Raw genomic sequence first — 72,089 nt, forward strand, 5'->3', positions numbered from 1 at the left:
AAAAATGGGTTGCTAAAAATAACTTAAAGACGGACCGACATAAAGAAGTCGGACCAGTCGACCACAATAACCAAAGTTATAAAAAGTAAATCCCTCGAAAGAGGCCTGGCCAGCCCTAAAAAAGAGGATTACTAGAAATAACTTAGAAGGGACCGACATGATGAAGTCGGCCCAACAAAATCACAAAGTTATAAAATTAATCCATAAAAGAGACCTGACAAAGGTCTAAATGAAATGGATTACTAGAAATAACTTAGAAAGGACCGACATGATGAAGTCGGCCCAACAAAATCACAAAGTTATAAAAAGTAATCCATAAAAGAGACCTGACAACGGTCCAAATGAAATGGATTACTAGAAATAACTTAGAAGAGACTGACATAATGAAGTCGGCCCAACAAAATCCCAAAGTTATAAAAAGTAATCCATAAAAGAGACCTGACAAAGGTCCAAATGAAATAGATTACTAGAAATAACTTAGAAGAGACCAACATGATGAAGTCGGCCCAATAAAATCACAAAGTTATAAAAATTAATCCATAAAAGAGACCTGATAAAGGTCCAAATAAAATGGATTACTAGAAATAACTTCAGACAAATCGAGATGAAGAAGTCGGACCAAAGCTGTAGAATTATAAAAAGTAAATTTGTAGGATTTACTAAAAATAATTCGCAAAAACATCGATCGACAGAAGATATGCGCCATAAAGGACTCCAAATTGGACCCAGAAAGCCATAACCTCAATCCACAAGTATTAAAGTACAAAGGCAATCATAAGGGGTTGGAAGACAAGATTCCAACACCCTGAAGATTCCTGGAAAGTGCTAAAGCAAGCAACCGACAAGCATATCGCAAAGAAACAAGGTTGTTATAATAAACAGACTCAAGAGGCCGCTTGAAGCCGACCCCAAGAGCCTGAGAAACTACTTTCTTTTTCTAAAAATAAAAGCAACCAAAATATCCAAAAGTCAAAGTAAACCACCAATTACAGAAATAAAGAGTTCAAAATCCCACAAAACCGGGCTATACACAGACACATCAGAGGAAAGTTACAAAGGATCCAAAGACTTCCCAGTAGCAGCATCTCGGGGTAAAGGAGGATGAGTCTGAAGGGGTACCGCATCTAACACCCATTATCCCGGTTCAGGATCTGGACATCAGGATCGGACTCCGACTGACCGACCTCAACTGCTGTAGTTGTGGAACGCGGGGCAACAGAGGCTTTGGCAGATGGCGCACGAGGAGGATTGACATCATTATCATCATCATCAGAGTCATCAGGGACAAGCTTGCCATCTTTTACAATGTTGTCCAAACTAAAAATGGTGAGGTCGAGCTCAGGCGCAAGAACTCGGACCTAATCCTTCAAGTTCTCATAAGCAGCAGTTACACTGCCCACAAGATGGCCCTGAAGCTCGGCATAATCAGCCCGAGCTGATTCTAAACTCTCCCCAAGATCCATCATCTCCCTATAAGTCAAGACATAGCTCTCCTTATGCTTCAGTGATATATCCTCAACCAACTTTGCAGAAGCCACAGCAGTAATAGCTCGAGTCTTCTCACTCTCCAACTCTTATTCCAGCTTCGCCACCTTCACCTCAAGCTCCTCCTTCAAACCCTTAATCCGGTCGAACTCTGATTTGGCCTCTTCCATAAAAGCTTTGGTTGCGTGAATGGGAAGATCTTGAGCAGTCTGATATAAAGCTGCTCCCATTTGTGCCATCTTAATACTACTCCGAGTGATGAAATCCAAATGATGAAGAAGGGAGACATCGTCAATAGGAATAACACCATAAGGAGTAATTTGTTGATCAACAAAACCAACAACATCGAAGTCGGGAGTATCCAGATTAAAAGGTTCCACAGTTCTTTGTCTTTTTGGAAGAGGGCTGACAGAGAGAGAAGAGGTAGCAGTAAAAATCTGGGGGATCAACTAAACGGACCTGAGGTGTAGGAATCATCATCCTCGGCCCAGCAGTATTCAAAATAGGCTTCTTGGGAGGAACCTGAGAAGATCCTTCCCCAGCAACTTTACCCGAGACATGCTGTGCGGCTGTAGCCTTTCTCGCCTTCTTAAAGGCCTTCATGGAATCATTGTTTTTAAACATCTCTGAAAATACACAAGAATCCAAGTTATAAACTCAAAAGAAAAGGAAGGAACTCGACAAAATAAACAAGTATGACAAAAAAGGAAGTCGACCCCTGTTCACAACCTGGGTCGAGCTATCCGACCCGAGATATTCAGTGACAAAGCGACCGACCTCTTCTGGTCAGGCTATCCGACCTCTTCTCAAAGAGGTCGGCCAAATCGACAGGAAAACTCAACAAAGGGCCCAAATAGAGGAACACGACCCACATCCAAAGGCAATACAAGCCTATAGAGATAAAGGCGGTTCCCTTGAAGATAAGCTGACTTCACCCAAAATAAGATAAGATAAGATAAGATAAGTAACTTATCTTATCAGAAAGGTCAGCCCATACTACTATAAATACACTGGAGCACCCAGGTATAACTCATACTCTGATTCTACAAAAAACCTGTTTAATACCCATGCTAACTTAAGCATCGGAGTCTCTTGCAGGTACCCCCCACCTTTCGGTGACCAAGGATCAGCAGTACAGCCAGTCTAACAAGTCGGACACGACAGCTCCGGCCGCCACCCACCAGCCGGACACGTCATCTTCGACCAGTACAGAAGATCTCGTCCAAGATCGACCTACAGTTTCAGGTAACCCTCGGAACATTGGCGCCGTTGCTGGGGAATCTGGAAGTCATCCCATCACCATGGTGGACGACCACGACAACGACCATGACTCAGATCTAGAAGACAGAACACCGCACAAAAATGCGGGCAATACACTAAAAGATCCCCCAGAATCTAACGGGGACAAAAACTCATCAAATCCAGGAGTGATTGAAGCGCTTCAAGATTGTTTAAAACAACTGGAAAAAGAAACCCAGCGCCAACATGAAGTTGAGAAGGATCTACAAAGAGAGGTGAGGCGACGTCAAGAATTTGAAGATAAACTTCTAAAACTCGAAACTGATCTCAACACCAAAACTACTTGGTTCATCCCTGAGGACAACTCACGCAAAGACCAAGATCCATTCACTAGGGAAATCATGAAAAATAAAATTCCTAAGGACTTCAAACTCCCAGATACGACTTTGTACGATGGCACTACAGATCCCAACCATCACCTCAGCAACTTTAGAAGCAGAATGTACCTCACCGACGCCTCCGACGCCATTCGCTGCAAAGCTTTTCCAACAACTCTCACGAAGACAACAATCAGGTGGTTCGACAACCTACCTCCAAAGTCCATCTCAAGCTTTAACGACCTAGCCTAAAAATTCCTTGCCAGATTCTCCATCCAAAAAGACAAGGCTAAGCACGTCCCCAGTCTACTAGGAATCAGGCAAGGAGATCGGGAAAGTCTTCGCAACTACATGGAGAGATTCAACAAAACATGCCTAGACATACAAAGCTTGCCAACAGAGGCCGCCATCATGGGCCTCATCAATGGCCTACGAGAGGGACCTTTTAGCCAATCTATATCAAAGAAATATCCCACATCTCTGGATGAGGTGCAGGAGCGAGCGGAAATATATATCAACATGGAAGAAAACTCTCGGTTGGGAGAAACCTCAAAATCCGGATTCTCCTACCGAGACAAAGATAAAGAATCCAAAAAGAAGGAAGATCGACAAGAGGAAAAAATTAAAAAATATCACAATTACACTCCTCTTAGGGTATCCCTGGTAGATGTCTACAAAGAAGTCTGCCATACGAAAAAAATACCCCCCGCTCGACCCCTCAAAGGCAAAAGAGGAGGAGGAAACCGGAATGAATATTGTGAATACCATCGAATCCGTGGGCACTCCACCAACGAATGCTTTGACTTAAAAAACATCATAGAAAATTGGTGAGAGAAGGAAAACTAGATCGGTTTCTGGCCACCCGAGATGATGAGCAAAGAAAGAGACGAAGGGATGAAGATGTCGGACGAGCTGAGCGAGCAACTCGTACACCAGAAAGACACGTCCACAAGATACACGTCGAATTTGCAGGAGGAGAAATCTCCAAATCATCTCGCAGAAGATATCTCAAAGAAGTATATCATGTCGAAGGGAAGGAGGAAGCACCCGACATCCCTGCAATCACGTTCACCAAGGAAGACGCATCCGGTATCATCTCAGGACACGACTGGGATACGTGTCACTACATACAACCTTCGGAAAAGGAAACCAATCCAGAACACTCAAAATAGACTACATCGTGGTCGACGTGAGTTAAGCCTACAATGCTTTAATAGGTCGGACAACACTAAATCAACTCGGTGCAATAGTCTCAACTCCACATCTATGCATGAAATTCCCAACTACAGAAGGGATAGCTACGATAAAAGCAGATCAAAAGATGGCACGCCGTTGTTATAACGAAAGTCTAAACCTCAGAGGCAGAGGAGAAGAGTTCTATACAATTGAGCTTGGTGGAGTTCAGAGACAAGAAGAACTTCATCCACAGCCCGAAGGTGAAGTAGAGAAAGTTCAGATCGGAGACACCTCGGATAAAACAACCAATATTGGCACGATCCTGAAAGGAAATGCAAAAGAATTACTAGTACAGTTCTTACAAGATAATGTTGATCTCTTTGCATGGAAAGCTACAAACATGCCAGGCATAGACCCCAAGCTAATGTGTCACAAGTTGGCGGTCTATCCAGGATCTCGGCCGGTACAGTAGAGACGAAGAAAACTTAGGCCAGAACGATCCCAAGCTGTGGAAGAACATGTACAAGCACTACTGGAGGTAGGATTCATAAGAGAAGTCAAGTACCCACTATGGCTAGCTAACGTCGTCTTGGTGAAAAAATCAAATGGGAAGTGGCGAATGTGCACCGACTACACTGATCTCAACAAAGCCTGCCCAAAATATCCTTAACCGCTCCCAAGTATCGACGCTCTGGTAGATGCTTCATCCGGATATAGATACCCCTCGTTTATGGATGCATATTCCGGATACAACCAAATCCCTATGTATCCACCAGATCAAGAAAAGACCTCGTTTTAACACCAAAAGCAAATTACTGCTATATACGTGGACAACATGTTAATAAAGACACAAAGTAAAGAGACATTATTGTCCGAACTGGCCCAAGTGTTCGACACTATAAGGAAGCATGACATGCGACTAAATCCTGCAAAATGCACCTTTGCAGTAGAAGCGGGCAAATTCCTAGGTTTTATGCTCACACAAAGAGGAATTGAAGCAAGTCCAGACAAATGCCAGGCCATACTCAACATGAAGAGCCCAACTTGTGTCAGAGAGGTACAACAACTCAACGGGAGATTGGCAGCCTTATCCAGATTCTTAGCAGGATCAGCGATAAGATCTCTCCCCTTCTATGCCACTTTAAGGAAAGGAAAGAAGTTCGAATGGACAATGGAACGCGAGCAAGCCTTCCAGGATAGCAAAAATTTTCTGGGACGACCACCTATCCTAACTCGACCACGAGAGGAAGAACCACTCGTATTGTACCTTGCGGTAGGAAGTCGGGCAGTAGCCTCAGCACTGGTTCGAGAGGACGACAAAGGGCAACAAACTGTATACTTCATTAGTAAAGCGCTGCAGGGATCCGAGCTGAACTACCAAAAAATAGAAAAGTTTTCCTATACTCTCATACTAACATCTCGACGACTTCGCCCGTACTTCCAGGCTCACACCATTAAGGTTCGAACCGACTAGCCCATAAAAGGGATATTACAAAAAACAGATCTAGCAGGCTGATGAGACGCAGAAGCTGGTGAATTAAAAATTATTAAAATGGTTACGTTGCAAGTATAGTTCTTAACTCACCGAAAATCTGCCTATCAATTTAGAAATATGTCACAGAGAATTAAATTAAAAATTACTGGGAGTTTTAAGTCCCAGGTCGTCTCCCAACGAGTTGCAGAAAAGTGTGCTATCTTATTAATCAGATGTTCCAAGAAGTTGAGCTAAGTAAATTGGAATGTAAATTGAGGAAATTTAAATAATATGAATAAAAGCCTTGACTGGGAGTTGATTGGTTGGAATTTCTATTATTGGTGGAGGGATTGTAAGATTAATTTATAATTAATGGTTGCTCTGTTTGGTTATCCTTTACTATGTAAGGGAAAGTCAAACAAGTTGGAATGCCAGATCTGTTCACAAGCTGCAACCCACTTAGTTCAAGGGGATTGGCGTTGGTGACAGGATAACAATCCAATAATTAACCCAATTACAATTTTTCTTTTAATCCTTCCAACTCAAGAGTTCATTTTTAATCAACTCCCCATCAAGTAAGGAAACTACTCACACATTGTAAATAATAAATTCATAGCATATGAAAGGGAATTAAAAGAAGACATGATTATTGGAATTGAAATTGAATTAAAAAGAAATAATCCTTGCATTAATTAATCATAAAAGTATTCAAATAACAAAATTGAATAAAACAAGGAACATGGAAGAATGAAACCAAGTTAAGAAAACAAACTAGAATGATAAAGTCTTGATGAGGAAAAATAACTCTTCCCAATGTTCCAATGCTAAGACCAATTAAAATTCTAAAACCTAGAGAGAAAAACCTAAGAGAGTAAAACTAGATCTAAAACTGTTTCTGAATGAATCTGTTATTTGTTTCTGTATGTTCTCTGACTCTAGTCTGCTATTCCTGGCCAAAAACTGGGCCGAAATAGGTCCAAAATCGCCCCCAACGAATTCTGCAGATTATGCAGATCGCACATGTCACGTGATCGCGTCATCCATGCGGACGCGTCATTCGCGCTTTTCCTCGCCACGCGTTCGCATCGTCCACGCTACCGCGTCGCCTGAGCTTTTCCAATCTGCGCGGCCGCGTGAGCCATGCGGCCGCGTCGCTGCGATTTGCTCTCCTTCGCACGGTCGCGTGAGCCACGTGACCGCGTCACTTCTCGCTGGTTATCTCCTCAAATTCTTGTGTTCCTTCCATTTTTGCTAGCTTCCTTTCCAATCTCTAACTCATTTATGCCCTGTAAAGTCTGAAACACTCAACACACAGATCACAGCATCGAATGGAATAAAGGAGAATTAAAAGTAAATAATTAAAGTCTCTAGGAAGCAGTTTTCAAACATGTAATAAATTCAGGAAGGAAATCTAAATGCATGCTAATTTAATGAGTAAGTGAGTAAGGATCATGATAAAACCACACAATTAAACACAATATAAATCATGAAATAGTGGTTTATCACAGGCAGAATTTTACAATGGGCACAAAATGTTGATGTGCACCCTTTTACGTCGAAAACTCAGGGCACGCGGCCGCGTGGGGCACGCGGTCGCGTGGGAGGCCATGATTCCCATAGGACGCGAACGCGTCAGGGACGCAGTCGCATGGGCCGATTTGTGCCATTGGCACGCCTCCAGCCACGCTCCAGCCAGACTCTCTGTTCGTTTATTTGTTTTCTCCACCCCCTTTGCGATGCGGACGCGTCACTAATGCGATCGCGTCGCGAGGCGAAAAAAAAAATTTTTTTTTAAAGAAATATAAAGACATGTAAATGAAAGAGCACGAAAGCACTAATAAAGAGAAGAGTTATTAAAGAAGAAAAACTAAAAGTGAAGAAAAGAACGATCATACCGCGGTGGGTTGTCTCCCACCAAGCACTTTGCTTTAACGTCCGTAAGTTGGACGCTCCACTAGCTCAATCTGTTGCGATGTGGGGATCTTCCAAACGGAAGATTTCTAGTTCTTTATTTTTCTGCACATTCTCACCATGGTACAGCTTCAGGCGTTGTCCATTAACCTTAATAAGTTCAGAGCTTGAAGGATGGCTTAGGTGATAAACTCCGTACGGTTCAGCCTTCTCTACTCTGTATGGACCTTCCCATTTTGATCTCAACTTACCGGGCATGAGCCTTAGTCGAGATTTGTAAAGGAGGACAAAATCTCCAGGTTGGAACTCTTTCTTCTTGATATGCTGATCATGTACAGCCTTCATCTTTTCCTTGTATATTCTGGAGTTCTCATAAGCTTCTAGGCGAAGGTTCTCCAGTTCTTGCAGTTGCAACTTCCTTTCAGCTCCGGCATTCTCAATTCCCATGTTGCACTCCTTAACTGCCCAGAAGGCTCTGTGTTCTATTTCAACTGGGAGATGACAAGCTTTTCCATAAACCAAGTGGAAGGGACTCATCCCAATGGGTGTCTTGTATGCTGTTCTATATGCCCACAATGCATCTTGTAGCCTGGTGCTCCAGTCCTTTCTATGGGGCTTTACTATCTTTTGCAAGATACGCTTAATTTCTCTGTTTGACACCTCGGCTTGCCCATTAGTTTGGGGATGGTAAGCGGTTGCAACTTTATGGATTATCCCATGCTTCTTCATCAATCCTGTTAGTCTCCTGTTACAAAAATGGGTGCCTTGATCGCTCACGATCGCTCGTGGTGATCCAAAGTGACATATAATATGGTTTCTCACAAAGGAAACAACAATGTTAGCATCATCAGTGCGGGTAGGAATTGCTTCCACCCATTTGGAAACATAATCCACAGCTAATAATATATAAAAATATCCATTAGAATTTGGAAATGGACCCATGAAGTCAATGCCCCAAACATAAAAAATTTCACAGAAAAGCATATATTGTTGAGGCATCTCATCCCTCCTGGATATATTACCAAATTTCTGGCATGGGGGGTAGGGTTTACAAAACTCAGCAGCGTCTCTAAAAAGAGTAGGCCACCAGAATCCGCAGTCTAAGATCTTCCTAGCTGTTCTTTGAGGGCCAAAATATCCTCCACTCTCAGATGAGTGACAGGCCTCTAAAATGGAATGGAATTCTGATTGAGGCACACAACGTCTAATTATCTGGTCAGCTCCACATCTCCATAAATATGGGTCATCCCATATATAATATTTAGACTTGCTTTTCAGCTTGTCTCTTTGATGTTTAGAAAAATGTGGAGGAAATGTGTGGCTAGCTAAATAATTAGCGACAGGTGCATACCAAGGGACTACCTCAGATACTGCTTGCAGGTTGTCAAAAGGAAAATTATCATCTATAGGAGTAGAATCATCCTTAATATGTTCAAGGCGACTCAAGTGGTCTGCTACTAAATTCTGATTACCACTCCTATCCTTTATTTCTAAATCAAATTCTTGTAACAGCAGTATCCAACGTATAAGGCTTGGTCTGGATTCCTTTTTAGCTAATAGATACTTTAGAGCTGCATGGTCTGAATACACCACTACTCTAGTACCAAGTAAATAAGCTCGGAATTTATCCAGAGCAAAAACAATAGCAAGAAGCTCTTTCTCAGTAGTAGTATAATTGGACTGGGCAGTGTCTAAAGTCTTAGACGCATAGGCAATAACAAAAGGATCCTTACCTTCGCGCTGAGCCAGCGCTGCTCCTACTGCATGGTTGGAAGCATCGCACATGATTTCAAACGGCTGACTCCAGTCTGGTCCTCTCACAGTTGGGGCTTGAGTTAGAGCAGTCTTCAGCTTATCAAACGCTTGTTTGCAATCCTCACTGAACTCGAACTCAATATCCTTCTGCAGTAATCTGGATAAGGGAAGTGCCACCTTACTAAAGTCCTTAATAAATCTCTTGTAGAAACATGCATGGCCAAGGAACGAACGGACTTCCCTCACAGAAGAGGGGTAAGGTAAACTAGAAATAACATTCACCTTTGCTGGGTCTACAGAAATACCATTATTAGATACCACATATCCTAATACAATCCCTTGTTTTACCATGAAGTGGCATTTTTCGAAATTCAATACAAAGTTTGTGTTAACACATCTATCTAATACTCTAGATAATCCATCTAAGCAAAGGCTAAAAGAATCACCATAAACGCTAAAATCGTCCATAAAAACTTCCATACAGTCCTCAATAAGATCAGAGAAAAGACTCATCATGCACCTTTAGAAGGTGGCTGGTGCATTGCACAAGCCAAAGGGCATTCTCTTATAAGCATAAGTCCCAAAAGGACATGTAAAAGTAGTCTTTTCCTGATCCTCAGGAGCTATATGAATCTGGAAATAACCTGTGTAACCATCTAAAAAGCAATAATGTGACTTACCTGACAGGCGATCCAGCATTTGATCAATGAATGGAAGTGGGTAGTGATCCTTACGGGTAGCTTGGTTGAGACGCCTGTAATCAATGCAGACTCTCCAAGCATTCTGAACTCTAGTTGCTATGAACTCTCCATGCTCACTCTTCACTGTAGTGACTCCAGATTTCTTGGGCACCACTTGTACTGGGCTTACCCATTCCCTGTCTGAAATGGAACACTACAAAAAAACAAATTTAAAATGGCATTTATATTATGGTGGTATTAAAAAACCTCCATAATATTTGAATATTATGGCATTTTATTATGCTGCCATAATTAATTTGTATAAAATGAAAACTTTGGTAATTTTGGCGGTTTTAACAGCCATAATCGAAACCCATCTTTTAAAAAAAAAGATCAAATAAAACCCTCCTCCAACAAAGAAAAACCCTAGCCCAAAAACTCATTACTGTTGAAACTATAGCGTGCTGCCAACCAAAACCAAAAACGAAGACCTGTGCTCTGCTCCGGCGACGATCTGCTCCAGTGACTGCTCTAGCGACTGCTTCGGTGATGATCTGCTCCAGTGACTAATCCAGCGATGATCTTCTCAGCGGCGTTATCCTCCGACGAGATTGTGTGCTCTCTCCAGCAACGATCTCCTCTAGCAGGTTCTCCTCCATCGGCGCGTTCTCTTCCGGCTACAATCTCTGTGTGAGAGCAAGTTTGATCTTCTTTCTCTCTCTCAATTTTCTACTCTTGTAAAAAATACCTAAAAATTTGAAATGAAAAATCAAGTTCCAGAAACTTCGTATAAAACTATGAGATCTGTTGCGCAAGTGTTTCTTCCAACGTTCTTCTCCGGCGGCGATCTCCTCCATTAACGCTTCTCTTCCATTGATGAGATCTATTACGCAAGTGTTTCCTGCGGCATCGAGTTGTGTTCTGCGATTTCTCCATTTCCATCGAGCTTCATTGAGCATCTAGGTTAGTGTACAAATTTGCATTATCTTCTTCTGTTTACTCATGATTGGTAAATATGCCATGTTCTATGCTAACAATGACCATGTCTTTTTCTTTAATTCTAGGTTTTTGATTTTCTTCCTTGTCAGAAGAAATTGGAGGTCAGGCATTCACAAAATTTTCTTTTAATTTTGTTTGTATGTATGTTAGATGATTATGGATTATGATGATATCATGTTTGAGCTCCATTCTCTGTTCTATTCTTCTTCCCTCTGTTCTATTATGATGATATGATGATATCTTGTAAATTTATATATTTGTTAGCTTTAATAATGTTGATTTCTGACTTTTCTAAATTTATATATGTTTAATGCTTTGACAGCTTTCTGAGCACTTGAAGAAATACCTTGGTACCAGGCATGAATTAAATGGAGGATTTACATGGCTCTCATTCATAGAACAGAAGACAACTTAGAGGCATCTAGTAGGGGAATGGTTAATATAAAAATACCTTGGGAACATATTGATAATTTAGTGTTACCTCTCTACAACCTCTTTTTTGTTTTGTTTTGTTTTAAATTAAATTGCTCTGCTGTATATTATTTTGATGGTTCAGTTAAGACCCGCAAAGAAGCCAAACGAATGGCCTTGTCGGATGCTATTGCCTCTGCAAAGGCTAGAGTGGAAGGCCTTAAGGCAAGCATTTAGCAGCAGCAGACAAAGAAACAAGACTTTGTGGAATTTCCTGCTCAACAGTCCTTTGGTAATGACCTTTTTTTTTGCATGTGGTTGCTAGTGCTAGTGCAGCAATCTCTTTATGTTCCTCTTTCAATTAAACACAAGTACAAAGTCTCTTTATGTTCCTCTTTCAATTAAACACAATTAAAATATCAGTAAAATATCAGTACTAACTAATGGATTGTAAAATTGTTCATAATATCAGGTTTTTTCTTTCAATTTTTTTCTGCTTACTCAGATTTGAGCTGAATATCATATAGTGGGGTTGAGCAATTTGAAGTAAGCTTATACCTTTATGTCATTTTGGGTTTCTCTTCTTGTTTTTAATTTCAGTGAATGATCAACTAAGTTAGATGATCAAAAGAATAATGTCTCTGCTCAATGAAGTGTATTGATGGATCTGTGTTCTGTTTGTGCTTAATATTTTTAACAGTGGGCTTCTCAGAAAACTTTGGGTAGTTCAAGTGACTGAATTTGAAAGTTTTAGTTTGGTTTGTTGGTTTGTGTTTTTTTTTTTGGGGGGGGGGAGGGTAATGGGAATATGGGTATTGAAGTACATGAAAAATATGTGTGAAGATTAATTTGATTGTTAAGGCGTGAAATGAAGGAAAATTGCTTAAAATATGTTCTGTTATATTTCTGCTTTTAGAAATTGGTTAGATAGTCATTAATGATAATGAAGCTTTTCAGCTAAGTTTTGTTCATGGTAGTAGACTTGTAAGATGCGTCAAACTGGTACTAATTTGATTTAGTCATTTTTTATGGGTTTTGCAGGGCTGTTTGATGAGAAAGGAAAGCTTCTTGGTTCTTCTAGCAGCCCAATTCAGATATGGAAAGATGGTGCTTTTGTTGAGGTACCTTTTATTTATATATTTATTTTTAATTTTCAATGGAAAATTCCTAGGTTTCATTTATCAATTATTATCATTATACATTGATGGATGAAGCTAGTATGCAATATTTGGGATTTTAAAAACTGTCCTGCTTATGTATTTTGTTGATCTTACGAATGGGGAAGGATGGTTTTGAAGCTTCCACTTTAGTTCCCTGAGTTAGATATAAGTGGTGATTTTCACTTTAATTTTTTTAATTTATGTTTATATTTTATAATGTAGATTCATCTTTTTGTGCTAAACAGCAATCCTCCACAGATATATGGCTTGCAATCTGTGCAGCTGTAAAAGCAGCTTGCTCTCAAGCAAAAGTTACACCTACAGAAGTAAGAAGTCTAGGATTTGCAACTACTTGTTCTCTGGGTATGTAACATTTCTCTTTACATGACATATTTAATTTGTTTATATAATGACTCTAGCTGATTGTTTATGAACTATATAACAGTTGCAGTGGATGTCGATAGTGCACCTGTTTCAGTTTCTTTGGCTGATAATTCAAGAAGAAATGTCATAGTATGGATGGATCATATAGCTTTAGAACAAGCTGAAAGGATCAATTCCTCTAACTCACCTGTATTACAGTATTGCGGTGGAGCTGTTTCACCTGAAATGCAGCCACCAAAGGTACCATCTGAACTAATCCCATTATTTTAGTCACTGGTCAGCATACATAATATGCTATGCTAAATATCTTTTATTCTTTTAGGCATTTTTCTCCATAGATGCTATTTTGTTAAAAAGGTTTTTAAGTGTAATGCAATTCATACTCTTTATGGCAATGGCTATTGATGGAAATAAACATTGGATATACAATTCAATAATTTAAATGCTAAAAAAATATATTTTTTTCATATATAAACATGAATGAAAAGGCACCATAAAATTAAAGAAAGGGCACTCAACTAAGCACGCATTTGTTGGCCAATAGATATCCACCTATAGCAGCAGTAAATTCATTTATTTCTTTAATTTTAACATTATTTTATATTTTGATCCATTCAGCACCACGCAGGCTCTAAACCTCTCATCTATGTTCTTATTGATAACATTTATGTTGCGCTACCATTAGCTGCATTGCTTAATTTTTTGAGTGGTAAAATATTATGACAATTGAAGAATACTGTGTTCATGGATTTTTGTAATTAGACATGTGATGAGACAAATCTAACGTACTTTTTAAGGTATAAAAAACTAAAGCATATAAATAATTGATCATCCTAGATTATGTTTTCTATTATGTAGAATCATTGCACAGAATTAGAAAATCTTAAAACCATGTTTATGTATCTCATTTTGGATGCTATATATGAACTGTAATTTGTAGTTTCTTTTTTTGCTTTTTTTTTGTAGTTTCTTTTTTGGTTTTTTTGAATCTATCCGGAGAATCTAAAGGCCTGAGCAGAATAATATGAATTTTTACAGCAACAGGATAGCTTATCTTTTAGAGAAGGTAATTAAATTTTCTGCCTTGCCTCTTCTCACATTGTTATTTATTATTTATTGCTACTTCCACTTTGCACTTGGTATATGTATCTATATCTTGATCTATACATTTTGCTACTTTTCAGTGTAAAGAGATCATGAATTTTGTGGTAGCACCAAGCTGAACAAATTATTTTCACTTTAATCAGGTTTGTCCAAATATGTCAGGCTCGTTATAGGTGTCACAGATCTTTTAAATATTACAAATGCAGATGAAGGGGGAAGATGGCCAGGAGAGAACTCAGGAAACTGAAGATGGTAAATTTCTCTAGCTATGATTATGTATTAAGAATAATTAGTTGTGAATTTTGTAGTTTCAGTGAAACTAGTCTCACTTGGAGGAATAACCAACAAAAAGGGAAATAACTTCATGTTTATTCATTCTTATTTTAAATACATGGTTTATCCATCACCAAAAGATTCTATTTTTGATGTAGGCAAGTGGGCAAAGGTTGAGAGGATCAAGAAGAGGATGAAGAAGGGGAAACAGAGAAAATTCCAAAGGTTGAGTTGGATAGGTAATGTATAATAATATTGTAGGTTGCTGAATGATTATTTCTAGATGGGTGGTTCCCTTGAGATTTCTCAGATTTGTGTTGGTAGGTAAGGTGTCTGGGTTTTGCTTCTGCAGAAAGAACAGGATGCGTTGTTTCATGCTCCTCATTAGGCAACAGTTACAATATCTCTTGGGAGGCACCGTTGGACGAGCCAGCGAAGCAAAGGATGCTTAAGGTTAAGGAGCCATTGAGTTTACTTATGACGTAATTGCAAGGAAGTGGAAGCATAACAAGAAAGGATTTGCTCATGAATTTTGACAATATTTACCTTTGTTTAATTTAAAGCTCTTGAATTATGATGGATTCCATGACCGCATTATTCTATTGTTAATTTAAAGAATAATGTTGGCATTAGGTGCTCCTCTTTTTTATCCAATCAAGTTTCCTTTGATTGTCTTCCAATCGACTTTACCCTTTCTTTGAATCTTTCCATTACTTTTAAGAAATCTATTTCACAAATTTGTTGCTTGATCAAAATTAAGCTGTAGGAGTAAAAGAAAACAAGTATAAGGAGGTCATAAGAAACTTGCAAGCTTGGTGTTCCTATTTAAAATAAGAATGAATAAACAACTTGAAAATATCACTTTAAATAGGTGGTTTTATTTTTATTTTAAAAAACATAAAATTGTCATTATAATTAGGTATAAACGGCGGTTAGAAACTTCCATTTTAAAAGAAAATGATGTCATTATACTCTGGTAAAAACGGCGGTTAGAAACCCCCATTTTAAATGAAAATGGTGCTATTATATCCTGGTAAAAATGGCGGTTAGAAACCCCCATTTTAAAGGAAAATAATGCCATTATATCCGGTAAAAAACGGCGGTTAGAAACCGCCATTTTAAACAAAAGATGCCACTATATCCTGGTAAAAACGGCGGTTATAACCGCCATTTTAAACAATATAAAAACTGCCATTTTACGTGGAAATAATGGTGGTTAAAAACCGCCATTTTAACCGTCAGAAAACCGTCGTATTATCCATTGGTTATTACGGCGGTTTTCGGAAAATTGCCGTAATAACCAGAATGAAGCCCAGAATTCCGGCGTTTCTTGGAGGTGCCATTTTTTGTAAAAATGGCGGTTAGAACCGCCATAATTTCCAAAAAAAAAACCGCCATTTTAACCTTTTTTTGTAGTGGAATATATGATATCTGCTTCTAATAGTCTGGTCACTTCCTTTTTGACAACTTCCAAGATGGTGGGATTCAATCTTCTTTGGGGTTGATGGACAGGTCTTGCTCCCTCTTCTAAAAATATTCTGTGCTCACATACTTGAGGGTTGATTCCCACTATGTCTGCCAAACTCCACCCAATTGCCTTCTTATGCTTCCTCAGTACATCAAGTAACTGCTCTTCTTATGAGAAGTCAGTTCCCTTGCGATAATGACCGGAAGCTTCTGCTCATCCTCAAGATAAGCGTATTTGAGATGTGGAAGGAGAGGCTTCAATTCTAACTTTTGATCATGGGTAGGCTCTGGATTATCTGGGGCTTGTGAAAATGGCGAAGTGCTCCTATTGTCAGTTAAGAGGGTCCCCACACTTGGACCTTGTCCAGTGTGCCTCTCTTCAAACTCTTCCTTTTGAACTTCAGCCACACTTTCGTCTATGACATCACACTGGAAGATAGAATGATCTTCTGGGGGGTTGTCAATGACTCCATTCAGATTGAAGATTACTATGCGGCCATCTATTTCAAAGGAGTATGTTCCTGAAAAAGCATCCAATTTGAATTTTGATGTCTTCAGGAATAGTCTTCCAAGTAGGATTGATGATGGCTTATCTGAATCATTGTGGGGCATCTCCAAGATATAAAAATCAGTGGGAAATGTGAGCCCTTTAATATTCACCAAAACATCTTCAGCAACTCCAGCCACTGTAATAATGCTTTTATCTGCTAACACAAAACGAGCTGCCGACCTTTTTAAGGGAGGGAGCCTCAAAACATCATATATAGATAAAGGCATTATACTGACACATGCTCCTAAATCACACATGCAATCATAAATTACTACACCACCAATAGTACAACTAACTATGCAAGGACCTGGATCACTACATTTTTCAGGTAATCCTCCCATTAAAGTAGATATAGAACTACCTAAAGGAATAGTTTCTAATTCATTAATTTTGTCTTTATGGATACATAAGTCTTTTAGAAACTTTGCATATTTAGGTACCTGCTGAATAACATCAAAAAGGGGAACAGTTACCTCAACCTTTTTCAATATCTCTACCATTTTAGAATCGGGTTCCAGCTGCTTCCTGGGCTTCCTTACAAGTTGTGGAAATGGAATAGGAGTAGTGTTGTCTGTGGTGTCTGCGCCTTTTGGTGCTTCCTTCTGTGGTTGAGCTATCTCTTCTTCAGCTATGTCCTGTATATCCTCTTCCTCTTCAACATCTTCGATTTCTACCACCTCTTCAGCTGAGGCGTATTTTGGTGAGCTTGGTTCCTCCTGAATTCTCTCCTGCAGTATGGTTCCGGACCTCAGGGTGATAGCATTAATGCCTCCTTTTGGATTGGGTAATGGTTGAGAGGGGATTCCAGTGGTGCTTGAAGGTTGGTTACTGGAATTTTGTGCTGATCCAAGCTGTGTCATAAAAGCTTGCAGAGTAGAGGTGAGACCATTCAGACCAACGTTAATACTATTCATGATGTTGTTTTCCATGGTCTGTTGTTTTTTCTCAAGAGATTGTAGTAGATCTTCATTAGAAGATAACGAAGAATGAGTAAATTGAGAGGTCTGCTACTGATTGTTCTGTGGTCCTTGGTTCTGCCTCAGGTGAGGTGCTCTGTAAGGTTGATTTTTCTGCCTGTTGTTGTTATTGTTCCACTTCTGATTTCTCTGATTATCTCTGCCTCCTCTGTTATTGTTGTCCCTCCAATTCTGGTTAGAATTGTCCTGCCATCCATGGTTATTATTTCCACTTTGATTGTACCCTTGGTTGGGGCGGTCATAGAAGTTGTGAGTGGATGCCACCATGTTGTCTTCTTGTTAGAGCTACGGGCATTCATCGGTGTAATGGCTATAATCAGCACAGATTCCACAAATTCTTTGTGGGACTAGTTGTTGGTTTTGCTGTGGTGGAGGAGGTTGAGCTTACTGAGCTTGTTGATTCAACTGCATTTGTTTCAGCAAGTTGGTCATTTCATAGATGCCTTGAGTTAGAGCAGCAGTCTCTCTGCTGGAAGATACTTCTGCAACAGCTTTTGAACGGCCTTGCTTTTGTCTGTGGTTCCTAGTGGATTCAGCTAAATCACTGATCAATTGCCAAGCTTCATCAGTGGTCTTGTACTTCTTCATAGACCCATTGCTGGCATTTTCCAGTATGGTCTTATCTTGGGGCCTCATACCCTGTGTAATATAGCTGAGTAGCACGATCTTGTCAATCATGTGGTGGGGGCATGCTTCCAGAAGATTATTGAAGCGCTTTCAGTATTCAAAGAGAGTCTCATTGTCATCCTGAATAATTGTGGAGATATCCTTCCTTAGCTTATCAGTAACTTCAGATGGAAAGAATTTCTCCAGAAACTCCTTTCTGAGTGTATCCCAGTTGGATACATTTGCTAGAGGTTGAGTGTAGTACCACTCTCTTGCTTTTCCCTTAAGAGAAAACGGAAAAGCTTTCAGCAAAATTGAAGTTTTATCAGTGCCATCACGCCTGACAGTAGAACAGGCTGCTTGGAAATCTCTCAAGTGCTTGATAGGCTCTTGAGCAGGTAGGCCATGAAACTTGGGCATCAAATTTAGTAGTGCGGGATTTATTTCAAAATCTGTAGCTACCGCCGGATGATGCGCTTGAAACGGTTGATTGTAAAATCAGAGCCTTCCTCCTGGATGGTAACTCTCCTAGCTGCCATATTTTCTGCACGTAAAACAACCGAATCAGTAGAACGGGGGCTGGTTTCTTCCTTAGATTCACTTTCAGATCCGCCCTCAGAGCGGGCTACCCGACGCTGTTCTCGCCTTATTTGTGAAATTGTCCTTTCAATTTCAGGATCGGATATTAGCAAGCGCGGATCAGGAAGTAAACGCGTCATTTGACGGAAGAAACATGCAGTTCATAGTAGCAAAATAAAATAAAATGCAAATAAATAAATTCTAATTAATAAAATTAGCACTCTATTGCAACTCCCCGGCAACGGCGCCAAAAATTGATGAGACGCAGAAGCTGGTGAATTAAAAATTATTAAAATAGTTACGTTGCAAGTATAGTTCTTAACTCACCGAAAATCTGCCTATCAATTTAGAAATATGTCACAGAGAATTAAATTAAAAATTACTGGGAGTTTTAAGTCCCAGGTCGTCTCCCAACGAGTTGCAGAAAAGTGTGCTATCTTATTAATCAGATGTTCCAAGAAGTTGAGCTAAGTAAATTGGAATGTAAATTGAGGAAATTTAAATAATATGAATAAAAGCCTTGACTGGGAGTTGATTGGTTGGAATTTCTATTATTGGTGGAGGGATTGTAAGATTAATTTATAATTAATGGTTGCTCTGTTTGGTTATCCTTTACTATGTAAGGGAAAGTCAAACAAGTTGGAATGCCAGATCTGTTCACAAGCTGCAACCCACTTAGTTCAAGGGGATTGGCGTTGGTGACAGGATAACAATCCAATAATTAACCCAATTACAATTTTTCTTTTAATCCTTCCAACTCAAGAGTTCCTTTTTAATCAACTCCCCATCAAGTAAGGAAACTACTCACACATTGTAAATAATAAATTCATAGCATATGAAAGGGAATTAAAAGAAGACATGATTATTGGAATTGAAATTGAATTAAAAAGAAATAATCCTTGCATTAATTAATCATAAAAGTATTCAAATAACAAAATTGAACAAAACAAGGAACATGGAAGAATGAAACCAAGTTAAGAAAACAAACTAGAATGATGAAGTCTTGATGAGGAAAAATAACTCTTCCCAATGTTCCAATGCTAAGACGAATTAAAATTCTAAAACCTAGAGAGAAAAACCTAAGAGAGTAAAACTAGATCTAAAACTGTTTCTGAATGAATGTGTTATTTGTTTCTGTATGTTCTCTGACTCTAATCTGCTGTTCCGGCCCGAAAACTGGGCCGAAATAGGGTCCAAAATCGCCCCCAACGAATTCTGCAGATTATGCAGATCGCACATGTCACGCGATCGCGTCATCCATGCGGACGCGTCATTCGCGCTTTTCCTTGCCACGCGTTTGCGTCGTCCACGCTACCGCGTCGCCTGAGCTTTTCCAATCCGCGCGGCCGCGTGAGCCATGCGGCCGCGTCGCAGCGATTTTCTCTCCTTCGCGCGGTCGCGTGAGCCATGCGACCGCGTCACTTCTCGCTGGTTATCTCCTCAAATTCTTGTGTTCCTTCCATTTTTGATAGCTTCCATTCCAATGTCTAACTCATTTATGCCCTGTAAAGTCTGAAACACTTAACACACAGATTACCGCATCGAATGGAATAAAGGAGAATTAAAAGTAAATAATTAAAGTCTCTAGGAAGCAGTTTTCAAACATGTAATAAATTCAGAAAGGAAATCTAAATGCATGCTAATTTAATGAATAACTGGGTAAGGATCATGATAAAACCACACAATTAAACACAATATAAATCATAAAATAGTGGTTTATCACAGGCAGAATTTTACAATGGGCAGTCGATTTATTCGAGTTTGACCTCCAATATAAAGCTCGAACAGCCATCAAATCACAGTACTTGGCCGACTTCATTGTAGAATTCACAGATACCTTGGAAATCCCCACAGAATGGAATCTCTACGTGGACGGTTCCACAAATAAGACTGGAAGCGGCGCATGTGTGATAATAGAAAGCAACCAAAGAACCCAAGTTGAGCTTTCCCTCAAATTTGGGTTTTCGGCCTCAAATAACCAGGCGGAATATGAAGCGTTACTAGCTGGTTTGAAGCTGGCTAAGGAGGTTGGAGCTCAAAAACTCAACATCTTCAGCGATTCACAAGTAGTCACCTCACAAATAATAGGGAGCTACCAAGCCAAAGATCCCACCATGAAAAAGTATTTGGATAAAACCAAGGAACAACTCGAACAACTCGGGGAATATAAGATCTGCCACATACCCCACGAGCAAAATGCCCCGAGCTGACGCACTCTCAAAACTAGCCAACACCAAACCAGGGGGCAACAATAGAAGCCTCATCCAGGAAATACTACAAAACCCGTCAATCTCAGAAGAGGAAAAAGTCTTAGCCATAACAAGTCAGGATCAAGGATAGATGACCCCCATAATTAATTACCTCAAAACAGAAACACTCTCCACAGATGAAAAGGAGGCAAAGAGGTTAAAACGGGAGGCTCAGTACTACACTATCATAAACAACACCGTATATAAAAGAGGGATTTCAAAACCACTATTAAAATGCATGCCGACCTCCAACACAAGGGAAGTTTTAAAGGAAGTACATAGTAGCATTTGTGGTAATCACCTCGGAGCACAAGCTCTCACCAAAAAGGTACTCCGGGCGGGATTTTATTGGCCAACTCTATAAAAGGAAGCTACAGAGTTTGTAAGGACATGCCCACCATGCCAGAAACATGCCAACTTTCACATCGCCCCGCCAGAAGAGCTCATCAGCGTAACCTCACCTTGGCCATTTGCAAAATGGGGACTCGACCTTCTCGGACCCTTTCCTTAGGGATCGGGACAAGTTAAATTCCTCATAGTAGGGGTAGACTACTTTACAAAGTGGATCGAGGCAGAACCCCTAGCTAATGCTACTGCTCAAAGAAGTCGAAAATTCCTATATATTGTCACAAGGTTCGGGGTCCCATACTCCATCACCACAGACAATGGCACCCAATTCACAGATGCAGGCTTCAGAAAATTAGCAGCCAATTTGAACATAAAGCACCAGTTCACCTCCGTCGAACATCCCCAAGCCAATGGACAAGCTGAAGCTGCCAACAAAGTCATATTGGCTGGGTTAAAATGGAGATTACAGGATGTAAAAGGAGCTTGGGCTGAGGAACACCCACAAGTCCTATGGGCATATCGAACAACGCCACATTCCACCACAAAGGAATCACCCTTCTGACTAGCATACGGAGTGGAGGCAATGATCCCGGTAGAAATTGAGGAAGGGTCGCCTAGAATAGTACACTACAATGAAGAAGCCAACTCCCAACTACAAAGGGAAGAACTCGACCTACTCCCGGAAGTCTAGGAAAGAGCTCGGATCAGGGAAGAAGCACTAAAACGTCAAATGGCTTCGAGATATAATCAAAAAGTAGTGCCGCGAGGTTTCACAGAAAATGACCTCACTCTAATCTGAAATGATATCGGAACAACTCGACCTGGAGAAGGAAAGCTAGCAGCAAACTGGAAAGGACCCTACTGAGTCATAGAAGTACTTGGGAAGGGCTACTACAGACTGTCCGAACTCGATGGACAAGAGCTTCCCAGATAGTGGCACGCCTACAACCTAAGAAGGTACTATGGTTAGGAATGATAAAGGATCTTGGTATAAGGTACACTCTTTTTCCTGAAAAGGTTTTTTAATGAGGTACCAAGCTAAGACCTACAAACTATCCAACTTACAGGGATGAAAAACTCCCGCATGTATATATTTGCACTTTTCCTTTTAATGAAATATATTTTAGATATTCTACAAATTCTCAAGACGCATTAATCTAAAGCATTCATCATCCGATTATAAAGTAACAGATCGGCAGAAAGTGAAAAACAGATTCACAGCACGATCACGATAAAGACCAATAGAGATGAAAGCACGATTCATCTAAAGGTCGACCAAATAAAGATAGAACCCACCTTCTACAAATCGGCAAAGATGAAAGCAGAATAATGCAAGAAGTTATCGAAAGTGATCCGGAAAAAGAACCTGACGAGGTCTTATGGATTGCTAAATAATAACTTAAAAACTGACCGACATTAAGAAGTCGGACCAAGTCAACCCAAGTTATAAGTAAACCCTGGAAAGAGGTCTGGCCAACCCTATTAAAGAGGAATACTTTAACTTAGAAGGGCCCGACATGACAAAGTCGGCCCAAAACATAAAGTTATAGAAGTAATCCCTGAAAGAAACCTAAACAAGGTCCAAGAAAGAGGATTACAAAAATAACTTAGAAGGGCCCGACATGACAAAGTCGGCCCAAAACTTAAAGTTATAGAAGTAATCCCTGAAAGAGACCTGAACAAGGTCCAAGAAAGAGGATTACAAAAATAACTTAGAAGGGCCCGACATGACAAAGTCGGCCCAAAACATAAAATTATAGAAGCAATCCCTGAAAGAGACCTGAACAAGGTCCAAGAAAGAGGATTATAAAATAACTTAGAAGAGATTGACATGACGAAGTCGGTCTCCTACAACAAACAAGTTATAAAAGTAATCCCTAAAAGAGACCTGACAAGGGTCCAAGAAAGAGGATTACAAAATAACTTAGAAGAGATCGACATGACGAAGTCGGTCTCCTACAACAAACAAGTTATAAAAGTAATCCCTAAAAGAGACTTGACAAGGGTCCAAGAAAGAGGATTACAAAAATAACTTGGAAAAGACGACGCAAAGAAGTCGGTCTCCCACAAACAAGTTATAAAAGTAGTCCCTAATAGAGACCTGACAAAGGTCCAAAAAAGAGGACTACAAAAATAGCTAGAAAGAGGACCAACGTAAAGAAATCGGTTAGGGATTGCTAGAAATAAATACAAGAGTGAGAAAACCAAAATACGAGTTGGATCCACACATCTACAACCTCAAAGGATCCAAGCTACAAGCAATAAGTACAAAGCAATCCAAAGAGGTCGAGCAGCAAGGCTCCAGCATTCTCAAAACCCAGAAAGGTGCCAAGACAAGTGCAAACAAGCATGATATAAAATACAATATTATAACAAGCCTCAGGGTCAGGCCTAAAAGCTTGAAAGCTACTTGTTGTTTTTTCAAAATAAAAAGTTGCTAAATAAGCAACCTAAAGGAGTATCAACAGTCAGCAAAATATTCAAACTACAAAATAAAGAGTTTAAAAGCCCACAAGCCGGGCTATCTACACAAACATCCAAGAAAAATCAGCTAAGATCGGGAGCCTTCTCGGCAGCATCAGTACGGGGAGAAGGAGGGCGAGTCTAAATAGGCACAGCATCCACGGTACCATCATCCCGATTCAAGATTTGACAATCCGGATCAGAAACGGATTGACCGACCTCAACTAGGGGAACTGTGGAAGTTGACATTTTGGCAGAAGGCATAAGGGGAGGTTCGTCGTCATCATCATCCTGGTCATCAGGGACAATCTTACCATCCCTCACAACATTATCCAGGCTAAAAAGAGTAAGATCGGCCTCGGGAGCAATAATTCGAACCTGCTCCTTCAGGTTCTCATAAACAGCATTCACACTGCCAACAAGATGACCCTGGAGCTCAGAGTAATCAGCTCAGGCAGACTCCAACTCCTCCCTCAGACGTACCACCTCCCGATAAGATGTGACATAACTATCTTTATGCCTCAATGCAGTGTCCTCGGCCAACCGCACAGAAGCCGCCAGAGCAAGGGAACTCGCCTTCTCATTCTTCAGATGCTTCTCCAGTTTAGCCACCTTTAGCTCAAGCTCCTCCTTCAAGCCATTCATCCGATCGAACTCCTGTTTTGCCTCCTCCATAAAAGCTTTGGTGGCATGGAGAGGAAGATTTTGAGTAGTTTGGTACAGAGCAGCTCCCATATGTGCCATTTTTACACTACTTCGAGTGATAAAATCCAAATAACGAAGGAGGAATACATCATCCATAGGAAGGACACCGTAAGGACCGATCTGCTGATCTACGAACTTGACCGCGTTAAAATCAGGGGCATCAAGGTTGAAAGGCTCAATTGTTTTTTGTTTCTTGTTGGGAGGAGCACTAGAAGTAGCAGCGAAAAACTGCGGAGGGTCGGCCAGGCGAACCCAAGGAGTGGGAATCACCTTCCTCGGCCCAGGAGAACTCGGCACGGGCGCCTTCACCTGAACTTGAGAAGATCCCTCTCCCACTGCCTTGGCCGAGATATTTTGAGCAACAGCAGCCTTCCTTGCCTTTTTTAAGGCCTTCATGGAATCATTATTTTTCGATATCTCTGAAAATACAAAATCGACCACAGTAATGGGTTACAATCACAAAAAAGAAGAAGCAAAACTAAAAAGCAAGTATAGAAACAAGTCAGACAGTAGTTCGAACCAAAGATGGATCACTCAAAGATCTTTTTGTATCAAGATGGGGTGGTTTCCCCCATAAATCTTCAGGAACAATTACAAAAGCCCACTCAACCTCCAAGCATCTCCCATGTATAACGAGACACTCTCACATTCTTCTGCCACTCTAGAGGGAAAGCAGGCTCGTCATTCTCATCAAGAAAAAAGGGCGGACCCCCTCAACAGCATGGACTCTAAAGAAATAATTCTTAAAGTCCTTAAAAGACTCATCATACATGGCAAAAACTTTATGATCCTGGGCAGACCTGAAAAAAACCCAGGAAGCTTTCTTCTTGGAAGAACCTCCAGGCTTGGCAGAAACAAAAAGATAAAGGAAAAGAGTTTGAGAAGGTGTTACGCCTAACTCTTGGCAAAGCAGCTGAAAGATCTTGATAAAACCCCAGGAATTCGGATGAAGTTGGGATGGGGCAATGTTACACGACCACAACAAGTCGGTCTCGAAAGCAATAAAAGGAAAAGTAATGTCCAACTGGCTGAAGAAATATTTATAGGCATAAAAGAAGGGACGCTCCCCCTCGACCGAAGTAGGAAAACAAACCCTTTCATCAGAGTCGGGCGCTACAAGCTCATAATCCCTCTCTCGGGCACTGCTACCATAAATCCTATGACGTTTTCTCAGCTCTACACAAAAATCAGCGTCCACCACAGAGACACACATTAAGACAAGGGAGTCCAACCAATCAGACATCCCCTCGGGAACTTTAGAAGACATCTCTACAATGTTATTGCGAGAAGACATGAGGCTAACTAATCCTACAATAAGAAAAGAAGATTGGATTACTAAAAAAATCTCGGACGAGGGGCAAAACAACTCGACTAATATGACACAGAAGAGCAAACAGAAAAGAAAAACCCCAAGACTCAAACCAAAGTCCTGGGGCATCCTTTGGAGGTAGTAACAAAGCGAGGTTTCAGGAAAAATCTACAGCTTACGTCCCAGCATCTCTCAAACAAGAAAAGAAGATTTAAAATAGCAAACATTTCATAGGAGAAAGACAAAACACAAAAAGTAATCAAAGCCACTATCTTTTTACAGTCTATCAGCAAAAAGCATCGCCAACATCAAACACGTCAAGCAAAAATCGTCAAAGGCACAACCTTCTTTCAGAATCAAACAAAACCATCATCAAAGGCACAAACAGAAACGGTGTTAACATGCAAAAGCCCTAAAAGCATCAAGCAATAGGAAAGGTGAAAAGGTTCATACAAAAAGGCAAAGAAACTCCCAGAACACACATTACAATAGCAATCAGGCACAGCAAAAGCAGAAAGATCCAAACTTTCTCCAAACAAAATCAAAACTTTCTCAAAATCAGACATGAAAAAGTGATACGGAAAAGAGAAAGGAAGAAAAACCAACCTGAGCGAAGAAGCCTCGAAGGAGATTGAAGACTGGTGCACGAAATTGTGATCATCAATGGCGCCATCAACATGGTACGCTCAATTGTAATCTCAACTTTTTATCACAACTTCGATACAACTAACCAGCAAGTGCATTGGGTCGTCCAAGTAATAAACCTTACGCGAGTAAGGGTCGATCCCACGGAGATTGTTGCTATGAAGCAAGCTATGGTCACCTTGTAAATCTCAGTCAGGCAGATATAAAATAGTTATAGAGTTTTCGAATATTAATAATAAAATAGGGATCGAAATGCTTATGTAAATCCTTGGTGAGAATTTCAGATAAATGCATGGAGATGCTTTCGTCCCTCTAAACCTCTGCTTTCCTGCTGTCTTCTTCCAATCAGTCTTACTCCTTTCTATGGCTGGCTTTATGTAAGGGCATCACCGTTGTCAATGGCTACATCCCATCCTCTTGTGAAAATGGTCCAAATGCTCTGTCACAGCACGGCTAATCATCTGAGGTTCTCGATCATACTGGAATAGGATTCACCCTCCTTTTGCGTCTGTCACTACGCCCAGCACTCGCGAGTTTGAAGTTTGTCACAGTCATTCAATCACGGAATCCTACTCGGAATACCACAGACAAGGTTTAGACTTTCCGGATTCTCATGAATGCCGCCATCAATCTAGCTTACACCACAAAGATTCTAATTAAGAGATCTAAGAGATACTCATTCAATCTAAGGTAGAACGGAAGTGGTTGTCAGGCACGCGTTCATGGGGAATGATGATGATTGTCACATTCATCACATTCATGTTGAAGTGCGAATGAATATCTTAGAAGCAGAACAAGTTGAATTGAATAGAAAAACAGTAGTACTTTGCATTAATCTTTGAGGAACAGCAGAGCTCCACACCTTAATCTATGGAGTGCAGAAACTCTACCGTTAAAAATACATAAGTGAAAGGTTCAGGCATGGCCGAATGACCATCCCCCATGATCTAAGAACAAGACGTCCCAAGATGTCTAATACAACAGTAAAAAGCCCTATTTATAATAAACTAGCTACTAGGGTTTACAGAAGTAAGTAATTGATGCATAAATCCACTTCCGGGGCCCACTTGGTATGTGCTTGGGCTGAGCTTGAATGTTACACGTGCAGAGGCTCTTTCTGGAGTTGAACGCCAGGTTGTAACGTATTTCTGGCGTTCAACTCTGGTTTGTGACTTGTTTCTGGCGTTTAACTCCAGATAGCAGCGTAGAACTGGCATTCAACGCCCTTTTACGTCGTCTAAACTCGTTCAAAGTATGGACTATTATACATTGATGGAAAGCCCTAGATGTCTACTTTCCAACGCAATTGGAAGCGCACCATTTTGATGGAAAGCCCTAGATGTCTACTAAAAACATACTAAAAACAATGCCAAAAAGCGTATAAATTATCCGCTCATCACAACACCAAACTTAAATTGTTGCTTGTCCCCAAGCAACTGAAAATCAAATAGGATAAAAAGAAGAGAATATACTATAAATTCCAAACTATCAATGAAACATAGCTCCAATCAGATGAGCGGGACTTGTAGCTTTTTGCCTCTTGAATAGTTTTGGCATCTCACTTTATCCATTGAAGAGTGATTGGCTTCTATAGGAACTCAGAGTTCAGATAGTGTTATTGATTCTCCTAGTTCAGTATGATGATTCTTGAACACATCTATTTAATGAGTCTTGGCCGTGGCCCTAAGTACTTTGTTTTCCAGTATTACCACCGGATACATAAATGCCACAGACACATAATTGGGTGAACCTTTTCAGATTGTGACTCAGCTTTGCTAAAGTCCCCAATTAGAGGTGTCTAGGGTTCTTAAGCACACTCTTTTTTTTTTTGCTTTGGACCTTGACTTTAACCGCTCAGTCTCAAGTTTTTACTTGACACCTTCACGCCACAAGCACATGGTTAGGGACAGCTTGGTTTAGCCGCTTAGACCAGGATTTTATTCCTTTAGGCCCTCCTATCCACTGATGCTCAAAGCCTTGGGATCCTTTTTATTTGCCCTTGCCTTTTGGTTTTAAGGGTTGTTGACTTTTTGCTCTTGCCTCTTGGTTTTAAGAGCTTTTGGCTTTTTCTGCTTGCTTTTTCTTTTTCTTTCTATTTTTTTTCTACAAGCTTTGTTCTTTGCTGCTTTTTCTTGCTTCAAGAATCAATTTTATGATTTTTCAGATTATCAAATAACATGTCTCCTTGTCATCATTCTTTCAAGAGCCAATATATTTAACATTCATAAACAACAACTTCAAAAGACATATGCACTGTTCAAGCATTCATTCAGAAAATAAAAAGTATTGTCACCACGTCAATATAATTAAACTAAGTTCAAGGATAAGTTTGAAACTCATGTACTTCTTGTTCTTTTGAATTAAAACAGTTTTCATTTAAGAGAGGTGATGGATTCATAGGACATTCATAACTTTAAGACATAGTTACTAACTACTAATGATCATGTAATAAGACACAAACATAGATAAGCACTTAACATAGAAAACAAAAAATAGAGAGTGTAAGAACAAGGAATGAGTCCACCTTAGTGATGGTGGCGTTTCCTTCTTGAGGAACCAATGATGTCCTTGAGCTCTTCTATGTCTCTTCCTTGTCTTTGTTGCTCCTCCCTCATTGCTTTTTGATCTTCTCTAATTTCATGAAGGATGATGGAGTGCTCTTAATGTTCCACCCTTAGTTGTCCCATGTTGGAACTTAATTCTCCTAGGGAGGTGTTGATTTGCTCCCAATAGTTTTGTGGAGGAAAATGCATTTGAGGCATCTCCGGGATCTCATGGTGATGAGCTTCATGCGCCTCTTGAGCTCCATGAATGGGCTCTCTTGCTTGCTCCATCCTTTTCTTAGTGATGGGCTTCTCTTCCTCAATGGGAATGTCTCCTTCTATGAAAGCTCCAGTTGAGTAACATAGATGGCAAATAAGATGAGGAAAAGCTAGCCTTGCCATGGGGGAGGACTTTTCGGCTATTTTGTAGAGTTCAAGGGAGATGACTTCATGAACTTCTACTTCCTCTCCAATCATGATGCTATGAATCATGATGGCCCGATCCACTGTAACTTCGGATCGGTTGCTAGTGGGGATGATGGAGCATTGTATGAACTCTAACCATCCTCTAGCTACAGGCTTGAGGTCCAGTCTTCTTAGTTGAACCGGCTTGTCTTTGGAGTCAATCTTCCATTGAGCTCCTTCCACACATATTTCCATGAGGACTTGGTCCAACCTTTGATTAAAGTTGACCCTTCTAGTGTAGGGGCGTGCATCTCCTTGCATCATAGGCAAGTTAAACGCCAACCTCACATTTTCCATACTAAAATCTAAGTATTTCCCCCGAACCATGGTGAGATAATTCTTTGGGTCCGGGTTCTTACTTTGATCATGGTTCCTAGTGATCCATGCATTGGCATAGAACTCTTGAACCATTAGGATTCCGACTTGTTGGATGGGTTTTGTTAGAACTTCCCAACCTCTTCTTTGGATTTCATGTCGGATCTCTGGATACTCATTCTTCTTGAGCTTGAAAGGGACCTCAGGGGATCACCTTCTTCTTAGCCACAACATCATAGAAGTGGTCTTGATGAGCTTTGGAGATGAATCTTTTCATCTCCCATGACTCGGAGGTGGAACCTTTTGTCTTCCCTTTCCCTTTTCTAGAGGATTCTCCGGTCTTAGGTGCCATCAATGGTAATGGAAAAACAAAAAAGCTTATGCTTTTACCACACCAAACTTAGAATTTTGCTCGCCCTCGAGCAAGAAAAGAAAGAATAGATGAAGAAGAAGAAGAAATGTGGAGAAGAGGGGGAGAGGTGTATTCGGCCAAGAAGAGAAGAGAGGGTGGTGTTGTGTGAAAATGAGGAAGAATGGAGGGCTTTATATAGGGAAGGGAGGGGGGTTAGGTTCGGCCATTTAGGGTGGGTTGGGTGGGAAATTGATTTTGAATTTTGAAGGTAGGTGGAGTTTATGAGGTAGGTTTATGGGGAAGAGTGGATGGATGTGATTGGTGTAGAGTTTTGGAGAAGAGTGTTTATGGGATTGTGTGAAAGAGGGGTGAGAAGAAGTGAGTGGAGGTAGGTGGGGATCCTATGTGGTCTACAGATCCTGAGGTGATCCTGTGGGGTCCACAGATCCTGAGATGTTCAAGGAATTACAACCTTGCACCAAATTAGGCATGCAAAATGCCCTTGCACGCAACTCTGGGCGTTCAGCGCCAGATTGGTGCTTGTTCTGGGCGTTGAACGCCCATTTGTTGCCCATTTCTGGCGTTGAACGCCAGAACCATGCTTGTTCTGGGCGTTCAGCGCCAGCTCTTCTCCATGGTGCAATTCTGGCGTTCAAACGCCCATATGCTGCCCATTTTGGGCGTTCAGCGCCAGAACCATGCTCTGTTCTGGCGTTGAACGCCAGCCAGATGCTTCTTACTGGCGTTTAAACGCCAGTAAGGTCTTCCTCCAGGGTGTGATTTTTGTTCTGCTGTTTTTGATTCCGTTTTCAATTTTTATATTTATTTTGTGACTCCACATGATCATGAACCTAATAAGACATGAAAAACAATAAAAATAGAAATTAGATAAAAATTGGGTTGCCTCCCAACAAGCGCTTCTTTAATGTCAATAGCTTGACAGTGGGCTCTTATGGAGCCTCACAGATGTTCAGAGCATTGTTAAGACTCCCCAACACCAAACTTAGAGTTTGACTGTGGGGGCTCTGGTTGACTCTGTTTTGAGAGAAGCTTTTTATGCTTCCTCTCCATGTTTACAGAAGGATGACCTTGAGTTGCAAACACAAGGGAGTCCTCATTCAATTGAACGACTAGTTCGCCTCTGTCAACATCAATCACAGCTCTTGCTGTGGCTAGGAAGGGTCTTCCAAGGATGATGGACTCATCATCATTCTTCCTAGTATCCAGGACTATGAAATCAGCAGGGATGTAAAGGCCTTCAACCTTTACTAACATGTCCTCTACTTGTCCATAAGCCTGTTTTCTTGAATTGTCTGCCATCTCTAATGAGATTTTAGCAGCTTGCACCCCATAGATTCCCAGTTTCTCTATTACAGAGAGGGGCGTGAGGTTTATCCCTGAACCAAGGTCACACAGAGCCTTTTCAAAGATCATGGTGCCTATGATACAAGGTATTATGAACTTTCCAGGATCCTGTTTCTTCTGAGGCAATGTCAGTTGATCCAGATCACTTAGTTCATTGGTGAACAAGGGAGGTTCATCTTTCCAAGTTTCAATACCAAACAATTTGGCATTCAGCTTCATGATTGCACCAAGAAACTTGGCAGCTTGCTCTTCAGTAACATCCTCTTTCTCTTCAGAAGAGGAATACTCATCAGAGCTCATGAATGGCATAAGGAGGTTCAATAGAATCTCTATGGTCTCTAGATGAGTCTCAGATTCCTTTGGTTCCTCAGAGGGAAACTCCTTATTGATCACTGGACGTCCCAGGAGGTCTTCCTCCTTGGGATTCATGTCCTCTCCTTCCTTCACAGGTTCGGCCATGGTGATTAATTCAATGGCCTTGCACTCTCCTTTTGGATTTTCTTCTGTATTGCTTGGGAGAGTACTAGGAGGGATTTCAGTGATCCTTTTACTCAGCTGGCCCACTTGTGCCTCCAAATTTCTAATGAATGACCTTGTTTCATTCATGAAACTCACAGTGGCCTTAGATAGATCAGAGACTAAGTTTGCTAAATTAGAGGTATTTTGTTCAAAGTTCTCTGTCTGTTGCTGAGTGGATGATGGAAAAGGTTTACTATTGTTAAACCTGTTTCTTCCACCATTATTAAAGCCTTGTTGAGGCTTTTGATCCTTCCATGAGAAATTTGGATGATTTCTCCATGATGGGTTATAGGTGTTTCCATAAGGTTCACCCATATAATTTACCTCTGCTATTGCAGGGTTTTCAGGATCATAAGCTTCTTCTTCAGAAGATGCCTCTTGAGTACTGTTGGATGCAGCTTGCATTCCATTCAGACTCTGAGAAATCATATTGACTTGCTGAGTCAATATTTTCTTCTGAGCCAATATGGTATTTAGAGTATCAGTTTCAAGAACTCCCCTCTTCATAGGCGTCCCATTACTCACAGTATTCCTCTCAGAAGTGTACATGACCTGGTTATTAGCAACCATGTCAATGAGTTCTTGAGCTTCTGCAGGCGTTTTCTTTAAGTGAATGGATCCACCTGCAGAGGTGTCCAATGACATTTTAGCTAATTCAGACAGACCATCATAGAATATATCCAGGATGGTCCATTCTGAAAGCATGTCATAAGGACACTTTTTGGTCAGTTACTTGTATCTTTCCCAAGCTTCATAGAGAGATTCACCTTCTTTCTGTCTGAAGGTTTGAACATCCACTCTAAGCTTGCTTAGCTTTTGAGGAGGAAAGAACTTGGCTAAGAAAGCCGTGACCAGCTTGTCCCAAGAGTTCAGGCTATCTCTGGTTTGAGAGTCCAACCACACTCTAGCTCTGTCTCTTACAGCAAAACGGAAAAGCATGAGCCTGTAGACTTCAGGATATACTCCATTAGTCTTAACAGTATCACATATCTGCAAGAATTCAGTTAAGAACTGAAAAGGATCTTCAGATGGAAGTCCATTAAACTTGCAGTTCTGCTGCATCAGAGAAACTAATTGAGGTTTCAGCTCAAAGTTGTTTGCTCCAATGACAGGAATGGAGATGCTTCTTCCATGTAAATTGGAATTTGGTGCAGTAAAGTCACCAAGCATTCTCCTTGCATTATTGTTGTTGGGTTCGGCTGCCATCTCCTTTACTTGTTCGAAATTTTCAATAAGGTTGTCTCTGGATTGTTGTAATTTAGCTTCTCTTAGTTTCCTCTTCAGAGTCCTTTTAGGTTCTGGATCAGCTTCAACAAGAATGCCTTTTTCCTTGTTCCTGCTCATAAGAAAGAGAAGAGAACAAGAAAAGAAGAGGAATCCTCTATGTCACAGTAAAGAGGTTCCTTATTGTTAGTAGAAGAAGAAAAGGAATAGGGGTGAAGAAAAATGAAGAATCCAAACACAAGGGAAAGGATAGGAGTAGTGATGTGAGATGAAGAGAAGTGTTAGTAGATGAATAAATAATTAGAAGGAGATGAGGGAGAAGGATTTTCGAAAATTATTTTTGAAAAAGGTTAGTAATTTTCGAAAATTAAAATCAAAAATTAAAATAATTAGTTAATTAAAAAGAATTTTTGAAAAAGAGGGAAGATATTTTTGAAAATTAGAGAGAGAGAGTTAGTTAGGTAGTTTTGAAAAAGATAAGAAACAAACAAAAAGTTAGTTAGTTAGTTGAAACAAATTTTGAAAAGATAAGAAGTTAGGAAGTTAGAAAAGATATTTTGAAATCAAAATTTTGAAAAAGATAAGATAAGAAGATATTTTTGAAAATATATGATTGAAATTAGTTTTTGAAAAAGATTTGATTTTTTAAAATCACAATTAATGACTTGATTCACAAGAAATCACAAGATATGATTCTAGAACTCAAAGTTTGAATCTTTCTTAACAAGCAAGTAACAAACTTGAAATTTTTGAATCAAAACATTAATTGATGATGTTATTTTCAAAAATTAGGAGATAAAGATAAGAAAAAGATTTTTGAAAAATATTTTTAAAATTTTCGAAAATAACTAAGAAAAATGAAAAAGATTTGATTTTTGAGAAAGATTTTGAAAAAGATAAGATTTTTAAATTGAAAATTTGATTTGACTCATAAAAATAACTAGATTTTAAAAATTTTTGAAAAAGTCAAATCTAATTTTCGAAATTTTAAGAGAGAAAAAGGGGAAGATATTTTTTTGATTTTTGAATTTTTATGATGAGAGAGAAAAACATGAAAAAGACTCAATGCATGAAAATTTTGGATCAAAACAATGAATGCATTCAAGAATGCTATGAATGTCAAGATGAACACCAAGAACACTTTGAATGTCAAGATGAACATCAAGAATTTATTTTTTGAAAAATTTTTAATGCAAAGAAAACATGCAAGACACCAAACTTAGAAATCTTTAATGCTTAGGCACTAAGAATTCAAGAATGCATATGAAAAATACCATACAACACAAAACAAGAAAACATCAAGATCAAACAAGAAGACTTACCAAGAACAACCTGAAGATCATGAAGAACACCATGAATGCATGATTTTTTTTCGAAAAAATGCAAGATGAACATGCAATTGACACCAAACTTAAAATCTGACTCAAGACTCAAACAAGAAACACAAAATATTTTTGATTTTTATGATTTTATGATTTTTTTTTTTCGAAAACAAAGGAGGAATTTTTGAAAAATTTTTGAAGACAAAATAAAAAGAAAATTACCTAATCTGAGCAACAGGATGAACCGTTAGTTGTCCAAACTCGAACAATCCCCGGCAACGGCGCCAAAAAGTTGGTGCAAGAAATTGTGATCATCAATGGCGCCATCAACATGGTACGCTCAATTGTAATCTCAACTTTTTATCACAACTTCGATACAACTAACCAGCAAGTGCACTGGGTCGTCTAAGTAATAAACCTTACGCGAGTAAGGGTCGATCCCATAGAGATTGTTGGTATGAAGCAAGCTATGGTCACCTTGTAAATCTCAGTCATGCGGATATAAAATAGTTATGGAGTTTTCGAATATTAATAATAAAATAGGGATAGAAATACTTATGTAAATCCTTGGTGAGAATTTCAGATAAATGCATGGAGATGCTTTCGTCCCTCTAAACCTCTGCTTTCCTGCTGTCTTCTTCCAATCAGTCTTACTCCTTTCTATGGCTGGCTTTATGTAAGGGCATCACCGTTGTCAATGGCTACATCCCATCCTCTTGTGAAAATGGTCCAAATGCTCTATCACAGCACGGCTAATCATCTGAGGTTCTCGATCATACTGGAATAGGATTCACCCTCCTTTTGCGTCTGTCACTACGCCCAGCACTCGCGAATTTGAAGTTCGTCATAGTCATTCAATTACGGAATCCTACTCGGAATACCATAGACAAGGTTTAGACTTTCCGGATTCTCATGAATGCCGCCATCAATCTAGCTTACACCACGAAGATTCTGATTAAGAGATCCAAGAGATACTCATTCAATCTAAGGTAGAACAGAAGTGGTTGTCAGGCATGCGTTCATGGGGAATGATGATGATTGTCACGTTCATCACATTCATGTTGAAGTGCGAATGAATATCTTTGAAGCGGAACAAGTTGAATTGAATAGAAAAACAGTAGTACTTTGTATTAATCTTTGAGGAACAACAGAGCTCCACACCTTAATCTATGGAGTGCAGAAACTCTACCGTTAAAAATACATAAGTGAAAGGTTCAGGCATGGCCGAATGACCAGCCCCCATGATCTAAGAACAAGACGTCCCAAGATGTCTAATACAATAGTAAAAAGTCCTATTTATAATAAACTAGCTACTAGGGTTTACAGAAGTAAGTAATTGATGCATAAATCCACTTCCGGGGCCCACTTGGTGTGTGCTTGGGCTGAGCTTGAATGTTACACGTGCAGAGGCTCTTTCTGGAGTTGAACGCCAGGTTGTAACGTATTTCTGGCGTTCAACTCTGGTTTGTGACTTGTTTCTGGCGTTTAACTCCAGATAGTAGCGTAGAACTGGCGTTCAATGCCCTTTTACATCGTCTAAACTCGTTCAAAGTATGGACTATTATACATTGCTGAAAATCCCTGGATGTCTACTTTCCAACGCAATTGGAAGCGCGCCATTTTGAGTTCTGTAGCTCCAGAAAATTCACTTTGAGTGCAGGGAGGTCAGAATCCAACAGCATCAGCAGTCCTTCTTCAACCTCTGAATCTGATTTTTGCTCAAGTCCCTCAATTTCAGCCAGAAAATACCTGAAATCACAGAAAAACACACAAACTCATAGTAAAGTCTGGAAATGTGAATTTAACATAAAAACTAATAAAAATATCCCTAAAAGTAACTAGATTCTACTAAAAACATACTAAAAACAATGCCAAAAAGCGTATAAATTATCCGCTCATCAAAGACAGAGAGACGGAATCACCCTGAAAAACTGCCAAATGATGCCGCAACTCAAGAAATACAAAAGGCGAAAACAAAAAAGTGAGAGAGTAAAAAAGAAGTTACAAAGAGAAATGAAGAAGAGAAACTGTTTTCTGTGAGCAAATTTCAAAATAAAAGCCAAGGGAATGGGGCAATTAAAACCAATTAATGAAGGTATTAAAACCTCGCACGTTCCCAAGAACAAAACGCTACTATAAAAGCGCGCGCTTTCAGAGGAAAACGTTCCACATTCAAAAATTCTACAAAAAGAAAGAAGTCGACAAATGCTTGAGTTCGGCTTCACCAGAGAAGGATCGAAGTCTAAGACTCGACCTCAAAAAGAAAGACCGAGCTCGAGCAGGGGCACTGTTCACACCCTGGGTCGAGCTATCCGACCCGAGATATTCAGTGACAAAGCGACCGACCTCTTCAGGTTAGGCTATCCGACCTCTTCTCAAAGAGGTCGGCCAAATCGACAGGAAAGCCCAACAAAGGGCCCAAATAGAGGAACACGACCCACATCCAAAGGCAATACAAGCCTATAGAGATAAAGGCGGTTCCCTTGAAGATAAGCTGACTTCACCCAAAATAAGATAAGATAAGATAAGATAACTAACTTATCTTATCAGAAAGGTCAGCCCACACTACTATAAATACACTAGAGCACCCAGGTATAACTCATACTCTGATTCTACAAAAAACTTGTTTAATACCCATACTAACTTAAGCATCGGAGTCTCTTGCAGGTACCCCCTACCATCCGGTGACCAAGGATCAGCAGTACAGCTAGTCCAATAAGTCAGACACGACAGCTCCGGCCGCCACCCACCAGCCGGACACGTCATCTCCGACCAGTACAGAAGATCTCGTCCAAGATCGACCTACAGTTTCAGGTAACCCTCGGAACAACCCCTACCCAGCTCAGCTCGGAGAAGTAAAGGATTTCCTAAAAATTTCTTGGTATCAAGATGGGGAGGTTGCCCCCAGTTCTCTTCCAACATAGTCACAAAAGCTTGCTCAGTTTCATCCAACATCTCCCAAGTATACCTAGACACTACTACATTCTTCTACCATTCTAAAGAAAAGCTGGGCTCGCCATTCTCATCCAAAATGAAAGGTCGAGCTCCTTCAACAGCTCGGACCTTAAAAAAGTAATTCTTGAAATCCCTAAAAGACTCATCATACATAGAAAAAACTTTGTGTCCTTGTGCAGACCTGAAAGAAATCCAAGAAACTTTTTTTTTGTAGTCCCAGGTTTGGTCAACACAAAGAGGTAAATGAACAGAGTTTGAGAAGGTTTAACATCAAATTCTTGACAACGCAACTGAAAAATTTTGATAAAGCCCCATGAGTTTGGATGGAGCTGAGATGGAGCTACGTTACACGACCACAACAAGTCGGTCTTAAAGGAAGTGAAAGGAAGGGTGATGTTCATTTGGCTGAAAAAGAAGTCGTACACATAAAAGAAGGGACGCTCCCCCTGGGTCAGAACAGGGAAGCAAACCCTTTCATCAGAGTCAGGTGCTACCAATTCATAGTTGTTCTCCTGCTCTCTACTAGTACAGATTCGATGATGTTTTCTAAGCTCCGCACAGAATTCAGAATTAACTACAGAAACACACATCAGGACGAGGGAGTCCAGCCAGTCGGACGTACCGTCAGGAACCTTGGAGGATGTCTCGACAATATTTTTGCGAGAAGACATGGTCAACTAGTCCTACAGCAAGAAAAGAAAATAGATTACCAACTAAAACATCTTGGGCAAAAAGCAAAAAAATCAGCTCGGACAAAACATGGCTCAAACATGCAAACAGTAAAAGGGAAACCCCAAGACACACACCAAGGTCCAGGGGCATTTTTTGGAGCCAGTGACACAGAGTAAGGACTCAGAAAAATCTACAAGGCTAACATCCCAGCAAAACTCCAAAACAACGCTCCGAGAAGAAAAACGCAAATCAAAGCAAGTCATCAGAAAACCATTATCTTCTACAAATTTATCAGCAAAGAAAACTATCAACAGGGAAAGCCAAGAAGCAATCTTTTTAGAAGCAAACAGATGTAGTTCATAAAACTCAAAACATCAAAGTACGATCAGAAGCAGCAAACAGCAGGCGAAACCCTAAAAACGTCAAACTACCAGGGAGTCCACCCAGGAGCATACATAAAATCAAAATAATACCAGAAAACATGCGTCACAGTGACAACCAAGCACGATAATACGAAGAGGTTTAAGCTTTTCAACGTAAACTCAAGCAAAACCAAAACTTTACCAAGAATAGAACAATGCAAGCACAAAGAAAGAAACAGAAAGAAGAACGAACCTACAAGAGGAGGAAAATGCTGAGGAAGTTGAAGCAAAAATCGGAATCACCTTTCGAACAAATGAAGCACCAACAAACCACCAAAGGCGTCACAGAGAGAAGCGTGAAAAACGCAAGTTCCAGGCAAGCCAAACGAAACAGAAGAATAGAGAGAAAAGGGGAAGTTACAGCAAGCAAGAGAAAACGTTGGTGTAATTCAAAAATGAAAGCGAGAGGCGAAAGAAACAGAGCATTAAGAAGTTAATAGGGCATTAAAAACCCTCGCACGTTCCCTAGGCAAGGAACGTCTGTTTCAAGATTAAAGAAAAGAAAAAACGCTCCATATTCAAAGGGAAACTCTACAAAGAAGAAATCGACAATGCTCAAGCTCGGCTTCACCAGAGAAGGATTGAAGTCCTAAAACTAGGGAGTCGACCTCAAAAGAAAGACCACACTCGAGTAGGGGCACTGTTCATATCCTGGGTCGAGATGTCCGACCCGGAATGATCGATGACAAGCCAACCGACCTCTTCAGGTCAGGACTATCCAACCTCCTCTCCAAGAGCTCGGCCAAATCGCCATAGGAGACTAAAGCAGGCCCAAACGAAGGGACGCAGCCCAATCCAAAGGCAGCCAACGCCTAGAAAGATAAGGGCGATTCCCTTAAAGATAAAGATGACTTCACTCAAAGATAAGATAAGATAAGATAACTATCTTATCTCCAGAAAGGTCACTCCACACCATTATAAATACACTGGAGCACCCAGGTATAACTCATACTCTGATTCTACTAAAAACCTATTTAATACCCTTGCTAACTTAAGCATCGGAGTCTCTTGTAGGTACCACCACCCTCTGGTGATGAAGGATCAGTACCACCACCGGTTCACAAGCCGGACCCAGCGGCTCCGGCCACCACTCACAAGTCGGACATATCTTTGCCGACCAGCACAGAAGATCCCGTCCGAGATCGACCTACAGTCTCAGGTAACCCTCGGAACAAACACGCTCTCTATTTTTTTTATACGAGTTGAAAGCCTTAGCTGCTGAAGTGTTGAACAAGGAACTATATCGATGGCATATAGCTACATTTCCTTCTTGCTCTCTTTGCCTTAATAAAAAATCTAATAGATCTTCTCCTAACTTTCGATAAATAGACCTTTCTACTTCGAACATGTCCAACTCGAATTGCTCATCTTTCTTTATAGGTTTGACAAAAACCATGTTAACTGTAAACGCCACTTCTTCTATTTCAGTGAAATTTGATGTGACTTGGAAGGGATCGGAATCCACCTTCATTTCAAGATTATCAGCAAACTTAAGTCGACATTCGTCAATAGCCTTTTGTATCAAGTCCTTGAAATGAACACAGTTGTTAGTATAATATCCAGAAGCTTGATGAAATTTGCAAAATTTTTTAATCCTAATTTCAGAATAGATGGCATTGTTTTTCCTTCAGGGAGCACAAGTTGTTTATCTTTTAACAACATATCGAAGATTTATTCAGCTTTTGTTATGTCGAAAGAATAATTTTTTTTCTCCTGACAAAGGAGGCTTACTTTTTGCTGGATTAAGAGATCGACACACATAAGGAGGCCTGTCTTTTAATTTTGCAGCAAATGCAGATTCAATGTTTGACTCTTCCTCACTCATTCAATGAATGTAGTTAACCTTTTTGTTGAAAAATGGTTTTCTTTTATTTGACTCTATTTCCTCTTTTTCTTTATTCAGTTTTTCAATTTGTTGGGTTTTATCAGCCAACTGAGCTAAGTCGAGAAAATGCTGATTTACCAATTTCTTTCGGATATTGAAACCAAGCCTATTGATAGCCATTTTGACTATCGCAAGTTCAGAAATAGGTGTGAAATATATGTTTCTCATATTCTTGAATCGGATTAGATAGTCATCGATTAACTCAGCCTTTTCTCTCTTCACTGTGAATAAGTCAGACAAAGTCACCTTTATTTCTCTCCTAAAGAATTGTTCATGAAAACTTCTTTCCAATTGAATCCAACTATGGATGAAATTAGGTTGTAAATTTGAAAATCAGGTAAAAGTATTCTTTGTTAGTAAAGAAGAAAAATATCTCATTTCAAATATTTATTATTGACCAACTCGCCTATTTCCACTGAATATCGAGCAATATGCTCTACAGTCGATTTTTTACTTTCTCCAGCAAACTTTGTAAGAGATTTAGGAGTTTTGACTCCCGTGAAAAGTTCAGCCTGTAAAACGTAATCTGAAAAAGGGGATATAAAATAAGGTTGATTTGTTATCCCAATGTCCAATCTTGCTCTATTTAAGATTTGCTCGATATCTAGTTATATTTTGACCATAAGCATGAGCATCATTGTTTGCTTTAGCTTCGTTCAATACCCTGTTTGGATTGTCTCCCCTATTCAACATGAGAGGAGGATTATTAGTATGAACTCCCCCAAAATATTAAACTAAAGGTCGATTAATTGCTTCTACAATATCATTGACTCGTCGAGCAACTTTCTCTATTCTAGCATTGTTATTTTCTAACGTGGGATTAATATTGTAGCTGTCTATTGTGTCAGCATATTTACTAGATCATGATGGCTATCCTCGATTTGCTGTCTAAATATAGCCAAAGATTCGACTGGATTAGACAAAAATGTCCTGACAGAAATCTGCATTGACATTTCTGGGAATATAGAGGTACATGTCCCTCCTGTCATCACTTTAGGTGCCCCTATGCCTTGTGTCGAAGTAACATTCGATATTGTAGGAATAGGTTGTGGCATGGGAACAGATCTCATATATGGAGGGTTATTCATTAAGTTTTGATAGGTATTATAGTTTGTCATGCCAAGGTTATAATGGTATGTCCCCATGAAGGGATATCCTGGGGTGGTACTGGATTATAAAAAGGATTATTCCTTATGGTAGCACCTCCTGTGTTTTTTCGTATTGTGATTTTCTATAGGTGGAGAATAATTTGGGGTAACCCATATGGAGGCCATGTGACATGTACAGCTGATGGAATCCCCTTCGTTGACCGTCGACTAGAAAGACTGGTTGAAGGGACTACTTCAGTTTTGGGGTTCCTAGGGGAATCCCCAATATCATTATTCGACGTATCCGTCGAAGTTGAAGTTCTATCAGACATTATTAATTTTTTATTGTGTAATTGTATGCAAATTTTGACACGTTACTTAACCCAGGGTCCCACTGAGCGTGCTAATTTGTTTTACTCGATTTGTGGTATGTCTCGACAGGGTGCCAAATCGAGCTTGTATCAAGATCTTAGTTCGGGGAGCAAATACGACTCCTCTGAAAAAATAATAACCTCAACTCGAAAATTATTTAGTAATAGTGTCAAAATGACTTACGTCAAAATTACTACTGACAAATTTGTATGAAACAAAGTAAAACAAATAAATGATAGATGAACATAGAAAAGTTTTAAATTGATAAACATAAAACGGAATTGTAAGAATAACGATAAAATGCAAAGAACTGAAAGAAAAATGAATCAAATACAAACAAAAAAAAATGAATTAAAAGTTGACTTCTAACACTCATATGCAGTTGCACTCCATATTTTTCTATTGCGTCACTGAGACTGGAAACTTTATAAGTTTATGTAATGATCCAGTGTTCTTGATTAAAGTTCTAGATCTCTTATGAGTTTTTACTATTTATAGACTATGAAAATAATTGACTTACCATAGATCATGTTGTCTACTATATCTTCTTTTTTTTTTTCAATCATGACTTTGTCTTGATTATGAAAAATTTTGACCTCCAAATTTTGATATCCACGTCTTTCTTAAATTTTAAATCTCGCGTCTTCTTCAACTTGCTCATCAAATCTCACACTTATGTTTTCAATTTACTCATCAAATCTCACACTCATATCTTCTACTTAATTTTCAAAGTTAAAGGAACTGCTTCTTCCACTTAATTTTGTATCATCTTTCACTTTAATTTACCCATTTTCACTTTCTATAATCGAAATTATTGTTTTTGTAGTCAAAATTATTGGCAGTGGAATATTCTTACATCGAAGAAAATTCATTTTCGGTACGAACAGTATGAGAAGACAAAAGGATTATTTCGACCATCATACATTTACTAGAAGTCCCTTTTCGGGGCTATGCTATCCTATGCATACACACAGGTTGACTTATTCTAAATGATTAAAAACATTATTTAATTTACTCATTATACCCGCATGACACATGCCCGACGATTGTTTTATTAAATTGATCACATAAGAGCATTTGTGATAAAAAAAATATATAAAATTCAATTAACTTGGATTAGTCGAGTGGTCAGCTCATTCGTCTGTTTAAGTAAGTGTCTAGGGTTCGAATTCCGCCTTATGCATGCAGCAATCTATTAGTCAGCTGCAGACCCTTAAATGGAGTCCAAATTTATGATGAATTAGTTCTTGACCTGTCGGATTAGAGAATATCGTAAACAACCAAAAAAAAAAAAATATATATATATATATATATATATATATATATATATATATATATATATTCAATTTAGAACTTTTAAATAAATAGTTTTATGATACGTCTGCCGACAAGTCAGGTTTCATATCCTAATTCTAATGCAAATAGTATTCATTTTAAAAATATTTCTAATTTAGCATTCATAAGTATCAACCTTAATTGGCTTGTATATCGCGTAGCCATTAGGTTGTTTGAGTAAAATTAAAAAAAAAAGGGGCATAAACAATTAGTTAAGAGAATAATATTCTTTTCATTTAAATATTGTTACTTTAAAAATTTAGTACCTTTAGAATTTAATACATTTTTAGACATAACTGTTTAAAGTACATGAATTTTAAATAATAAAAAATTTCTAAAATAAGAAATATTTTAGAATCAGTTGGAAGAGTGTCTAATAATAATAATAATAATAATATAATTAGGTGTTTCCAACCATATAGCTAGATCATAGTCAATTAATAAATAAAGAAACAACCCGAGATTAAAATATAATTATATGAGGCCATGGACATACATGAGAAATTTTCATTGTGTTGAATTCACGCCCTGTCCAATACTTTCACCTTTCAATAATCTTCAACTCGAAAAATAATTAATTAAAAAGCAATGTTACCTTTATGTTTGTCTATCCAATTTGTAAATAAGAAAACTTCAAAACAATTGGTGTGAGTGTACACATTGAGAGGTTAAAAATGGACAAACTTTATCTTCCAATTCATATGTGTTGTGTCCCTACCGGGTAGAGCCATACAACTTTATAATCATATATTATAAGCAAACAACTAACTATATGACAATAAAGAGTTCAATTAGCTAGAGTTATCTTTTTCGGTTAACATCAGTTAATCTTTTTAATTTTTAATTTTAAATTTTAAATTTTTTAAAAATAAACTTAAAGAATAATTTTATAAAAAATTAAATAATACTGACTACTTAAAAATTAATTCTTTATATTTCCCAACTAGAAAAAGAGCACAACAATACAAACTTAAAACCAATTAAATTGATCCATTATTTTCTTAATTTAAATAGTTAACACTACACTTTGCTTTTTGACAACAAATTCCATACTTACTATATTGGTCAATAACCATCACAAACAATTCAAGTTTCTGAGCAAAGAAAGAATTTATTTTTCATTCTTAGATTCTTTGTAAGAATTATATTCATACAACTTATAATAACTTAAGAAGCTATGTTTCACTAAAAGTAAATAAACATAAAAGATAAGCATAAAGTAATATTTATTTAATTATCATGTAACTCAGAGATTTTTCACTTATATAATTGAAAAAGAAATACTCAATTATCTCTTTCAAGTATCTTGACATGTGTCATGTTTTTAAGTAAGTAAATCACATTGAAGTTGGGTCTTTTTACACTTAAATCGCACCAAATTAGGAGGATTTACCTGTTTTCATAAAAACATATACATCATACTAAACTAGTAGATCTTAAAACTTGACATGAAATCTCTTAATCCATCCCCATTTTTGCATTTCTTTAAACGAAATAATCTATAAAGCACAGATATTTCGTTGAGTTGTCGTATTTGTGTATTTGTATATTGAATATATTTCGGACACAACATTCATCGACACTCGTTTGATACGCGTATTTGCCGTATCTAACTGTGTCTTAATAAAAAATAAAAAAAAATTTCGAATATGTTTGGACACACCTAAATACCATCACGTGTTAACGTGTACAACCTTATTCTTAACATGTATTCTTAAAATAAATTTAAAAATAATATATATTATTATTTATTAAAACAAAAAATATTTTAAATATTTTACATAATTAAAATAAAACATTAAAAATAATTAAAAAATTAATTTATATTTAATATCAATAAAATATCAAAATATCATTACGATTTATCTAAAAAATACTTTATATTTTATATATGTATGTCTCTGTATCTTATAAAATTTTAAAATTTATCCCTCAACATGTCTCATATCATATTGTGTTCTGTATTCATGTCAGCATCTATACATCATAAAAAATAATTGAACTTAAATCGCGCCAATGTGTGTCTTTTCCAACAAAAGAATGAAAACCCCTCTCTTTCCATGCAATTTAATTGGGGAACTTAGAACTCCTCCAACTTGATGAGAAGAAGTTTTCTTGTATACTAAGCAAATAGAAGAACAAAAATGAATTGAATAATATATTGATGTAAAACTAATGTATAATCATAGGAATGAATCACAACGAGTTAGTCTACCACTCTTTATGTAGAAGCTTTGAATGAATACTTATAATTTCTTAATCAACCTCTAACAACTCTAACTACTTTTGGCAAATTCTGTTTTTGTTTTTACTACAATGCTTTTCTCATCTTCACTACACCTCTCACAACCACCCCCCCCCCCCCAAAACGTAGCATTGGACATTGTAAATCCTAAATTTGTGTCGGAATTTATCAAAGTTAGATAAAGACCGAGGCTTTATCAAGATATTCGTGAGTTGTTCTGTTCCAAGTATATGAACAACCACCATAAAAAATTACTAGATAGCGATCGATTTTAGTAATCGAAAAAATTAGTAGCCAATAGCAATCGATTTAGGACTCGATATAGAATTTCTAGGACAAAAAATATTTGTTACTAAATCGGTCGCTAAATTACATTCAGCGACTAATTTTAGTGACAAAAAAAAATGGTCACTAATAGCAACCGAATTAGCGACTGATAAGTTTTTAATACAACCAGAATAAAGTTGGTTGCTATAATCGGTCGCTATTTTTTAATTTAGCGACCGGATTAGCAACCAAAATAAAAGAGTAACGTCTTTGAGACTGTTGGTCACTAAATCGGTCACTATATTTTATTTTAGTAACGGATTTTGTAACTGATAGTGAAATAGGATGAACAACTATTTGGTTGCTAATTGGTCGCTAAATCGGTTGCTAATTGTTACTGAGTTTAGCGACCAACAGAATCGGTCCCTAATAGCAACCGAATTAGCAATAATAAGTTTTTATAACACCAAAATAAAGTTGGTCGCTGAAATCAATTGCTATTTTTAATTTAGCGACCGAATTAGCAACCAAAGCAAGGAAGGGATATCTTTGGGACTCTTGGTCATAAAATCGGTCGCTATTTTTTTAATTTAGCAGCCGATTTTGCAACCACTAAGAAAGTAGGGTGAAAATTGATTGGTCACTAATTCGGTCACTAAAGATATGATCGCTAAATTAGTTACTAATTTTTAAGATAGCAATCGATAAACTAATCAGTCACTAAATCGTCTACTAATTTAAATAAAATAAGATATTTTCTAAGTTACCCTCACTAACCCTAACTCACCCATGTCATTCTCATCTTCTCAAAATAGTTATTGAGTTACCATTGTCGTCTTCATTAGCGCCATTGTCATTTTCTTCATCGCAGGGCTGTCTCCTAAGGTCTCGTCGCTGTTGTCTTCTGCGGTCTCGTCACTGTTGCTTTCGCCTTCTGATATCTCGGTGCCACAACCACGCTCTCCCTCCCTCTCGTCTTCAATCTCATCACTTGCCATCGCTGCTCGCTTGTCGCTTTTCGCTTGCTACTCTTCGCTCGTTGTCGCCACTTATTGCTCGCCTCTCTTCATTTGCCGTTGCCGCTTTTTGGTAAATGTGAACCCTTCGTTGGCATATCTTAGGGTTTTTGAAACTTTTAATTTCTTACTCGATCACTCTTCTGCTTCTGATTTCTTCATTTCTTCTCTTTCATCTCTAGCAAAAGGTGAGCAACTTCTTCTTTCGATCTTCGTCTCTAGAGATCACACCACCTCAAACAGGACCTCACACTTCTCTCCTTCACTAACCCTAACATACTGCCGGAAGAACTGGATGCACCTCTCAATTTGCGCCGTCTTCCTCTCAGCTCGCAGCACCGTCGTCTTATGAATTCGTTCCTCTCTTTTAATCCATATTCTCTCAAAAATTATTGAAATCTAGCTGCGATTTAACAATTCATGAAATGATTCACATGTTTATGTGTATACTTATTTTGGTGAATTAATCAGTTTTTTAAACCTTGAATTTTCTGTAGTATAATCTGTTTGATGAAAGTTTTCAAACACTGACTTTATGTTTATGTGTATATTTGTTTTGTAGGTCACAAGACTAAAAATTGAGCCTTTTGGGCATACTTCTATTGCAACTACCATATCATATCTTGATAATGAATTTGTGTATATTGATTCAAGTTATAGAGATTCGTAGGTGCGGCAATAAAATGGATACTTGTTTTAAATTGTGTTTAATTTTAGAATCCTATGGAATTCAGTTGTATCCTAACTTGTACTCCCCAAGTATCAGTTTTGAAATTCAATGTGGATAACATGAAAATTGTGTATGAAAAGTTTATCTTAGGTTGGGTTGAATCATGACTTGCAACTACTTACTTGAATGTAGTTTAGAGAGCATGGGCTCATAATGAATATGAATTATAGGAGGTCTCGTTCATTCCTATTCTAATTGGATGAATTGGTGTTCATGCCTATTATTTTTCTTGGTTCACTCCACCTCTAACAGTTAGATTACCACCTATTTTATATACTCTTCTATTAAGATTCCTATAGGTCTATCCACATGGCCAAACTAGGCAAGAGCATTTTTTGTTTGATTTTGGTTTACTAGTCACATGATCTGTTTTATTGGTTTATAAAGAACAATTTGTGAAGCACTGATTTCATATTAATATATATTCACTGAAAGCCTAAAATATTACTTTCTAGGGTCCAAAATACTAAATTAACACTGTTACGCATTGATTATTCTCTTTGTACTGTATGTTAGGGATGAAATGCTAGGAATAAGCTCTAAGCTTTGGATATAATCAAATGATTAAATAATAGAGTAATTTGCATTATATAAATTAAATGAAATGAAAACATTGACAAACATGTATGCATGAACTTTTTAAGTCTTGCCAGCTTATGTAAATGAGTAGCAACAACATGCTGTGTCCATTCTCTTTTGTGTTCAAATGTTGAAGGGAATCTTTATCATTTGTGTGTTATTCATGCATTAGGGTACTTGACAACTTGAAAGATTATGCTGTAAGAGCTCTTGTGAATATTGTTGATCATCTGGGAACTGTCGCATACAAGTTAACTGATCTTCTAGATCAGCAAACATTGGATGTATCAACTATGGATTTGTGGGTCTCTACTATAACTTAGGTAACTACAAGCTCTTCTACAAAATTATGTTCAATTAGACCAAAGATCAATTGAAGTAACATATCTGGTGTCATACCTCTTTCAAGGATTTTGAAGTGAATGGTTTTATACTTGTGCTGTTAGTTTTACTTCTTTATTCATAAATATTAGACATTAACAGTTAAAAATTTGTGATGGTTGAAATATAGCTTATAAAGCTGAATCAACAGCTAGATGAAAAATGTTCATACGTAGAAGTTTTGGAGAGGTATGTCAAGGTATCGTTTATAATTGCTTTTGTGAAAAACGCATTGGTTTCATCTATCCTACCATGTATTTCTCCATATTTTTCTTTAAAAAAATAAAAAATTAAAAGCCCCAATGGAAAGTTAAAGAATAAAAAAAGAAAATAATTATTGGGATAATTAGTTACTCAAAAAAACTTTAAAAGCAGGGAACGTTGGAGAGAGAAAGTTAGAGAGAGAAAGAGTGCGAGAGAAAGAGATAGCATTTGCCCTCACAGCGAAAATGATTTTCCGAGGGCACTGCTCCGTCTGGCAACCTTGCCAGCACTCGGATCTTCAGTGGCCTTGCCAATCCTTCTTCTCTTCTCCTCCAACATATCACTATTGCAAAGTCTTTGTCTATTGTTACTCACTAGAGATTTCTCTAATCTTAACTTCGGTGACCCAACACGAGGAAAATCTATTCAACCAACATCTATTCCTGACAGATCGACAAAGGAGCTACGTTTGCTGTAGCTACAGTCTCTTATTCAGTGTTTGCATCCACATCTCTATTTCCTTTTAAACTGTGTCTTCACCAACATCGTTTCCATCATGATCATCATCAAGGCAATCTACATCACCAACTTTGTTATGAATCATCACGAGAAGTGTGGAGATAGAAGAGGTGCAGCAAGGGTACAAAGATCACAAAAGGATTAGCCGTAGAGGGAAAGGAGGTCTTGCAGAGGAAAGTTACAATGAGAAAAAAATCTACGATACATAAAACTGCTACTATGAAAAATAATAGTCTTAAGGAAGGTTAGTTGTGGTGATAGGCACACAAGGGAATTTGACTTGACCAAAAGTCATCTTTTTGAAAGAGGGGAAAAGAGGTTTTACCTGAACCATATGTAGACTCCATTATCATTAAAGTCCTTGATAAACACATTAGCTACACTTCTTTGACCCATAGACTAAAGTTCATTTGGAGACTTAAGGAAGGTTATTAGATATTAGACGTAGGTAAGGGGTACTTTCTAGTCAAATGCGGCTTGAAAGAAGATAGAGAGAAGATGTTATTTGTAGGTCTTTAGATGATTGATTATCACTACTTGGAAGTCAAACCATGGTTGTTTTTCTTTTGATCGATCTAAGATTCCTTTGAAACGACTTTGGTTTGGGTTCATATCACTAGGTTGAATATTCATTACTATCAGAAAAGATTTATGTGGCAGATAGCTACAATGATTGGAATCCCAATCAAAGTTGACACAGCAACAAAAGAGGCAGAGGAGGGAAGTTTTCAAGAGCTTGTGTCCAACTTGATTTGGGATCACTAGTCATAGACGAAATAGATATGGACAACATTATCTACAAGGTAGAGCATGAAATTTTGGGTTTAATCTCAGGCATGCAGATATTATGGCCATCTTTCTAAAGGTTGTAATAAGAAACCAGTTGGAAACTCGAATGTCGAGAAGAAAAATTCAATTAATGGAAAGACATTTGAATTTGGAGCTTATAGTACTGCTAATGCTAGTAATAATAAAGTGAAGAAGATGCATAGTGGAAAAAATGTATTTCTTGAAAAGGACAATATTGGAGATGAATTTGTTCTCAACAATGCCAATGTTACAAACACCGACCATGCACAAGCAAAGGTGGAGCACCACGTTGACAATCCACAAGTAGAAGAAGGAGAGTGGATTAAGGTTAATTAGAAGAAAAAGAGGTAATTTTACCTCGTAGATCTGATTTTCGTGACATGGCTGCTGATCGCAAAGAGACTGGAGCAAGGAAAGTCAAAAGGAAAGTCAAGAATGGGACAAGCATATCCATAATCAACCATAAGCCAAATTCTAAGGGCAAACAACACAAGCAAAACATCTCATCTTCTTCAAAGAATACCACACCTATAGAAGGGACACCGACGGTGCAGGTCCATTTGGCAAAGAAATGTGTCACAGTTACTCCGAAAATTAACAAACATAAGCGACAAATGCAACTTTCATTAAAAAACTCACTGGCAGATGGTGGAATTGAGGTGGAGAAACCTTCCGATATCTCCTTAAATGGCATTAGGGTACAGCCTAGGGAGGCAAAAGTGTCGCCCGATGGAACCACAAGTTAGCTCTTATAAGATTGGCGTTTCATTCCATGCTATTTTTATGGATTTTTCAAATATACTAACTTAGAATGTTAAATGAACTAGTAATACATTAGCTCGTGTTCATCTAAAACAACTAATAAAGTTACATAAGCCTAGTATCCTTATTATCATGGAGACTCATTGTCCTTTCCATAATATGAAGTTGTTTTAGAATATGTTAGGGTATGACGCCGTTTATATTAAGGAGGCTCGAGTGCATAGTGGTGGCATTTGGGTTCTTTCTTCTTGCCCGGGTATTTCTTGTAATGTTTTAAGCTACTGCTTTTAGGTGATCTATGTGGAATTTTTATTTAGAGGTGTGGAGTGGGCTTACACAACTGTATATGCATAGGGATGGCAATAAAGTAGGGCAGAATGGGAGATGCCTCCCTGCTCCTCGTCCCTACCCCCATATTTACTCTCCTTCCCCATCCCTGCTCCTCACCATAGGAGAATATTTCCCCCATTTCCATTCTCTGTGGGGATTCACTTCTCATCTCCGTATATTGATAATTTAATAAAATTTTTAATTAAAAATTAAAAAATTTCAAAGCATTATTACAACATACAATAGAGTATTGTCAAAGATTACAACTCCAAAAATTTAAAATAACCATAGTCATGGAAAGAAGGGACTAGGATTTGTAACGACGCCATGTTAGTGTTATAGAGAGAAATAAAGCCACTTTTTAAATTAGGGTTAGGTTTATCAATATATATATTCTGTAAAATGACTAAAAAATCTATACTAGAAATAAATTATTAAGGGTATTTGAATAAATTTAATAATTCAGGGATGGGGCAGGGATCCTCGCTCAGGTCCTCGGCCTGCTTTGGGAAAATTTTGCCCTCATCCCCATCCTCGTGGAGAAAATTCTCCATCTTCGGGTCCCTATTTGGGGTGGTCCCTGCGCTTCAAGGAGTTTTGCCATCCCTAATATATGCAAGTCCTATGCCAAGCTATAGAGAGGAAACGTGGGAGTTTCCAACTGAATTCTCAAGATTTTACATAAACCCATGGTTTGCTATTGGAGTCTTTAAAATAAAGTCTCCTTTCCTCAAAAGTGAGAGGTGGAAACTTCTGCAATCGTAGAGCAGACATATTTGAAAAAGTGATTGCAGACTGTGGACTTGTGGATCTTGGCACAATGGTCTTATAGTTTACTTAGGTCAGATAAATATAGGGTAACAGAGTTATTTCTAAGAGGCTTGATAGAGCTTTGGCCATTGACTCTTGGTGCTTAATGTTTCCAGAATGTTTTATTGAAAATCTATCCAAAACATGCTCTGGTCACTACACACTTTTATTGCATTGCAAAGGGAGAGATAAATCTTCTGGTAGTAAATCTTTTTAGTTTCAGGCTACTTAGGCTTTTCACTCGCTATTCCATTATGTAGTTTAGAGAGCTTGGGACAAAAAGCGACCATCTACAACTACTTGTTTATCCAAGGTTTAAGAAAATGCTATGGTTTTTAATAAGAAAGTCTTCGATAATAGTTTCCATCAAAAGAAGGAAGTGCAAAGGCGGATAGCCAGTTTACAGTAACATATAAAGAGAGTGGATGCTATTACTCTTTTAAGAGGAACTCTTCTAGTATCAAAAATCTAAAAAGAATTGGGTTCACCTAGGAGATAAAAACACCAAATTTTTTCACATGTTGACAGTTATGTGTAGAAAGAAGAACAAGATTTATAGGCTATTTTTACAAGATGGGTCTTGGTATACTGATCAAAATGAACTTGAAGCTGAGGCTTTGAAGTTTTACAATAAGCTTTAATTTCTGCAATGATCTTCAAGTAAACTTGGAAGGAATGGGTACTCAACTTTTTTTGCAGCTTTTTCCAGAAGCTTACAATAATCTCACAAAAAGGATTTCAAAAAAGGAGGTTCGTAATACAATAATGGGGATGAACTCATTTAAGCCTCAAGGAGTTGATGGCTTTTAGGCTTTCTTATTTAAAGAATATTGAAATATTGTGGGTAATGAAGTCTGGCAGCTTGTGTGACAAGCCTTTATTGGTGACCTTCTCGATGCCTCTCTTTTTGTTACTGTGATTGTTTTGATTCCAAAGATTGATAATCTTATTAGGATTAAAGACTTTTGTCCAATTAGTCTTTGCAATGTTATATAAAAGGTTGTTATGAAAGTGATTGTGAATAGGTTGTGGCCGTATCTGACTGAGATCATAGAACCCTTTTAACGTGACTTTATTTTGGGAAGGGGTACTCCAGATAACATCATCCTAGCACAAGAAGCTCTACATTTTATGAAGAAGACTAAGTCTAAAAAAAACTCTTGCTCTCAAATTTGGCCTCGAGAAAGCATATGATTGAGTTAATTAGAATTTCTTAGAGTAGACTCTATTTATGTTTGGATTCTCCACTATCGTGACTAGACTTATTATATGGTGCGTCATGTCATCCTCTTTATCTATTATGTGGAATAGTAATAAGTTGAACAGTTTTCAACCCAAAAAAGGGGCTTTGTCAACAAAATCTTTTATCACCCTATCTTTTTGTGATGTGCATAGAAAGGCTGAGGTGTTATATTTTGCATAAGGTGGAGTGGAGGCTGTGGAAACTAGTAGCTGTCCCAAGTAGGGCCCATCGATATCACACTTAATTTTTGCTGATGACTTGGTTCTCTTCTATAAAGCAACCAGGACACAGGTTTAACGAGCTCTACAAATCTTAAATCTTTTTTATAAAGCGACTAGTATAAAGGTGAATTTTGATCAATCTAGAGCGTGATTTGTTGTTTGAATGTATATAGACAGAGAAATGATACGTTCATAAGTATTTCTTCCATAAGATTTGTCAACTCGTTGGAAAATACTTGGGTGTGGGGTTAGGACACTTTAGACCATCCAAAAACTAATTTCAACGACATCCTGGATAAAATCTGGAAGTGGCTACCTTCATAGAAGGGTAGATTTCTCAATAGAGCTAGGTGACTTTTGTCTTGCAAAGTCTGTGATTACCTCCATTTCTGTTTATAGGATACAAGTGAGTTATTTTCCCATTGCTACCTGTAATGAGATTAATAAATTGGTGTGACAATTTCTATGGAGTGGTGCAGCCAACACTTAGGGTCCACATCTAACTTCATGGAGAACTCTCACCACTCCCAAAAGATTTGGTAGTCTTGTATTACGAGATTCTCATCTGATAAATTTAACAACGCTGAAAAAATTAATTTGGCAACTTATTCACCATCAAGACAAATTTTGGGTTTAACTTTTGAGATGTAAATATCTATCAAATGGAAACATCTTTGATATGCAAGTAAGGAATCAATCATCTCCGATTTGAAAAGCTATTATTAAAGCAGTCGCTGCGTTAAAGGATGGATTTTCTTGGTCAATTGGGTCTCTAAATAACTTTTTTTGATTTTATCCTTGGGTGAAATTTGGGACAGTTGGTAACAATATGGGAGTCATTAAAATAAATTAATTTGACTACAAGATAAAATATGTGTTTGTGGACAACTCCAAGCTGCTGAATCATTTATTTTTCAAGATGCTGGAACAACTAAGAAATGTGATTCTAAATCACCAGGCACCTTTGAATACTGCCTTTAGATTGGGCTGTGTCCCTTCCTTTGGGCCTGTTTGGGCCTTTCGTGGCAATTTGGCTGAGCTCTTTGAGAAGAGGTCGGATGGTCCTGACTTGAAGAGGTCGGTCGACTGGTTGTCAAACATCCCGGGTTGGACAGCTCGACCCAGGGTATGAACAGTTCCCCTACTCGAGCTCGGTCTTTCTTTTGAAGTCGAGTTTTTAGGACTTCGACCTCTTTTGGGAAGCCGGACTCGAACATTCTTTTGTTGGGTCTGTTTGTAAAACTTCATTTAAGTAGCTTTAAATGTGGAACCTTTCTCCTTGTAGCGTGCATTTTGCACCTTTCTTGGGAACGTGTGAGGGTTTTAAAAACCCATTAACTCCCTCCTTTGCCGTTTCCTTTTCTCATTTTGATTTTTTCACAAAGCCTTTCACTTCCATTTCCTTTCTCCTTGCTTACTGCAACTTCTCTTTTCTCCTTACTTCCTCTGTTGTTGTTCTTTCGTGCTCTCCTCTTCTTTTTTCGAGAAGGCGATTGTTAGCGTGGCTTTGTTTGTTATTTCAGACTCTTGATTGCTTCACCATTCCTTCTTCGCTGCAGGTTGGTTTCCTGTCTTCCTCTGTGCCATTTCTTTTTATAGTTTCGTTTTGGCTTTTGTGGAAGTTTGAATCTTTCTTTTGCTTGCTGTGTCTGATTATTTCTGCTATGTACGTTGTTTTAGGGCTTCTTTAATTTGTAGGTTCCTTCGTTTTTCTTGGTAGTTGACATATTTAGGGTTTTTAAAATATTGTTACTGCTTTTGCTTGTGTCATCATATTTGAGGTTTTGGGATGGTAAACTGTTTGATTCTTTTGAAAAAGGATTGCGCCTTTGATGATTTCGCCATGTTGATAGCTTTCTTTACAGATAGACTTTGTAGAAGATAGCATTTTTCTGATGGCTTGCTTTGATTTTCTTCTCGTGTTGTTGCTTATTTGGAAGGGGATTATTTTCTTCGCTGAGAGTTTTGTTGGGATGTAGCCTTTTAGACTTTTTCTGAGTCTTTACTCTATCCCTGCCTCCAAAGGATGCCCCTGGACCCTGGTGTTCATCTTGGGATTTTCCTTTTATTGTTTGTGTTGCTCTTAGTCATGTTTGTCCGAGCTGGTTTCTTTTGTCTGAGCTGTTTTGGTTAGTAATCCATTTTCTTTTCTGGCTGTAGGATTAGTTGACCATGTCTTCTCGCAAAAATATTGTCGAGACGTCTTCCAAGGTTACTGAGGGTATGTCCGATTGGCTGGACTCCCTCGTTCTGCTGTGTGTTTCTCTAGCTGATTCTGAATTCTGTGCGGAGCTTAGGAAACATCATCGAATCTGTAGTAGTAGAGATCAAGAGAACAACTATGAATTAGTAGCACCTGATTCTGATGAAAGGGTTTGTTTCCCTGTTCCGACCCAGGGGGAGCGTCCCTTCTTTTATGTGTACGACTTCTTTTTTAGCCAGATGAACATCTCCCTTCCTTTCACCCCTTTTGAGACCGACCTGTTGTGGTCGTTGTTCATACCCAGGGTCGATCTATCCGACCCGGGTTGCTTAGCGACAAGTCGACCGACCTCTTCAGGTCAGGACTACCCAACCACTTCTCAAAGAGCTCGGCCAAATCACCAGGAAAGCCCAAGAAGGGCCCAGTAGAGGAACACAACCCAAATCCAAAGGCAGTCCAAGCCTATAGAGATAAGGGCGGTTCCCTTGAAGATAAGATGACCTCACTCAAAGATAAGATAAGATAAGATAACTATCTTATCTCCAGAAAGGTCACTCCATATTACTATAAATACACTGGAGCACCCAGGTATAACTCATACTCTGATTCTACTAAAAAACCTGCTTAATACCCTTGCTAACTTAAGCATCGGAGTCCCTTGCAGGTACCACCACCCTCCGGTGACAAAGGATCAGAAGCATAGCCAGATGAACAAGTCGGACACGACAGCTCCGGCCGCCACCCACCAGCCGGGCACGTCAGCTCCGACTAGTACAGAAGATCTCATCCGAGATCGACCTACAGTTTCAGGTAACCCTCGGAACATTGGCGCCATTGCCGGAGAACCTAGAAGTCATCCCATCATCATGATGGACAACCTTGACAACAACCACGACTCTGATCTAGAAGATAGGACGCTGCACAAGAACGCGGACACTACACCAAAAGATACTCCTCAACCTAACAAAGACAAGAATTCACCGAATACGGGAGCCTTGGAAGCACTTCAAGATCGCCTAAAACAACTCAAAAAAGAGGTGGAGCACCAACGAGAAGCTGAGAGAGACCTACAAAGGGAAGTTAGGCGACGCCACGAGTTAGAGGAAAAGCTCCTAAAACTCGAAGCAGATCTCAAAGCCAAAACTATTCGATTCGGTCACGAAGATAGCTCCCGTAAGGACCAAGACCCATTCACCAAAGAGATCATGAGAACCAAAATCCCAAAGGACTTCAAACTTGCCGACATGACTTTATACGATGGCACAGAAGATCCCAGCCATCATCTCAGTAATTTCAGAAGTCGAATGTACCTCACTGATGCCTCAGATGCAGTCCGCTGCAAAGCCTTCCCGACTACCTTAACAAAGACAGTAATTAAATGGTTCGACAATCTACCCCCTAAGTCCATCTCCAGCTTCGATGACTTAGCCAAGAAGTTTCTAGCCAGATTCTCCATCCAGAAAGACAAAACTAAGCACGCCCCAAGTATACTAGTGATCAAACAAGGAGATCGGGAAAGTCTCCGCAGCTACATGGAAAGATTCAACAAAGCATGTCTGGACATACAAAGTCTATCCACAGAAGCGGCAATTATGGGTCTCATTAATGGCTTATGAGAGGGACCTTTTAGCCACTCTATATTGAAAAAACATCCCACCTCTCTAAATGAAGTGCAAGAGCGAGCGGAGAAATACATCAACATGGAGGAAGACTCTCGACTAGGAGAGACCTCAAAATCTGGATTCTCCTACTCCTCCTGAGATAAGGACAAAGAATCCAAGGAAAAAAAAGATCAACATGGGAAAAAGATCAAAAAATACCACAATTATACTCCTCTTCGGGTGTCCCTTGTGGATGTCTACAGAGAAGTTTGCCATACTGAAAAAATACCCCCAGCTCGACCACTCAAAAGCAAAAAAAGAGGAGGAAATCGGACTGAATATTGTGAATACCATCGAATCTATGGACATTCCACCAACGAATGCTTCGACTTAAAAAATATCATAGAAAAGCTGGTAAGAGAGGAAAAATTAGATCGGCACTTAGTCAGCAGAGATGACGAACCCAGAAAAAAATGAAGGGACAAAGATGTCGGACGAATTGAACGACCACCTCGTACACCAGAGAGACATGTCCACATGATACACGGAGGATTCGCGGGAGGAGGGATCTCTAAATCCTCTCGCAAAAGAAATCTTAAAGAAGTATATCATGTCGAGGGAAGAGAGGAAGCACCCGACATTCCCACAATCACTTTTACTAAAGAAGATGCAGCTGGCATCGTCTCGGGACACGACGATCCCCTGGTCATCACTATCATATTGGCCAACGTAAATCTCCACCGCAAAATGGTAGACCAGGGAAGCTCGGCCGACATCTTGTTCAAAATTGCCTTCGACAAGCTCGGCCTGGAAGACAAAGAACTCAAAGCATATTCGAACAGCCTGTTCGGGCTGGGAGACACTCTGATCCAACCACTTGAATACATCTCACTACACACGACCTTTGGAAAAAGAAACCGGTCTAGGACACTCAACATAGACTACATCGTGGTTGACGTGAGTTCAGCCTACAATGCCTTAATAGGTCGAACAACATTAAATCAGCTCGGCACAGTAGTCTCGACTCCACATCTGTGCATGAAGTTCCCGACCGTGAAAGGAATAGCTACAATAAAAGTAGACCAGAAGACGGCGCGCCACTGTTATAACGAAAGTCTGAACCTTAGAGGAAGAGGAGAAGAATTCCATACCATCGAACTCCGTGGAGTTCGAGGGCGGGAAGAACTCCGTCCACAACCCGAAGGCAAAGTAGAAAAAGTCCAGATCGGAGATGTCCCAGACAAAACAACCAATATCGGCACAATCCTAAAAGGAGACATAAAGGAATCACTCGTACAGTTCTTACGGGATAATGTCGACCTCTTTACATGGAAGGCCGCTGACATGCCGAGCGTAGACCCTATGCTAATGTGCCACAAGCTGGCAGTTTACCCAGGATCTCAGTCAATACAGCAGAAACGTAGAAAGCTCAGACCAGAATGATCCCAAGCTGTGAAAGAGCAGGTACAAGCTCTACTGGAGGCAGGGTTCATAAGAGAAGTCAAGTACCCGCACTAACTACACCGATCTTCACAAAGCCTGCCCAAAAGATCCTTAACTACTCCCAAGTATCGACACTCTGGTGGATGCCTCCTCCGGATACAAATACCTCTCGTTCATGGATGCCTATTCGGGATACAATCAAATCCCGATGTACCCACCCGATCAAGAAAAAACTTTATTTTTAACCCCAAAAGCAAACTACTGCTACATCGTCATGCCTTTTAGACTCAAAAATGCAGGAGCTACTTATCAAAGATTAATGAATAAGGTCTTTGCAGACCACATCGGGAAAATCATGGAAGTCTACGTGGATGATATGTTAATAGAAACACAAAGTGAAGAGACGTTACTGTCTGACCTCACCCAAGTATTCGACACTATAAGAAGGCATGGCATGCGACTTAACCCTGCAAAATGCACCTTCGTAGTAGAAGCTGGCAAATTCTTGGGTTTTATGCTCACACAAAGAGGAATCGAGGAGAATCCGGACAAATGCCGGGCCATACTCGACATGAAGAGCCCGACTTACGTCAAAGAGGTACAACAACTCAATGGAAGGTTGGCAGCCTTGTCCAGATTTCTAGCTGGATCAGCAATAAGATCTCTCCCCTTCTATACCACTCTAAGGAAGAGAAAGAGGTTCGAATGGATGACAGAGTGCGAGAAGGCCTTCCAAGACTTTAAAAGATTCCTGGGACAACCACCTGTTCTAACCCGGCCACGGGAAGGAGAACCACTTGTGTTGTATCTCGCATTAGGAAATCAGGCAATAGCCTCAGCACTGATCCGAGAAGATGACAGTGGACAACAACCTATATACTTCATCAACAAAGCATTACAAGGGTCCGAACTGAACTATCAAAAAATAGAGAAATTCGCCTATGCTCTCATACTAACATCTCGACGACTTCGCCCATATTTCCAAGCCCATATCATCAGAATTCAGACCAACAGCCCATAAAAGGTATTCTGCAGAAAATGGATTTAGCAGGAAGAATCTTGCAATGGGCAGTTGAGTTGTCCGAATTCGGCCTTCAATATGAAGTTCGAACAACCATCAAATCACAGTACTTGGCCGACTTCATTGCAGAGTTTACGGACATCCCAGAAATTCCTACAGAATGGAATCTCTACGTAGACGGCTCCTCAAACAAAGCTGGAAGTAGCGCGGACGTGATAATAGAAAGTACTCAGGGAACCCAAATCGAACTTTTTCTTAAATTCGGGTTCCTTGCATCAAACAACCAAGCCAAATATGAGGCACTACTAGCTGGTTTGAAGCTGGCTAAGGAAGTAGGAGCTCAAAAACTTGTCATCTTCAGCGACTCACAGGTAATCACCTCACAAATAGAAGGGAGCTACCAAGCCAAGGATCCCACCATGAAAAAGTACTTAGAAAAAGCCAAGGAACAGCTCGGACAACTCGAGAAATATAAGGTCCGCCACACACCTCGTGAACAGAATGCTCGAGGTGATACGCTCTCGAAACTAGCCAGCCCCAAACCAGGTGGCAACAATAGAAGTCTCATTCAAGAAATACTGCAGAGCCCGTCAATCTCGAAAGAAGAAAAGGTCTTAGCCATAACAAGTCTAGATCAAGGATGGATGACTCCCATAATTAACTACCTCAAAACAGAAACACTCCCTACAGATAAGAAGGAGGCAAAGAGGTTAAAATGGGAGGCACAATACTACACCATTATAAACAATACTCTGTACAAGAGAGGGATCTCAACACCATTGTTAAAATGTGTGCCGACTTCCAACACAAAGGAAGTTTTAGAAAAAGTACACAGTGGCATCTGTGGCAACCATCTCGGAGCACAAGCCCTCACAAAAAAAGTACTCTGGGTCGGATTCTACTGGCCAACCTTTCAAAAAGAAGCAATGGAATTCGTAAAGACATGCCCACCACGTCAAAAGCATGCTAATTTTCACATCGCCCCACCAGAGGAGCTCATCAGCGTAACCTCACCCTGGCCATTTGCAAAATGGGGACTCGACCTCCTTGGGCCGTTCCCTCAAGGATCAGGACAGGTCAAGTTCCTCATCATTGGGGTAGATTATTTCACAAAGTGGATTGAGGCAGAACCCTTAGCTAACGCTGCTGCTCAAAGAAGTCAAAAATTCCTATATAGAAATATTGTCACAAGGTTTGGGGTTCCATACTTCATCACCACAGACAATGGCACCCAATTCACAGATGCAGGCTTCAGAAAGTTAGTGGCCGACTTGAACATAAAATACCAATTCACTTCCGTAGAACATCCCCAGGCCAATGGACAAGCAGAAGCTGCGAGCAAAGTCAGGGCTGGGCTAAAGCGGAGATTACAGGACACAAAGGGAGCTTGGGCTAAAGAGCTCCCACAAGTCCTATGGGTATATCGGACAACGCCATATTCCACCACAAAGGAATCACCTTTCCGATTAGCCTACGGAATAGAGGCAATGATTCCAGTAGAGGTCGAAGAAGGATCACCTAGAGTAATCCACTATAATGAAGAGGCCAACTTCCTGCTTCAAAAGGAGGAACTCGACCTACTTCCAGAAGTTCGAGAAAGAGCTCGGATCAGGGAAGATGCATTAAAATGTTGAATGGCTTCAAGATACAATCAAAAGGTAGTGCCGCAAGGTTTTGCTAATAACGACCTCATCTTAATCCGAAATGATATCAGAACAACTCGACCTGAAGAAGGAAAACTGGTAGCAAACTGGAAAGGACCCTACCGAGTTATAGAAGTACTCGAAAAAGGATACTACAGGCTGACCGAACTCGAAGGGCGAGAGCTTCCAAGGTTGTGGCACGCCTGCAACTTAAGAAGGTATTACAGTTAGAAATAATAAAAGATCTTAGGATAAGGTGCACTCTTTTTCCTGAAAAGGTTTTTTAGTGAGGCACCGAACCAAGATCCATGAACTACTTGACTTAGAGGGATAAAATGCCCACATGTATATATCTGCATTTTCTTTGAATAAAGTCTTTAGATTTTCTACAAATCCTCTTATCAAGACGCATTAATCTGAAACGCAAAAAATTCATCGCCCGATTACAAAGCTACAGATCGGCAGAAAGTGAAAATCAAATTCATTGCTCGATCACAGACCAACGAAGATGAAAACCAAATTCGTCAAAAGGTCGACAAAACGAGGATCAAACCCAATTTCTACAAAATCGGCAAAGATGAAAAAGTGACAAAACAGAATAATGCAAGAAGTTATCGAAAGTGATCCATAGAAAGAACCTGACGAGGTCTTAATAAAAATGGGTTGCTAAAAATAACTTAAAGACAGGCTGATGTATAGAAGTTGGACCAGTCGACCACAATAACCAAAGTTATAAAAAGTCAATCCTTGGAAAGAGGCCTGGCCAGCCCTAAAAAAGAGGATTACTAGAAATAACTTAGAAGGCCCGACATGATGAAGTCGGCCCAAACCAAAAAGTTATAAAAAAGTAATCCATAAAAGAGACCTGACCAAGGTCCAAGAAAATGGATTACTAGAAATAACTTAGAAGGGCCCGATAGGATGAAGTCGGCCCAAACCAAAAAGTTATAAAAAAGTAATCCATAAAAGAGACCTGACCAAGGTCCAAGAAAATGGATTACTAGAAATAACTTAGAAGGGCCTGACATGATGAAGTTGGTCCGAACCAAAAAGTTATAAAAAAAAAGTAATCCATAAGAGAGACCTAACCTAGGTCCAAGAAAATGGATTACTTAGAAATAACTTAGAAGGAACCAATATAATAAAATCGGCCCGACCAAAATGCCAAAAGTTATAAACGGTAAATCTATAGAAAAAAGACCTCATAAGGCCCAAACAAAATGGATTATTAGAAATAACTTTAGGCCGAGATAAAGTAGTCGGCCGACAGAAGGCACGCAAGTTGGACCCAAAAATCCACGACCTCAAAAGAATCAAGCTACAAGTATGAAAGTACGAAGGCAATCAAAAGAGGCCGGACAACAAGGTCCCAACACTCCCAAAAACCTAGAACGTGTCAGATAAGTGCAGACAAGCATATTACGAAAGAAACAAGTTATAATAATAGCAAGACTCAAGAGGCCACCTAAAGTTGACCCCAAGAGCCTGAAAAGCTACTTTGTTTTTCCAAAAATGGAGTTGCTAACAGAAAATCAACTAAAGGTATCCATAGTCAGAAACCACAAAATTACGAAATAAAAGAGTTCGAAGCCCACAAGCTGGGCTATACACAAAAACACCAAGAAATAATCATTGAGGATCCAAAGACTTCTCAGTTGCAGTATCACGGGGTGAAGGAGGGCGAGTCTGAAGAGGCATCGCATCTATCGTCCCATCATCCTGGTTCAGGATCTGACAATAAGGATCCGACTCGGGATGACCACCTGCATGAGTTGAAGAAGTCGGCGCAACGGAGACTTTGGTAGAAGGCACAGGAGGAGGGTCGACATCATCATCATCATCATCATCAGGGTCATCAGGGACGATATTACCATCTTTTACGATGTTGTCCAAGCTGAAGAGAGTAAGATCAAGCTCAGGTACAAGAACTCGAACTTGATCCTTCAAATTCTCATAAGCAGCATTTACACTGCCCACAAGATGACCCTGGAGCTCGGCATAACCAGCTCGGGCAGACTCCAAATCCTCCCTAAGACCCATCATCTCCCTGTAGGTCGTGACATAACTCTCCTTGTGCTTCAAAGCCATATCTTCAGACAACTTAGCAAAAGCCGCCAAAGCAATAGCCCGAGTCTTCTCCCCCTCCAATTCTTTTTCCAACTTGGCCACTTTCACCTCGAGCTCTTCCTTCAAATCCTTCATCCGGTCAAACTCCAACTTAGCCTCCTCTTTAAAGGCCTTTGTAGCATGAATGAAAAGATCCTGGGCAGTCCGATATAAAGCCGCCCCCATGTGTGCCATCTTGATGCTGCTCTGAGTAATAAAATTCAGATGACGAAGAAGAGAAACATCGTCAGTAGGGATGGCACCATAAGGACCAATTTGCTGGTCCACAAACTCGACAGCATCGAAGTCAGGGGCATCAAGGTTAAAGGGCTCAGCTGTTTTCTATTTTTTGGAGGAGGAGCGCCGGTAGGAGAAGAGGTAGCAGCAGAAGTCTGTGGAGGATCGACCAAATGAACCCGAGGAGTAGGGATCATCCTCCTCGGTCCAGGGGAGCTCGGTACGGATGGCTTCGGTAGAACATGAGAGGATCCTTCCCCAGCCGCCTTGGCCGAGATGTTCTGGGCAGCCGTAGCCTTCTTCGCCTTTTTAAAGGCCCTCATAGAGTCATTATTTTTAACCATTTCTGAAAAATACAAACATAACAAAGTTATAAAGCTGAAGGAAATAGAAAACAAGAAACAGGTAAAGTAAAAAAAAGTCGACCACTACCCATCTTGGCTCGGACAAGAGAAGGGTCTCCTAAAAATCTCTTTGTATCGAGATGAGGAGGTTGTCCCCAAATCCCCTCCAACAAAGTCACAAAAGCCTGCTCAACCTGATCAAGCATCTCCCACGCATATCTAGATACTACAACTTTCTTTTGCCAACATAAAGGGAAGGCAGGTTCACCATTTGATTCCAAGAAAAAAGGCCAAGCTTCCTCTACAGCTCGAACCTTGAAGAAGTAATTCTTAAAGTCCCTAAAAGACTAATCGTACATAGAAAACACTTTGTGTTCTTGGGCAGACCTGAAAGAAACCCAAGAAGTTTTCTTTTTGGTAGTCCCGGGCTTAGTCAAAACAAAAAGATACAGAAAGAGAGTCTGAGAAGGTGTGACATCCACTCTTGGCAAAGCAACTGAAAGATATTGATGAAGTCCCAGGAATTCGGATGGAGCTGAGATGGGGCCTGATGCACGAATTGTGAATCACACTTTTCACAACTCGTACCACTAACCAGCAAGTGCACTGGGTCGTCCAAGTAATACCTTACGTGAGTAAGGGTCGAATCCCACGGAGATTGTTGATTTGAAGCAATCTATGGTTATCTTGCAATTCTTAGTCAGGAAGTTAATTATATTTATCAGTTGAATTGCGAATGAACAAGAGAGCATGGGTTAAAAGTTACTTGTTATGCAGTAATGGAGAATATGTTGGAGTTTTGGAGATGCTTTGTCTTCTGAATCTCTGCTTTCCTCTGTTCTCTAATTCACGCACGCACGTCCTTCTATGGCAAGCTGTGTGTTGGGATATCACCGTTGTCAATGGTTACATCCCCTCCTCTTGTGAAAATGGTCCAAATGATCTGTCACAGCACGGCTAATCATCTGAGGTTCCCGATCATGCTGGAATAGGATTCACCCTCCTTTTGCGTCTGTCACTACGCCCAGCACTCGCGAGTTTGAAGCTCGTCACAGTCATTCAATCCCTGAATCCTACTCGAAATACCACAGACAAGGTTTAGACTTTCCGGATTCTCATGAATGCCGCCATCAATCTAGCTTATACCACGGAGATCCTGATTAAGGAATCTAAGAGATATTCATTCAATCTGATGTAGAACGGAGGTGGTTGTCAGACACACGTTCATGGATTGAGGAAGGTGATGAGTGTCACTGATCATCACCTTCTCCATAGTTAGGCGCGAATGGATATCTTAGATAGGAACACGTATGTTTAAATAGAAAACAGAAATACTTGCATTAATTCATCGAGACACAGCAGAGCTCCTCACCCCCAACAATGGAGTTTAGAGACTCATGCCGTCAAAGAGTACAAAATGTAGATCTGAAATGTCATGAGATGTAAAATAAGTCTCTAAAAGTTGTTTAAATACTAAACTAGTAGCCTAGGTTTACAGAAATTGAGTAGACTATGACAGATGATGCAGAGATCCACTTCTGGGGCCCACTTGGTGTGTGCTGGGGCTGAGACTTAAGCAGTTCACGTGTATAAGGCCATTTTGGGCGTTCAACGCTAGGTTTGGATCCCTTTCTGGCGTTGAACTCCAACTTTTAATCCTTTTCTGGCGCTGGACACCAGAATTGGGCAGAGAACTGGCGTTGAACGCCAGTTTACGTCGTCTACCCTTGAGCAAAGTATGGACTATTATATATTACTGGAAAGCCCTGGATGTCTACTTTCCAATGCAATTAGAAGCGCGTCATTTCAAGTTCTGTAGCTCCAGAAAATCCACTTTGAGTGCAGGGAGGTCAGAATCCAACAGCATCAGCAGTCCTTTTTCAGCCTGAATCAGATTTTTGCTCAGCTCCCTCAATTTCAGCCAGAAATATACCTGAAATTACAGAAAAACACACAACTCATAGTAAAGTCCAGAAATATGAATTTTTCCTAAAAACTAATGAAAATAAACTAAAAACTAACTAAAACATACTAAAAACTATATGAAATTAACCCCAAAAAGCGTATAGAATATCCGCTCATCACAACACCAAACTTAAACTGTTGCTTGTCCTCAAGCAACTAGACAAATAAAATAGAAGACTAATAGGTTGAGAAGCAAGAATATCTCAGATTTGAGTGAAGCTCAGATTCTAATTAGATGAGCGGGACTAGTAGCTTTTTGCTTCTGAACAGTTTTGGCATCTCACTTTATCCATTAAAGCTCAGAGTGATTGGCATCTATAAGAACTTAGAATTCAGATAGTGTTATTGATTCTCCTATTTTAGTATGATGATTCTTGAACACAGCTATTTCATGAGTCTTGGCCGTGGCCCTAAGCACTTTGTTTTCCAGTATTACCACCGGATACATAAATGCCACAGACACATAATTGGGTGAACCCTTTGGATTGTGACTCAGCTTTGCTAAAGTCCCCAATTAGAAGTGTCCAGAGTTCTTAAGCACACTCTTCTTTCTGCTTTGGACCTTGACTTTAACCGCTCAGTCTCAAGTTTTCACTTGACACCTTCACGCCACAAGCACATGGTTAGGGACAGCTTGATTTAGCCGCTTAGGCCAGGATTTTATTCCCTTAGGCCCTCCTATCCACTGATGCTCAAAGCCTTGGGATCCTTTTTATTACCCTTGCCTTTTGATTTTAAGGGCTATTAGCTTTTTCTGCTTTTTTTTTTTTTGCTATTTTTTCTTGCTTCAAGAATCATTTTTATGATTTTTCAGATTATCAATAACATGCCTCATGTTCACCATTCTTTCAAGAGCCAACATATTTAACAGTCTTAAACAACAAATTCAAAAGACATATGCATTATTCAAGCATTCATTCAGAAGACAGAAAGTATTGCCACCACATGTAACTAATGAGAATTTCTCTTATTAAAACTCGAAATTTTATTGCCTCTTATTCAAAAGATCTACTATTTTATTCATGTTTGCTGATGATGAGAAAAATAAACTATGGCTTAATTGGAGATAAAATCAAAATAGATACTAATTACTACTATATGACTCCTAAGGTGAACTTCTATAACGACACTATCACAGAGTTAAAGCAGAAATTGGAATTTAACAACCTTTGTTCTGGGAAATGGGTGTTCCTCTGATCTGTGGGGTGCTTGATTCTTCAAGAGAAAACTTCTGGCGCTTCAATTCCCTTAAGTCATGCCCATGCTCCTCTTGTTCTTTAAACATATAGGTCAGCATTTGACTGTATTCCTTCTGTTCTTTTATTATTTGCTCCATAGCTTCCCGGATCTTGGTGACAAACGTCTTAAGATACTCCCAGTATTCAGATTGAGGGATTTCTTGGAGAAATTCCTGTGTTTTCTTCTTGGTGGGATCCTCCTGCGCTTGTTGTTTTTCCATTGATGCTTTGGTGATTGGTTTCTCAACTGAGATATACTCAGTTATTCCCATTCTTACTCCGGCGTCCTTGCAGAGCAGATAAATCACGCTTGGATAAGCCAACCTGGCCTCTTTAGAATTTTTGTTAGCAATTTTGTAGAATTCAGCTGAGATCAGCTGATGAACCTACACTTCCTTTCCCATCATGATGCAATGGATCATCACTGCTCTTTTAACTGTGACTTCAGAATGGTTGCTAGTAGGCAACAGAGAATGCCCAATGAAGTCAAGCCATCCTTTGGCGACTGGTTTGAGATCCTCTCTCTTGAGTTGATTTGGGACACCCTTTGTGTTAGTGGTCCACCTGGCTCTAAGGATACATATGTCCTCTAGAATCTTATCCAGGCCCTTGTCTGTTCTCATCATTCTTCTGTTGAAGGAGTCTGGATCGTCTTTCAGCTGAGGTAGCTTTAAGATCTCTCTGATCTTATCAGGGATGGTATGAACAATCTTTCCTCTGACCATGGTCCGATATTCATAGAAAGCAGTTCCAGATAGTTTTTGCTTGTTAGTCTGCCACATATTAGCATAGAACTCCTGGACCATATTCCTTCCCACTTTCGTTTCAGGATTAGCTAGGACTTCCCAGTTCCTGATTCGAATTTGCTCCTGGATCTCTGGATATTCATCTTCTTTCAGATCGAATCTAACTTCCGAGATCACTGATCTCAGACCCATTATTTTGTTATAATGGTCCGAATGTTCTTTAGATAAGAACTTCCCTTGATTCCAAAGTGGTTTTGGAACGCTCTCTTTCTTGCTTCTTGGAGTGGGTTGTTTTCCTTTGGGAGCCATGATCTTAGTGATCGCGGATAAACACACCAAACTTAGAGGTTTGCTTGTCCTCAAGCAAAATAAAAGAAAGGAGAGGGATAAAAGGAGAGCTAGGTGCAATTGTTGATGGGAGGAGAGGGAGGCCGAACTCAAATTTATAGGGAGGGAGGGTGGGTTTTCGAAAAAGAAGAGATAAAGATATGATAAAAAGATTTATTTGGAAAAGATAAGATAGAAGATATGATAAGAGAAGATATAGTTTAAAATTGAGAGGATATGAAAGATTTTTGAAAAAGATAGATTTAGATTTTGAAAAAGATAAAGTGGAGGTTTTGAAAAAGATATTGATGAGTTGAAAAGATAGATTTGTAAAAAAAGTTTTGAAAAGAGTTGGATTGAATTTGCAAAGAGGCCTGGTGCTTATGGATTAAAATAAATTTTATATTTTTAGGGTAGGGTTTTTAGAAATTATGGAATTTAGAAATCAAGGTTCTTAACATGATGCAAGAAATCATGTATTGAAGTATGAAAATCAAGATTTAGAATGAAAAAAATTTGAATAAAAATGAGTTTTGTCTCCTCCCTGCCATCCTGGCGTTTGAATGCCCAAATGCTGCTCTCCTGGGCGTTCAACGCCCAGCTGCTGCCATTACTGGCGTTCAACGCCCAGTGGGTGCCCATTTCTGGCGTTGAACGCCCAGATTGCTACCATTACTGGCGTTTTCTTGCCAGTGAGCTCTTTTTCTCTGTTTTGTGTGCCGAGTCCTTCTGTAACACTGTGGACTTATACAAATGATTCCTCACCTTAGTGTCAGTGAACTTTATATAAACAAATAAAAATAAAAATAGGGCAAAATGCTTAGAGGATTGTTGCCCTATGGCTGGGTTGCCTCCCAGCAAGCGCTTCTTTATTGTCTTTAGCTGGACCTTGCTGAGCTTTTAATCTAGCTTCAGCCTTGAGCATTCTTGCTCAATGTTGCCTTCAAGATAGTGCTTGATTCTCTGTCCATTGACAATGAACTTCTTATCAGAATCAATATCTTGAAGCTCCACATAACCATATGGTGATACACTTGTAATCACGTATGGTCCCCTCCACCGGGATTTCAGTTTCCTGGGGAATAGCCTGAGTCTAGAGTTAAACAACAGAACCTTCTGTCCTGGTTCATAGATTCTAGATGGCAGCTTTCTGTCATGCCACTTTTTTTATTTCTCTTTATAAAGCTTGGCATTTTCGAAAGCTGTGAATCTGAATTCCTCTAGCTCATTTAGCTGGAGCAATCATTTTTCTCCTGCTAATTTGGCATCAAAGTTTAGGAATCTGGTTGCCCAGTAGGCCTTATGTTCTAGTTCCACGGGCAGGTGACATGCCTTACCATACACGAGTTGGTATGGAGAGGTCCCTAGAGGGGTCTTGAATGCTGTTCTGTAAGCCCACAGAGCATCATCCAAGCTCCGTGCCCAATCCTTTCTACGGGTATTTACTGTCCGTTCCAGGATTCTATTTAATTCTCTGTTAGAGACTTCATCTTGCCCATTAGTTTGTGGATGATATGGAGTGGCCACCTTGTGGCGAATCCCATACCGAACCATGGCAGAGTAAAGCTGTTTATTGCAGAAGTGGGTACCCCCATCACTGATTAGTACTCTAGGGACACCGAACCTGCTAAAGATATGTTTCTGGAGGAACTTCAGCACCGTTTTAGTATCATTGGTGGGTGTGGCAATGGCCTCAACCCATTTTGATACATAATCAATTGCCACCAGAATATAAGTGTTCGAGTATGATGGTGGGAAAGGTCCCATGAAGTCAATTCCCCATACGTCAAACAACTCAATCTCCAAGATTCCTTGTTGAGGCATGGGGTAACCATGAGGCAGATTGCCAGCTCTTTGGCAACTGTCACAGTTACGTACAAACTCTCGGAAATCTTTATAGAGTGTGGGCCAATAGAAGCCACATTGGAGGACCTTGGTGGCTGTTCGCTCACCTCCGAAATGGCCTCCATATTGTGATCCATGGCAATGCCATAGGATCCTCTGTGCTTCTTCTCTAGGCACACACCTACGGATTATTCCGTCTGCACATCTCTTAAAGAGATAGGGTTCATCCCATAAGTAGTACTTTGCATCAGTAATTAATTTCTTCTTTTGTATCCTGTTGTACTCCTTGGGTATGAACCTTGCAGCTTTATAGTTTGCAATATCGGCAAACCATAGTGTTTCCTGAATGGCAAATAAATGCTCATCTGGAAAAGTCTCAGAGATCTCAAGAGAGGGGAGGGGCGTCCCTTCTACTGGCTCTATCCGGGACAGATGATCAGCTACTTGGTTCTCTGTCCCTTTTCTGTCTCTTATTTCTATATCAAACTCTTGCAGAAGCAACACCCATCTGATGAGCCTGGGTTTTGAATCCTACTTTGTGAGTAGATATTTAAGAGCAGCATGATCAGTATACACAATCACTTTTGATCCTACTAAGTATGATCTGAACTTGTCAATGGCATAAACCACTGCAAGTAATTCTTTTTCTGTGGTTGTGTAATTTTTCTGGGCATCATTTAGAACGCGACTAGCATAATAAATGACATGCAGAAGCTTGTCATGCCTCTGTCCCAATACTGCACCAATGGCGTGATCACTGGCATCACACATTAGCTCAAATGGTAACGACCAGTCTGGTGCAAAAATGACTGGTGTTGTGACCAGCTTAGCTTTCAGCATTTCAAACGCCTGCAGACACTCTGTGTCAAACACAAATGGCATGTCAGCAGCTAGCAGATTACTTAGAGGTTTTCGGATTTTTAAAAAATCCTTTATAAACCTCCTATAGAATCCTGCATGCCCCAGAAAGCTTCTGATTGCCTTAACATTGGCAGGTGGTGGTAATTTTTCAAAAGAGCATGGGTTAAAAGTTACTTGTTATGCAGTAATGGAGAATATGTTGGAGTTTTGGAGATGCTTTGTCTTCTGAATCTCTGCTTTCCTCTGTTCTCTGATTCACGCACGCACGTCCTTCTATGGCAAGCTGTGTGTTGGGATATCACCGTTGTCAATGGTTACATCCCCTCCTCTTGTGAAAATGGTCCAAATGATCTGTCACAGCACGACTAATCATCTGAGGTTCCCGATCATGCTGGAATAGGATTCACCCTCCTTTTGCGTCTGTCACTACGCCCAGCACTCGCGAGTTTGAAGCTCGTCACAGTCATTCAATCCCTGAATCCTACTCGAAATACCACAGACAAGGTTTAGACTTTCCGGATTCTCATGAATGCCGCCATCAATCTAGCTTATACCACGGAGATCCTGATTAAGGAATCTAAGAGATATTCATTCAATCTGATGTAGAACGGAGGTGGTTGTCAGACACACGTTCATGGATTGAGGAAGGTGATGAGTGTCACTGATCATCACCTTCTCCATAGTTAGGCGCGAATGGATATCTTAGATAGGAACACGTATGTTTGAATAGAAAACAGAAATACTTTCATTAATTCATCGAGACACAGCAGAGCTCATCACCCCCAACAATGGAGTTTAGAGACTCATGCCGTCAAAGAGTACAAAATGTAGATCTGAAATGTCATGAGATGTAAAATAAGTCTCTAAAAGTTGTTTAAATACTAAACTAGTAGCCTAGGTTTACAGAAATTGAGTAGACTATGACAGATGATGCAGAGATCCACTTCTGGGGTCCACTTGGTGTGTGCTGGGGCTGAGACTTAAGCAGTTCACGTGTATAAGGCCATTTTGGGCGTTCAACGCCAGGTTTGGATCCCTTTCTGGCATTGAACTCCAACTTTTAATCCTTTTCTGGCGCTGGACGCCAGAATTGGGCAGAGAATTGGCGTTGAACGCAAGTTTATGTCGTCTATCCTTGAGCAAAGTATGGACTATTATATATTTCTGGAAAGCCCTGGATGTCTACTTTCCAATGCAATTGAAAGCGTGCCATTTCGAGTTCTGTAGCTCCA

The 72,089-nt window shown here is 39.5% G+C and overlaps 1 protein-coding gene and 1 non-coding gene across 22 annotated transcripts; both read left to right on the forward strand.

Moving 5' to 3' along the window:
* The first annotated feature begins 10,509 nt into the window (after window positions 1–10,509).
* LOC112775826 (uncharacterized) lies at window positions 10,510–15,108 on the forward strand. 21 transcript variants are annotated; one of them, XM_072226890.1, is made up of 12 exons: window positions 10,510–11,060; window positions 11,162–11,197; window positions 11,419–11,531; window positions 11,653–11,799; window positions 12,549–12,628; window positions 12,913–13,030; window positions 13,113–13,291; window positions 14,018–14,117; window positions 14,236–14,298; window positions 14,362–14,407; window positions 14,587–14,667; window positions 14,753–15,108. In XM_072226890.1, the coding sequence occupies exons 3-6, from the start codon at window positions 11,478–11,480 to the stop codon at window positions 12,953–12,955; spliced, it is 324 nt and encodes a 107-aa protein (XP_072082991.1). In that variant the 5' UTR covers window positions 10,510–11,060; window positions 11,162–11,197; window positions 11,419–11,477; the 3' UTR covers window positions 12,956–13,030; window positions 13,113–13,291; window positions 14,018–14,117; window positions 14,236–14,298; window positions 14,362–14,407; window positions 14,587–14,667; window positions 14,753–15,108. The 21 variants fall into 21 exon arrangements, 20 of the variants coding, with proteins under 20 accessions (XP_072082991.1, XP_072082989.1, XP_072082979.1 ...); XM_072226888.1 differs by having other exon boundaries at window positions 14,781–15,108; XM_072226878.1 differs by having other exon boundaries at window positions 12,926–13,030.
* Window positions 15,109–32,584: 17,476 nt separating this feature from the next.
* Window positions 32,585–32,692, forward strand: LOC112780897 (small nucleolar RNA R71). Its single transcript, XR_003191704.1, has one exon. It is a non-coding gene; the product is annotated as a small nucleolar RNA R71 (small nucleolar RNA).
* The last annotated feature ends 39,397 nt before the right edge of the window (window positions 32,693–72,089 follow it).

Source organism: Arachis hypogaea, chromosome 19 (genome assembly GCF_003086295.3).
Source record: "Arachis hypogaea cultivar Tifrunner chromosome 19, arahy.Tifrunner.gnm2.J5K5, whole genome shotgun sequence".
NCBI classification, from domain to species: Eukaryota; Viridiplantae; Streptophyta; class Magnoliopsida; order Fabales; family Fabaceae; genus Arachis; species Arachis hypogaea.

Coding starts and splice junctions, on each gene's coding strand:
- LOC112775826 (XM_072226873.1), top strand. CDS start 11,478: ATGGCTCTCATTCATAGAACAGAAGACAACTTAGAGGCATCTAGTAGG. Junction 11,532..11,652: donor AGGCATCTAGTAGGGGAATG/GTTAATATAAAA, acceptor TTGATGGTTCAG/TTAAGACCCGCAAAGAAGCC. Junction 11,800..12,548: donor TCCTGCTCAACAGTCCTTTG/GTAATGACCTTT, acceptor TGGGTTTTGCAG/GGCTGTTTGATGAGAAAGGA.